The 70,663-nt window shown below is 45.8% G+C and overlaps 3 protein-coding genes across 8 annotated transcripts; all 3 read right to left on the bottom strand.

Moving 5' to 3' along the window:
* Positions 1–10,448: 10,448 nt before the first annotated feature.
* On the bottom strand, positions 10,449–13,504 carry HMGN2 (high mobility group nucleosomal binding domain 2). The gene is made up of 6 exons (XM_059070724.2): positions 13,294–13,504; positions 12,253–12,297; positions 12,021–12,050; positions 11,604–11,654; positions 11,075–11,170; positions 10,449–10,579 (listed from the first exon to the last, which is right to left on the bottom strand). The coding sequence occupies exons 1-6, from the start codon at positions 13,306–13,308 to the stop codon at positions 10,544–10,546; spliced, it is 273 nt and encodes a 90-aa protein (XP_058926707.1). The 5' UTR covers positions 13,309–13,504; the 3' UTR covers positions 10,449–10,543.
* Positions 13,505–14,641: 1,137 nt separating this feature from the next.
* On the bottom strand, positions 14,642–42,719 carry DHDDS (dehydrodolichyl diphosphate synthase subunit). Of its 6 annotated transcripts, none has more exons than XM_059070638.2 (10): positions 42,634–42,719; positions 41,820–41,935; positions 39,539–39,655; positions 37,016–37,158; positions 33,948–34,064; positions 32,986–33,087; positions 26,986–27,100; positions 24,342–24,449; positions 23,516–23,625; positions 14,642–16,936 (listed from the first exon to the last, which is right to left on the bottom strand). In XM_059070638.2, the coding sequence occupies exons 2-9, from the start codon at positions 41,880–41,882 to the stop codon at positions 23,551–23,553; spliced, it is 840 nt and encodes a 279-aa protein (XP_058926621.1). In that variant the 5' UTR covers positions 41,883–41,935; positions 42,634–42,719; the 3' UTR covers positions 14,642–16,936; positions 23,516–23,550. The 6 variants fall into 6 exon arrangements, with proteins under 6 accessions (XP_058926621.1, XP_066870359.1, XP_058926604.1 ...); XM_067014258.1 differs by having other exon boundaries at positions 42,536–42,676; XM_059070621.2 differs by lacking the exon at positions 23,516–23,625.
* A 4,438-nt stretch (positions 42,720–47,157) lies between these two features.
* LIN28A (lin-28 homolog A) lies at positions 47,158–58,992 on the bottom strand. The gene is made up of 4 exons (XM_067017058.1): positions 58,962–58,992; positions 58,313–58,497; positions 48,112–48,296; positions 47,158–47,374 (listed from the first exon to the last, which is right to left on the bottom strand). The coding sequence occupies exons 1-4, from the start codon at positions 58,990–58,992 to the stop codon at positions 47,158–47,160; spliced, it is 618 nt and encodes a 205-aa protein (XP_066873159.1).
* Positions 58,993–70,663: the final 11,671 nt, after the last annotated feature.

Consider the following 70,663-nt stretch of genomic DNA (forward strand, 5'->3'; position numbering starts at 1 on the left):
CATGCCTAGAGCCCATGCTCCGCAACAAGAGAAGACACCTCAATGGGAAGCCGGCGCACCACAAGGAGGAGTAGCACCCGCTCTCCACAACTAGAGAAAGCCCGCACGCAGCACTGAAGACCCAATGCAGCCAAAAATAAAATAAATAAAATTAATTAAAAAAATTTTTTTTAAATGGTGGGGCATATCATGCGGACCAGACCAGTGAAGGCAGGTGTAGATTCTGGTCTTCACTCTGCCATCAGTGTGGCCCAGGAAGAGATGCCGGGGACTCAGAAGTGTGGAGGTTCCTAATGCAGCCTTCTGGCTCAGACCACCCAAGTTCAAGTCAGATTTAGTCACTTGCCAATTATGCAATTTTGGGCAGGTTACTTAACTCTCCTGTGCCTCAATTCTCCCATCCGTAAAAGGGGAACAATGATGTTACTAGGTTGTAAGAATTAAATAATTCAAATAAAGAATTTAGAAGAGTATCAGGCTTAGAGACGCCTCAGTAAGGATGCAGAGTTGTTGCTATTTCCTGTATGCATCATTAAGAGTGGAAGGTGATCCTTGGGGTTCTTTCTGATTCTTTCAAGTGTTTGACCCAGACTTCTTAGAAGGTGATTTAAGATCCGTCCCTCCTGTTCAGTTCTACCTGTGGCCCTGAAGAAGATAAGGTTTTTGAATAACTGAGAAAAACGTCCTCTACTCCCTGCATTTTTGTGGGAAAACGAAGAGGACGTTACTGCTGTGGTCAGACAATAATGCTTCAGCCTTCCCGTCTAGAGCTCAGTCCAGACTGATAGTTTACATTCACATTTCCAAGCTCAACTCGTTCATTTACACTGCAGATTAAATGTTGTCTGAGCCAGTTTGCAGGACAGACCCATGGTTTGGGATATAGGGGCTCTGGAGCCAGATGGGCCTGTGCTGGAGTCCTGGCTGTGCCACTATAGCACGTGTGACCTTGTAAGGCCTCAACTTCTCCAAGACCCAGTTTCTTCACCTATAAAATCAAGAAATTAATTCCCACTTCTCATTAATGTGAGGATAAAATGAAACAATATATGGAATCAGGGCTGTTTTCAGTTGCAAGTAACAGATTACCTGACAAAAATAAAGGCGTCTCATTATCTCACAGAAGTATCTGGAGTTTAGTAGCTCTAAAATGAGCTCACCAGCTCAGTGCTGTCCCAGGCAGTTTGCTGTGTCATCCCCTGTGTATTGGCAACATTTGGCTTTATGGTCACAAACTAGTTGCTGCAACTCCAAGTTTCACATTGTCATAGGCCACCACCCAAGCAGGGAATAAGCAGGGGGAAGACAGCAACAAGTTTTTCTCCTTTAGAAACTTTCTTCCTCAAACTTTAGTAGACATGAGAATCACCTGAAGAGATCACAGAGTCCTGAGCCCCCTCTCCTGCAATCTGAGTTTGTGGGTCTGGGGTAGGACTCCAGACCTGCACTGATCACAAGTTCACAGGTATTCTGAGGCACTGCCCCAGAGAGTGTTAATAGTGGCTTGGACTGGGGTTGGGTCTTACCTTGGCATTAACCTTCCTTGAGAAAGAAAAGGCTGAGGAAAGGATTAAAGTGCTGATCCTTTACTTGCGAGATGCAAGCCCAGGGTGACGAGGGTGAGGAAAAGGAAAGATGCAGAGCCATGAAATGGGATGCGTTACACACTGGCTACTGCTTCCCAACAAGCTGCAGAGACACAGCAGGCCATTCAGAGGGTGTATCTGCTTGGCACAAGAGCCTTTCCTGGAAGAGCTGAAAGGAGGAAACTTGGAGGCAGACAGAGGTGTTTACCAGCCCAGTTCTCTCCCCTTTCATCGCCTGTTTGCTATCTTTCAACTTCTGCCTCTGGGGAGCTACTGACTCCACAGTTCTGGACCAAATCAACCAGCCACTTGGCTGCCTTTTAGGAAGCCAGATCTCATGGCCCAGGAGCGGTCTTTCATCCAAGTCTGCAAGCAGAGGGCTGGCTTGGTGCAGGTGGGATCCAAATGAGAGCTGAAGAGGCAGCTGAGGAACCTCATAGAGTCTGCGTCCACTGTAGGTAGGATGATGCGAACTGGCTGGGTCCAAAACAGATTTTAAAAATTGAACCAGTAGAATTTATCAATGTTTTGATCATGAATGGACTGATGGACTGGGAGAAATTAAGGTTTTGGTGGATGATGGTGCCACTTACTTAGATGGGGAAAGCTTGAGGGAAAGATTCTTTGTTAGGAAAATTAATAAATTTTTGTTAGGCTGGTGAAGTCGATTAAGTGGTCTAAGTCTGGATCTGAGGGGAGAAGTTCTGTCTGGAGATAAGAATTTGAGTCACTGTCACGTAGATGGTACTTAAAATCAGAACACTGGTTGTGGACACCTAAGAAAAGAGGTTGGTTGAGAGGAAAAAGGAGATGGAGAATTTTTGACTCTGGCAAGATGTACACCAGTGGCCTGTTTAACAGGCGGGGGAGAGGCAAAAGCCTCCTTACTGGAGTGGGTTGAGGAGAGACTGCGGGGAGAGGAAGTGGTGATGGAGAAAACAGACAACTTCCTTGAGTAGTTTTGCTGTAAAGGGGAGCAGAAAAATGGGGTGGTGGCTCAAGAGGGCCAAGGGAAGATGCTTTTGAGGCTTGGTGTGTTTGTCCACAGGAATGATCCAGAAGAGGAGAAATGGATAAGGCAAGAGAGAAAGGGGACACCTGCATGGGTTTAGTCTTAGAGGAGCTGAGGGGGATGGATCTGGATGACAAGTTGAAGGCTTGGACTTAGAGAAGAGAGGTCTACCCCCATAAGAGGAGGGGATGCAGGTGGAAGGGGAGGAGGTGGGAAGATGAGGGGGCTCCTCTTGACTGCATCTTCCATAACTATGAAGCTTGAGGGGAAGTCGCCAATGAGGATGGAGATGGGGTGTTGCAGAGGGGAGATGAGGTAAAGGTGTGGAATAAGTTATGAGTGAGGAAAGGTGAATCTTTTAGGGAAATGTAACAGGGGGGGTTGGCAGTGTTTGGGGCCCATTTGAAACGTGCTCTTAACTGTGAAGTGAGTCCAGCTGCACAGCAGTGGGAGTTCTCTGCAATGTTCACCTGTCTGCATGCACATACTGGCTAAGTGCTGGGTGAGAGTGACAGAGGTGGCAGAAGGGAGCTGAGTGTGGCTTCAATGCTGGACAATATGCAACCTAAGTTGGGTGAGAAGGAAAATAAAGACATTAAGAGAGGAGGTGACTGGTGGAGAAAAAGTGAAAAAAGTCAATGAATTGGGAGTTTCGGCTGGAAGAGACTAAGGCATTAATATAAAGTTAACCACTGAGCAAAAACACACACCTTTCTAAACAACAAAACCAAACAGCTAAAAAAAAAAAAACTTAAAAGAGAAAAAATATATACTACATAAGAACTATATACAAAAAACTTGAAATACATGTAAATATAACACAAAACAATAAGATGAATGCTGCTGTAAAAGGAGGGATCACTGTCACACATCTCCAGATTATATTGTTAAGTGAATAAACAAGGTGGAGAAATGTGTGCTATCTTTATATAAGAAAGGGGGAATATAACATTATTTATCTGTTCGAGGGCATAAGGCAGAGAATGATAAAGGAACAGAAACTAGACTTCTCTGAATACATCTTGTTTTGTAGATTAGACCTGGAACTATGTAATTACTTTACATAAGCAAAATTAAACTAGGGAATTCCCCGGCAGTCCAGTGGTGGTTAGGACTCGGTGCTTCCACTGCAGGGGGCATGGGTTCAATCCCTGGTCAAGAAACTAAGATCCTGTAAGCCACATGATGCAGGAAAAAAAAAAAATTAAACTAAAAAATTCTTAAAGAATGGAAAAATAAAACAGGTTAATAATATAAATGTGTATCCAGTTAGGAGCAAGCCACACAGAGGGGAAGTATACTACATAAGTTTAAACCAATTGCAATATGAGACCCTGTTTGGATTCTCAAACAAAAAAATTACTTAAAAAAAAAAAGGGGGCTTCCCTGGTGGCACAGTGGTTGAGACTCCGCCTGCCAATGCAGGGGAAACGGGTTCGATCCCTGGGCCGGGAAGATCCCATATGCCGCGGAGCAACTAGGCCCGTGCGCCACAACTACTGAGCCTGTGCTCTATTTTTTTTTTTTTGGTTTTTTTTTTTTTTTGTGTGTGTGTGTGTGTGTGGTACGAGGGCCTCTCACTGTCGTGGCCTCTCCCGTTGTGGAGCACAGGCTCCGGACGCGCAGGCTCAGCGGCCATGGCTCACGGGCCTAGCCGCTCCACGGCATGTGGGATCTTCCCGGACCGGGGCACGAACCTGTGACCCCTGAATCGGCAGGCGGATTCTCAAACACTGCACCACCAGGGAAGCCCTGAGCCTGTGCTCTGGAGCCCGTAAGCCACAACTACTGAGCACACATGCCACAACTACTGAAGCCCATGCACCTACAGCCCATGCTCCACAATGAGTTCTAGCCACTGCAATGAGAAGCCCACCCACTGCAACAAAGAGTAGCCCCTGCTTACCACAACAAAGACCCAACACAGCCAAAAATAAATAAATTTGTTTTTAAAAAAGACACTTAGAAATTTGAGAACTTGAGTATTTCATATTAAGGAATTAATGTTTTTGATATGTGAATGGTATTGTATTTTTAAAAGTCCATATCCTTTAAAGATATTTACTGAAGAATTTATGGATGAAATATGATGTCAGGTTATATAGTAAGAGGAGTAAGCAGACAGTGGTATTAAATAAAACAAGACTGGCCACGAGTTGATAATTACTGAAGCTATGTGATAAGTACATGGGGGTTTGTTACATTATTCTACTTTTGCACATATTTAAAATTTTCCATGACAAAAAAAAAGAAAAAAATTTTTCCCAAAGTTCACCATGATTTAGGCACTCACTGGAAATGAGTGATGATGGGGAGGGAGGTGGGCATCTGGGCTAACTTTCAGGATGATTGCTTGAGGGATGGAATGCTTTTACCAGATGTGGGACCAGCAGGGGAGGTCAGTTTGTGAAGAACAAGATGAGTTCCATTTTGGTCACGCTGAATTTGGGGTCATGTGGTATGTCTAGGTGGGACTGCACAGGAAGTTGGTGGAAATACTAAACTCAAGAGAGATGTGGGGGCTTCCCTGGTGGCACAGTGGTTAAGAATCCATCTGCTGCCAATGCAGGTGACTCGGGTTCAAGCCCTGGTCTGGGAAGATCTCACATGCCGCAGAGCAACTAAGCCCACGTGTCACAACTACTGAGCCTGCGCTCTAGAGCCCGAGAGCCACAACTACTGAGCCTGCGCTCTAGAGCTCGCGTCACAACTACTGAGCCCATGTGCCACAACTACTGAAGCCCGCGTGCCTAGAGAGCCTGTGCTCTGCAACGAGAAGCCACCACAATGAGAAGCCCGCGCAAGACCCAACGCAACCCAAAATAAAAATTAAATAAACTTATTTTTTTTAAAAGAGAGAGAATGTGGGTGGAAGATGAAAATGTGAGTCACTGGATGACATCACTATGAAAAACTGTAGAAAAGGGGGCCTCAAAGGGGTATGAGTGGTCATAAGGCAAAGACCAGGACAAACGGTGTCTTAGAAAATAGAAGGCCCAGAAAGAGGTCTGGAACAGTTTTTAAAAGGAGGGAATGCTTGGACCTCACACCATATACAAAAATTAACTCAAAATGGTTCAAAAACCTAAATTTAAGAGGTAAAATTACTTAAAACTCTTAGAAGACGTAAGTGTAAATCTTTGGCCTCCCCCGTTGTGGAGCACAGGCTCCGGACGCGCAGGCTCAGCAGCCATGGCTCACGGGCCCAGCCGCTCTGCGGCATGTGGGATCTTCCCGGACCGGGGCACGAACCCGTGTCCCCTGCATCGGCAGGCGGACTCTCAACCACTGCGCCACCAGGGAAGCCTGTAAGTGTAAATCTTTATGACCTTGGACTAAGCAATGGTGGATTTAGATACGACACCAAAAGACAAGCAACCAAAAATAAAATAGGCTAAGACTCCATGCTCCCAATGCAGGGGGCCCAGGTTCAATCCCTGGTCAGGGAACTGGATCCCACATGCTGCAACTAAAGATCCCGCATGTTGCAACTAAGACCCGATGCAACCAAATAAATAAATAATTTTTTTTTAATGGGCAAAGAATTTCAATAAACATTTCTCAAAAAAAAAAAGGAATTCCCTGGTGGTCTGGTGGTTAGGACTCCATGCTTCCACTGCAGGTTCGATCCCTGGTCAGGGAACTAGGATCCCACATGCTATGCGGCAAAAAAAGACAAAAACAAAAACAAATGGCCAATAAGCATCTGAAAAGATGCTCAACATCCTAGTCATTAGGGAAATGCAAATCAATACCATAATGAAATATCACTTCATACCTACCAGGATGCCTATAATAAAACAGGAAAGTTTGTGTTGACAAGGATGTGGGGAAATTGGAACCCTCATACATTGCTGGTAGGAATGTAAATTGGCACAGCTGCTTTGGAAAACTGTTGGTTCCTCAAAAAGTTCAACGTAAGAGATACCATATGACCTGGCAATTCCACTCCTATGTATATACCCCAAAGAACTGGAAACATGTCCACACAGAAATTTGTACACAATACTCATAGCAGTATTCATAATAGCCAAAAAGTGGAAACAACCTGAACGTCCAACTCATCAATGGATAAAATACGGTATATCATCCATACAATGGACATTTGGCAATAAAATCAAGTACGTGCTACTACACGGATGAACCCTGGAAACACGCTAAGTGAAATCAGCCAGTCGTAAGACTACCTACTCTTAAGATTTCATTTAGATGCAATGTCTAGAATAGGCCAATCTAAAGACAACACGGAAGGCTTCCCTCATGGCCCAGTGGTTAAGAATCTGTTTACCAAGGCAAGGGACACGGGTTCAAGCCCTGGCCTGGGAAGATCCCATATGCCGCAACTAAGTCCATGTGCCACAACTGCTGAGCCTGCACCCTAGAGCCCGTGCTCTGCAACGAGAAGCCACCGAAATGAGAAGTCTGCGCACCGCAGTGAAGACCCTGCTCACCGCAACTAGAGAAAGCCCGCGTGCAGCAATGAAGACCCAATGCAGCAAAAAAAAAAAAAAAAAAAAAAAAATTAAAATTAAAAAATAAAGAAAAGACATTGTGGATTAGTGGTTGCCTAGGGCTGGGGGGAGGGGGAATGGGGAATGACTACTAATAGGTATGAGGCTTCTTTTTGGAGTGCTAAGAATATTCTGGAATTATTGGTAATTGTTGCACAACCTTGTGAGTATTCTAAAAACCACTGAACTACAGGCTTTAAAATGGTGAATTTCATGGTGTGTGAATTATTTCTCAACTTAAAATAAAGGTGGGGGGCTTGTGCTCAGCAGTGTCAAATACTGCAGTCAAGCCACGCAAGGTGAGGCTTGGAGACGTCACAGGATCTGAGTGTAGCAGTGATTGTCCACTCAACCCTTCTTCTGTCGTCGTCTATCCCTCCCCGATTTAATTTCAATAATCCTGGCTGAATCCTAAACAGATTCTGTGGTTCCATCCCCCTTGCCATGATTGGTTTAAGACTGGGCAGGTGACCTACTTCTGCCCAATTAGACACAAGCTACTAAGGCACTTCTGGGAAATAATTCATTATTCTTTTTTTGGCCACACCAAGCAGCATGCGGGATCTCAGTTCCCCGGCCACGGATCACCCGGGAAAGTCCTGCATAATTCACTCTTCTTAAGGAGAAAAAAAGAAACAGTCTTCTGCCTCTGGACACTGGTGTCAAGTTGAGGTCTGGAGCAGCTGACTTGGAGGCTGAGGTGGGTGCACAACATTCTGAGGGCAGCAGAGCAGCAAAGTTGGAAAGAACCACCCGGGTCCTTAGAACCACTCTACCTCAGGACTTCTCTTAGGGAGATAAATCCTCCTGTTATAGCCATTTGATTTTTTTTTTTTTTAAATTTAAAGAGCCAAAGCAGCCTAATGCAGGTTACTGGCGACTCTTCCCAAATGGGCTTGGAGACAGGACTAAGGGGAAGGGAATCCATTTTTATATTATCTCTGATTATTTTTAGTTCAGGTCAGGACTGCCACTGATCAAGCTATTATGGCTGTCTTAAATGTCTTCACCAGGTTTTCACATTTGGTTTCTTGATTTTTAAGCCCAGGCACTCTCATGGTCCACAGCCAGTCAAATCAGCAAATATTTTCTGGGAAGGAAAAAAAAGTTCAAGTTCACTCTCCTCATCCTAATTTCTAGGTAACACAAAAAAATGGTTACTACTGAGTATAACCCAAGTCAGTCACTTCATATCTGAGTGTGTTTCTTAGCTATCAAATGGGGGTGATACCTACACAGGATTGACCCAAAGATTAAAGGAGAGCATCTGGCCAAACTTCTAGCATGGTCCATGGCTCAACACGTCTCGAAAACCTGAACTCTTAACAAATACTGATGAGATAACCCCAACTGTGGCTTTCCTCAAATCCTGCAACTTCCGTGCAAGTAACAAGTTGCCATACCCCTACTCCTAACAGCTGTTATCAGGCTCCACTCTGGAAGATGACACAATCCCTGAATAAAAATTAACAACCTACATCCTAGAACTATTCCAGCAATAATGGAAGCAAATGCCTGGAAACTAGCTAAGTGGGCAAACTTTACTTTATCCAAAAGGTGCCCCTTAAAAGCCGAACTCAGAAATTATTTTTTACTAAAGTAAAAAATAGTGGGTTTCTTCAGAAACCCACTCAAGTAACCTGGGGGTTTGAACCAGGACTTTGCTACTCATTAGATGTACTCATAACCACTTCTCTTTAACGTACACATAACCTTGAACAAGTCTCTTCATCTGAGCTGTTTCCTCATCGGTAAAAAGGGTGTTAAATACTTGCATTACACAACTGTCTCAAAACTGAAGAGTGGAGATAATACACAGAAAACTTATCAATGAAGAGCTTAACTGATATGAAAGCTCTACCATTTTGACTAAAGGAATAAACAAAGCAACGTAAGATTTTTTAAAAAAATAGCCTCCAATTTACTTTATTCCTCTCAAACAATAGAGGTGACCCATGAAAGCAAATTCAAATTGCAAGCATCAATTTATTACAAGTCCTATTTCCTAACAGATAACTTCTTGCTATTTCCCTAGAGGAAAGGGGTTCTCTGCAGGGTTTCCAGAATAAGGCAATCAGCAAAGTCCCCATTAACGTCATTGCTTTTGGAGCTAGAGCAGTTTACCAGCAAGGACAAGAATTTACGGAAGACTTGCAGGTCTGCTCAACAGCAGGGTGTCATCTGCCTTACACATCCTATGGCCAACCATGTAGACACACAGGAATTTTCTTCTCGCACAAGGACTATATAGCCGTATCTATTAACTTGCTAATTTTACAGAGATCTTAAACGTGAATGAAGTGGAAAGGCTCTTTTACTATCAGCTGCCAGGCCCAAACCTCAAATCTACCAAATACCTGCATTTAAAAATACACTTCAGGTAGTGCTACATAACCAAGTACAGAAACCACTTCTCTGCTCCCAGCCTCTCACCACCTGTCTACTCCTGGGATCTTTCCCAAGTCCATGTAGCACTGTGTTCTACAGATGGACCATAAAGACTGACTGTACATGGAACCTCTACACCTCACACCAGAATGCATCCTTGTCCCAAGAGACTTGGAGAAACCAGGCTCCCCCACTCCTGGGAAAAGATTAGAGGCAGCATTCCAAGTCAAACTGTATCCAGCTTTATTAAAGATACTTTTCATAAACAATCATGGTATTTCAGGCAGGACATGGGCAGACAATCGTTAACAGTATACAACAACTTTCAAACTCCCTTTTGCAATGGACTACCAAAATCAGAAAGCCACTATAAAACCCCATGAAGTCTTCATGTGATGCTCTGAACAGGGAAAGTTTAGAGTGAGGGTTGACATTTCACATTTAGTTATGTTGTTTAACAACTTTTCACAAGCCGACCCTGACTTTCAGGAAATGGAAATGAAAATGGCAAAAGTATCAATCTGAAGATCCACAATCTAAAAAAGGAACCGCTGCTCTTTTGAGGGACGCCATCTCAGTGGTGACAATGCAAAGTCCAGATTGCCTGACATACTGGTAACCAATTTTGGGGGGTCAGGTTCCAACAGGTCTCTGGGTTTAAGGGAGTCAAGTCTATGCTGAAGGTGGAGAGGGAGAAGAGAACATAAAAACTAATTTTAGTTTTTCCACACCACAAGGCGTTTGTGCCAAGGTGGCTACTGTGTGTCAACATCAAGGAACCCCTCCTTCCTGGGAACCAAGAGAAAGTCTCTCAAAACCAGACGGGAAAGGTGTTTTTTTCCCATGTCAATCCAGCTTCAGAGACAATCTATTAGTGACATGTGCTCTTCCCCCAAAAAACAACAATGAAGTGTTCTGTATGCTAACAACATAGCTTAAAAAAAAAAAAAGTAAAACAAAATTCTGCATTTTTATAAAACTTGATAAAAAATAGTATTTCAAACTGTACAGTCACCAGAAGTACACAGTTATCAAAAATGCACACTTCACTTGGCATCTCCAGCACCTTCAGCTTTCTGTGCCTAAAAGAAAAACAGACAGATGAATACAATATGTAGAAGTGGAAACTATCTTCACTCATATTTCATTTATAGCATTCCTTTGCTCCCAGGCCAAAGTTCAGGTTTTAGGTACTCTGACACTGAGACTCAGTACTTCTTTTGAAAATGACTTGGCAGGTAACTTTGCTAAGTCACTTCCCCTCTGGACCTTACTATAAAATTGGGGAAGGGGGCACACCAGTATTACAAGACCTGAGGTTATTCCCAACTTGAAAAACCATGGTGTAGCATGAGTGCGACACCTAAGGACAGGACAAGGCTCGTACCACAGCTCTCTTTATTGGATGGCAGAGACTTCAAGAATCCAGATTAAACTCACAGGAAAAAAACAGAAGCAATCTCCAGACTAAAAGGCACATTTGGAGTGATAGAGATGCAAGAAAAAGGCTATAAAAGCTTTTGGGGTCATTAATTGATTGAATGGGCAGACTTAACATAAAGTGAAAATAGTTGTACCTGGTCTGTTTTGGCATCTCCGTTTTCTGCAGGGTTATTCCCATCCTTGCCAGCATCAGCTTTCCCCTTTTTCCCTTTGGGTACCTTCTCTCCCTTCTAAAATGAGGGGATGGGGGGAAAAGAGCTGTTTCTCCTGATTTCATATCATCGGCATGCAAGTCTACAAAGCTCTGCACAAAGTAGGGTTGTTTATCAAATATAAGATACACACATAAACTATATACCCTCCCCCATTCATAAAAACAAGGCCAAACTGTGGTCTTCAATACACTGAATTCTTTATATGAGTGTAAATAATAGAAAAAGACAGCTTAAACACTTGCACTTGTTTAATGCCCAAGTGTACAGTTTTCTGTAAATTGAAGACAGAATTCTTAGTTAAGGACCAGTCCTATTAACTTTGTCAAATCTCAACTTTGTGTCAACAGATGAAGTTGTTATATAGCTGGTCTCCCTGTCAGCAACATGGGAAACTGTTCAGGCTTTCATGTAAATCCTAGATGCATGTTTGTCTCACCGTCCTACTCACCTTTGCAGGGGCCTTTTTAGGCTTGGGCTCTGGCTTTGGAGGAGCAGGTTTCTTTTATTTGGGGGAGAAAAGGGAAGCAGAGAACATTAGTACAATGGACCAAAGAAAACAACCCACAGCCAAACCACAGCACCACTGGCATAGAAGTTTCTCCTACTTTGTAAAGTTTGTGGTGGGCTTTCCATTAGAACTTCATTATCTTCAGAAACCCACTCAAGTAACACTTGGAAGTGTCCCACTTTGGCTATAGCCATCACAATTTCAGAACCAGCAAATTCCAAATGGGCAAGAGTCCATAGCAGAGTAAGTCATTCAATACCAGCCACTGACCATAATTCATGGGAAGCAAAGGGAACCGTTTTTCAATGCTTTTTAGTTTCAGGGAATAATATGAAAATTTAAAAGCGACACACTTACAGCAGATAACCTTGCAGATCTTCTCTGAGGCTATTTAAAAAAAAATAAAGAAAGTTACAAATAGGATAGTTGAACCACTTAAATACAAAAAAGTTTTGCAGCTGAATTGTTCTAGATTATAGGAAGTAAAGAGAGCTTACTGAGGCAAATTCAGGACTATGAATATGGTTAATAACCACTAAAGGAGCCCAAGGCTTTGTGAGACTCCAAAAGCAGTGAGAATAAGACTTACTTCATCCTTCACCTTGGTTTTATCTCCTTTAGCATCCCCTTCAGCCTATAAAATACAAGCAAAATCTAAGAAAGCTGCAGATTCTGAAGCAGTTCTTAATGATTCAGTAAACTTAACAAAGTCCTAAAGGGGGGGAAAAAAATCGAAGGGAATCTTGTACACAACTTTCTAGGACATACATATCCTCAGTTTGTAGCATCCCCAGCTCCTATGCAAATCCCCGAAGTGCTCAGAAAGCTCTAGGAACGCGGCTATGTGTCAGCTTCACACCCGGTCTGGCTCATAGCGCGCAGGGACGGCGGGGCCCAGCGAAGCGCGCGCAAAGCTGGAGCGAGGCGCGCGAAGTGCAGCCCGCGCCGCCGCGCCAGGCAGAAGCAACAGCTGCACAAGGAGCAAACAAACCCCTCCGGAGGCGGGGCCCGAGCGCCGTTACCATGGCAGCCGTCGAGGGCGGGAGACGGGAGGCGCACGCAGCCGGGGGAACTCGTGGGCGGCAGCGGCGCGCACCGGGGCGAGTCTCGTGCGCGGGGGCCGTGGGCGGCGCGCGGTGGAGGTGGGGCCACACTGCGAAGTCCCGCCCCCAGGGAAGAGGGCCCCGCCCCCTCACGGCGGCGGTTTTTTGGCGGCAGCGCGCTCCCCCGCCCGCCAACCCCGAATGCCGCCTTCCCGCCCTTTCGGGTTTGAATTGCCCGCCCGCGGGGAAGGGAGGGGGAGGGGGGCTTAGCGATGGGGGGAGGGGGCGCGGGGCGGGCAAATCGAGCCCAAGGGGAGCGGGATAAACAGCCGCCAACATGGCTCCTCCCGCCGCGGCCGCCGCTCCTCCAATATGGCCTCTGGCGCCCGCGGGCAGCCAAGCCGCGCAGGGTTAGCCCGGGGCCGCCTGACACCGCCTCGAGCTATCGCGCCGGGGGGCTGAGCCTGCTCCAGCTCGCCGCTGATTCGCGCTTCCCAAAGCCGGGGAAGCGGCGGCGGCTGCTGCATTGGTGGTGGCGGTGGTGGCGGCGGCGGCGGCCCAGCGCCTGGGGCCCTCGCGCCACGTACCTTTCTCTTGGGCATGGTGGCGACGGCGGCGGGACGTACGCGCTGGACACGGGGATGCAGTGGCGCGTGGCTTTGGCCAGTCCAGGGGTCGCTCTCGCCTCTTCTTCACACTGCTCGGGCTCCGGGGGGTTTATAAAGTTTTTATAGCGCTGGGAGCCCCGGACCGGTTAGAACCGGATTTCACCTCCCGCCGCCGCTCATTGGCCCAGCTGGGGTCACGTGGGCGGGGTTTAAACTCACCTCCTCTGGAGGGAGTGAGGAGGGGGGTGTGGGGGGGAGAGCGCGCGAGACGGCGGCGCGCCTAGGGGGTGGGGGCGCAGCGGGGGAGGCGCGCGTCGAGGGCAATAAATGAGGGAGAGTGGTGCGACTCAGCAGGCTCTGGGCTTCGGCTCCCGCCAAGAGCTGGCTTTTGCAAACTACCAAGTTCCTTCCACCTTATGCAACCGAGCTACCCACTTCTCCAAGCCATGCGACACTTAGGGCGCATCTCAGCCGCTTTCCTTCCTGTTCCCGCTGGGGGCCCCAGAAGAAGGGTTTGCTAGGCCTGGCCGCACTATCCTTCTCCGCCGGAGGCGGGAGGAAGCGCGCGGCTTGGAAGCACAGGCTGCAGTTCCCAGGGCCAAGGCTGACGCTGAAGTGGGGAAAGAGCGGGGAAGCCAGCTCGGCGCAGCCGGACGTGCATCCTTCCAGGCTGCCACTCGGAGGACGCCTCTCGGGCACCTCACCTGGAAGGCGGTCCACTCGAGGTGGGGTGGGGGTTCCAGGGGGAGACTTTACACGCAGAGGTGCCTTTCGGGTGCAGTGGGGCAGGTAGGAGCTGTCCTTTCAGCACCCGTTGCTCAGCCGCCTCCCCAAACACCAACGAAGCCCCCCCAAAGCCTGTCGGGTGGCTGGCTCTCCTAGGTCCTTGTATTCCTGGACCTCAGAACCCCGCCACCTAATGACGGAGAGTGGCCGCCAAGAAGGCCTACTAGCACTACCCTCCCTCTAAGCTTTACCCGCTTCGGAGACATGAAGCTCAGCTGCCCCCACCCGATGCAGCCACCAACCCTGGGCGCTGCAGACGCAGCTGGCGAAATCCCTCCTTCCACACTGGCAGGCTTGCTGGCTTCCTTTCACTTGCGCGAGGGAAAGGGAGGGTGGAGGAAAGCGTCCGGGCATTAGGAAACAAGTAGAGGTACAGGTATTGCGATGGAAAAAAGGGCTCTTCCAGTGGCTCCCCCCGCCCCCGCCCCCAAAGCTAGGGATCCTGGAGGTAGCCAAGTGCACCTGAGGGAGGTAGACAATTGCTGCAGCAAAACATGATCTTCTGTTGCACTGTTCGCAAACAAGTTTTACATCTAAGAAAGAAATTTAAAAATTCTATTTGACACCCGAGAGAACGCAACACGATAAATATCCTTAACTGGTGGGGTTGGCTCACAGGTGGGAGGACATTTAAATAGGTCTCACCTAATTTCTTGAGGCAAGGGTTGAGCTGGTTTGTACAAATCACACTGGTAAGAAAGCAATCACTGAGTTCATATCAACTATTTGCAGCCCCTGTTCCTGAGCAGCAGCGATCCCTCCGCCTCTTCTCCTTTCCACCCCTTACACTGCCTCCTGAGGCAGCCACTCCTCACCCCTCCCCACTGTGTACCTTTCCCAGACTACAGGACCTCAGGCCAAAGATACCAGCCTCATTAATCACCTCTGCTGCACCCCAATCATAGTAGGGAAAGTCAGACCCAGAAAGGAGACAGGACTCAACAATCATGCTCACGGGGCAGATTCCGTTTGCTGCCTCCAGCCCCTCATTCCCGCCTTAATTGTAGGGCTCTGCATTATAGCCGCATAATTCATGCCTCCCTAATTAAGGCTGTCAGCAGCCCCACTGTAAAGCTGGAAAATGTACAGCACCTGCTCTCTGTGCCAGGGACTGGTAGTGGGGAGTGCCAGGTGTGTGAGGGGGGGACTTGCCAAAGGGTGCATAGATTGGCTTCTCAATCGCAGTGCCGGGCATTTATGCTTGCTTCTGGGGGCAGGGATGATGGCCAAAGGGTCTCTTGTGCCAGGTATCCAGGCACAGAAAGGGGAGGAGACAGACTGGAGTATAGGGAACTTAGAGGTTTTAAAGAATACGCTCTTAGCACTGCTTGCAAGATCCTACCTCTCCCCTAGAGGGAGGTGCTGGGAAAGTTTGCGGAAAGTAAAACGGGAAGACTAAACAGAGTAGCCTTTGGTTGGTATTACCCGCTGGTGCTTGCTGCTCTGGGGCACCTGAAGCACAGAGCTGCTCAGACAGCTCTTCAAAGGCACTAATCCTCTCAGCAGCTCTGCAGCAAGGCCTGGCAGGGAGAGGTAAGGAAAAGGACACAGCCCTTGACTCGGCCCTCTTCTCCCTGCTGGGCAACCTTGGCCCTCACAAGCTGAGACTCTGCCATGTTGGGAATTGTCTCACGGTCTACTTAGGGGTCCAGGTCAAAAGCTGAGAAAAGCCTCAAAGGCTGTAGAGGTGGGAAGCAGAGGCCGAGATGCTGAGGGCAGGAGGCAGTCAGCTGGGAGAAGTGCTTGTTTCTGTGCTCTTGGTCCTGATGTGATCCAGGGGAGGTGGCCTGTGTATTAGATTCACCAGGGCCTATAGGTCTTCTGTTACCCTGTAGCCATGGAGGGGACCGGTCTCACTGGGGAGTGGAGCCTGGCCCCATGCCCTGCAAGAGGAGGAGAAAAGCTTGTGTGGGCTGAGTCGACAATAGGTAATTGGATTGTAATCACCCGCCTGGCTTCCGCGCACCACTGGGGGCGCTGCTTTCAGTGAGCAGACAGCACTGTGTGGTGGGAGGGGGTAGAGATTCAATAGCAAATCCTAGGTGGAAAGCCAAGGGGGAGGAGCAGCAGATGGGCAAATTTTCTTTCTGCTTCTCCCTCCCCTTCCTTGCCTAAATGACGCTGGCTGCCTATTAGCTAGTTACCAGCAGATCCAAGGTGGGTCCACGTCATTTGTGAAGACTAAGATGGACGGGTAAAGGGCTAAGGTTTGGGGAAGACCGCTTCCCCGAAATTCTTTGTGTTGAAGGATGTGCTGGTGGAAAAAGAAAGTGCACCTAGGAGTACAGGTAGAAGTGGCAAAGATGGAAGAGCTGGGGCCCTCTGCTCTCCGAACCTATTCGTGATCAGAGTTTGACCTGGATCAGAGTTTGAGTTTAGTGTACTTGTGAGAGACTCTCACCCTCAACCCTCGCCAGGGGCACTGTCCCAGGCAGCCCAAAGATATCTATGGCCAGCAAACCTGGCCTCTGGGGCTCCCCTGCCAAGCAAAGGAAACACAATTCATCATCAGGAGGGAGGTACCTTTCACCAAGAAAAGAAAGGGGAGTGGGGCCCTGGAGGCAGAGGGCAGGGCAAAGTGGCAGGAGGCCAGCCTCACTCAGGCTGATACAGTGCCCAGACGTGACAGCCAGTCAGCCCGCTTGAGTTCCAAGGCCTGCAGGAAGCCTTGGACCCGCTCTTCTCGTCTGGCTGAGAGTTTGTGCAAGCGTGTCCGTCGGAGCTGGGCGTCCCCACTGGCCTGGAGCCCCTCTTGCAGCAGCTGTTCTGTCACTGCAGCCTGGTCCCTCTCCAGCTGCTGCCTCTTCCGATCCTCTGCATACATGTCTCGGGCCTTCTGCTAGAGAAAAGTGGGGATTGGGGTGGGGAGATCATTTTTAGGCGTGGGTGGAATTGGGATGGAGGAGGTAGGGGTGGGGCACAGGACGGGCCAACTTAAGTGGAACAGTGGGAAGTCTGTAGCAGATTTGGAAAGGTTTGGGAGTAGGTGTGCAATGGGTGGTGCCCATGTTGTATAGGCAGGGCAGTGACAATTCTGGATCCACCTTAGTTTGTTTTGGGTGGGAGTTTCTATATTTCTTGAAATTCTTCTCAGGTTTTCACTTGGAAGGGAACAAGGCAAATGTGGGTGTGACTTCTGGTTCCCCCACCACCTAGCTTTGTGGCTTTGGGAAAATCCTCTCCTAACCTCACTTCTTCATCTGTAAACCGGGGGTTGTGCCTACCTTGAAGAGTGGTTTTAAGGATTAGGGATAATATATGCAAAACCCCTCCAGCATATTAGCAGGCTCTCAAACAGAAACAGCAATTTTACAAGTTATTACTGCCTGTTCTCTGATGCAAGGAAGGTTCTATTCCTGCCTGGGGCATATCCAGGAGGTCATTTCTTTGGTTTCCCAGGTCACTCTAAGGGTGCCATCCTCCCAACTCCCTAAAGTTATCTTTCAGAGTTTGGATCCAGAACTGCCTCTCATATGGAGAACCAGGCTGACTCGCCCAGCAAATGACCCTCCTGTGAACATTATGAGAAGCAGGTTCAGCTTTCTTAAGCCACTTACTTCATCCTGCCTCTAGAATAGGCATTAGTGTCCACAGTCCACATTTTCTGTTAGAAAAATGAACCCTTGAAGGCTCAGTGGATCCCTCAGGCTCCTGGAACCAGTTCTGACACCAGATAAGTGATTATATTCCTTGGCAGCACTTCTCATACCCTGTGTGTGTTTTCAGACAAACCATAAACTCCTAGAGGACAGAGACTGTGGCTTTTCCTTTCTGGCACTTGGGGCACCCTGTACATGTGAAATGCTCAGTACACTGACCATATGATCCCAGGAGGACAAGGAGGATGCTCCTGGCACAGAAGGGGAAAACCCTTTTGGAGCAGAACCAAGGCCTTGCTGTGCCTCACTGATGCTCTCTGCTCCTGCCACTCTAACAGGCTGCAGAACCTTAGCACCAGAGTCCCTCCTGCCAAACCTATTCCATGTGTGAGAAACTCCCATTTTGCTGCCGATTTGGTATCCTATAACCTTTGTGACCCTTACCACATTCTACCTTGTACTGTGGTATCTGGGTACCTGTGTCCTACTCAGCCTGTGAACACCTGGATTGCTTTGTTTTAATCCTTTAAGGAATATCTTACATGTACACAAGTACTTCATCTGTTGTCTCACTTGACCCTCCCAAAAGAGCTACGGAGGTACTTTCTATCTGCTGGAGACAGACATGGAGGTTCAGAGTAGGGAAGTGATTTGCTAGGGTCTCTCAGCAATAAACACTTACTTCATGAATAAAGATGACAAATGAAAAATCTGGAAAATCCCCCCTCCAGGCTGTTGAATGATCCAAGGCATTCAAAGGTACTCTTCTGCTATGATAATGAACTCCCATGTGGAGCTATGAAGACTAAAACAAGCTTAAAAAGTTGCTACTAAGGGTCTTCATCTTGTTAGAAGGGCTTCTTCCTGGCCTTAGTCAGCAGGAACCCTGGGTCCTACATACAAGACTTTATTGGGGGTACGGAAATGCACAGGACGTAGTCACCGCGATCCATGTGCTTACACGCTGAGTAGGACACAGAGATGTACCCAAATACCATAATACAAGGCGGAATGTGGTAAGGATCACCATGGAGATAAGAGAAAGGGCCATGCAGTTCAGAGGAAAGAAACTGTGGTTGATGAAGGTCAAGGGGGCAGTGAAAACTCATGGGTAGGCAGAATCTGAGCTGAGCTTTAACCAATGGGGAAGATTCAGATAAAGGTAGAGTGTAATGGGGGAGGAGAATATCAGGCGGGGGAATAACGGACAAAGACTCAGGAAATCAAAGAGTGTGATCAGGCCAGTGGGAGTCTACCTGGAATACTGGGGTTTGAGAAGTTTCTGTCCAGAGGACTCCCTCACCTCTCCAAGCCTATTTCTTCATCTGCAAAATGGGGATGATAGTGTCCATCTCACTGGGTGGTTTGAGGAAAAATGAGATAATGAATGCCCAATCTGGTGCCTGGTGTTAACAGTTAGCCCTTCTTCTGTCACCACTGCTTGTGGCTAGGGCTAAGTAGGCTAAGCCCTGGCTGAACAGAAAGGATGAGGGCACCGAGCCACAGAAGGAGGAAATGCGGAGCTGGTTAAAATTGCTCCATGAGGCTCAAAGCTTTTTCCAAATGGCAGCCCTAGACTGAGTGCTGAGCAGGGAGGCTGCAGCCAAGCAGACCCTGGCCCCTAATTTGCCAGGAATCAGCAATTCACTGTTAGGATGACAGAGTCAGGGGAGCTCGTAAAGACCATCAGCTCTAGCCTTCTCATTGTACAGACAAGGACGACAAGGCTGAGGTGGGGAGGGGCTTGGCCTAGGTCACACAGTGGGTTGAAGTTCCCTTGGTTTCTCCACTAAGATAACTTCTTGAAAGATCTTTGGGAAATGTGTTTCATGCCTCTGGATAAGCTGTACTTTCTAGGGGTGGAGTGGGGAACCAGTGGCCTGCATCTGGGCACCTCTGTGCAACCTCCACATGGTCTGGATCTACCTCCCTATCTCAAAGGTGTTGTAAGTTCTTCTCAGGTACTCAGCCTCTGAAAATCTAGGCTAATGGAAGTCCTAATAGTCAATTTCTCTCTCCCTGACCATACTGTCTACTCTCCCTGTATAATGACCAATCAGGGGAGAGGGCATTAATAATTACCTTAGACACTTCTTAAGCAGACCTTATATGGTCTTGGTGTAAAGGGCTCCAAGGAGCTCGTTTTGAGAAATGGGGCCCTAACCTAGTAATATAAATCTCTCCTGGGCATTAAGCCTCTCTGCTCTTGTTCTCTCCTCGGCAGAATTAGGGAACAAGATGTAATAGCCCCTCCTGTATATAAACCCTCAAGTCCTCTGACCTCACTGGGGCATGGAGAGGATGCAGGTCTTGGGTTTCAAAACATTCATTAGCTAATGACAAGTCTTCCCATAAGTCCCCATTTGCCACAATCAATACGCCCAGGTCAGTAGCACGGGGGGTGCATTTCTGAGGGTTGTTAGAGACAGTACCTCTTGCTGGAAACATGATGTTTTAACGAGCACCCAGAGTCTCCCTGCTAAGGGAGCTGTACTGGTGATGGGCTGAGCGGGGTGCTAAGTGTCTGTGGTTTTTCTGGAGACACATGAAGTCTGAAGAGCCCAGAGACATACGTGGTGAACGATATTGGCCACCAGTCTCTGAAAATGAACTCTGTTCCAGCGCTTTTAGTGTATTAGCTTACTGAAGACTTATCACAAACCTGTGAGGCAGGTATTATTATTATCATTACTCCTCTCATTTTACAGATAAGAAAAGTGATTCTCTGAAGGGTTAAGTAATTGCCCAGTCAGTCACACAGCTAGAAGGCAGCGCCATGACTCAAAGTCAGGAATGTATGAGACAACAGCTGAAGTTTTTAACTTCTCTTGAGAAGAAGATAGTGACTACCTGAAGAGCACTAGAAATAAAATGGCTGATTGTTCCACCCTGGCGTTTAACCTCTGCCAAATGCATCAAAGGAAGTTAGTGGGAATATGTATATTCTCCCTCTATATCATTACAGATTAAGTGGACCGAACACTTATTCCTCGTCTCTGCCAATGATCCCCCCATGGACCTACCATCCATGCAGCTTGTAACTGAGGATCAGTGGCTCTGTACTGCTGCCCACCCCTTCCTTGCCCTGATTTTCCATCTGTCCTACTGTGTCATAGTCGAGATTTCTTCCACTTGCCAGCCCCCATTCTCTAAGACTGATGGGTGACCACCTGGAAACTGCCATGGTCCCTTCAGATACCAAGGTCTAGCCTCCAACAATTTGTAGCTGAGTCCCTGTTTCCATTAGCATCCATCAGCTGCCCTCATCCCAGTGAGCTACTATAGATCAAGAACCCAACTCCCTGCCCTGGCTTCCTGCAGGGAATGGGGACATACTGGGCTGGGCTTAGAGACAGAGCAGCTCAGAATTTAACAATGGAAATTTGGGAGATGGGTCAAGAACACAGATGTGGAGGCAGAATACCAAAGGGTATGGGAACAAGGAACTGTGAAGAGTCCAATTTGGTGATGATACAGGATACATACAAGGGAGATATTAGAAAGATCAGCTCTCTGGTCTGAGGGCAAACTGGCCAGGATGTTCTCAGTCTGGATTGTACGCTTAGTGCTTCTGCTGAGGTGCTAAGATTTCTAGAAACAGAGTTTGAGGGCTCCTGGGTAGAGGAAATCTGGCCAAAACCCCTATGAGGTCTGCTGAAAAAAGGTTCAGGGCAGTCAATATCTCTGTTATTACTTTGGTTTCCTCACTTTAAAAATGGGGTCAATTAATAATAGTATCTACCTTATAGAACTACATAGAATCTAAGTAAAAGGATGCCTGACACATAAGAACTCAACAAATGTTTGAAATTATGATTCTTAGGAACCAGATGAAACTCTTAATGGCTGTCCTCAAACACGTTCCACTCCATCCTAGGAAACAGCAGAGCCATCTACCCAGCTGCCCAGGCCAAAACCTAAATGTTTTGGTTCCTAATAACATTAACATTTGTACTCATTTGTTTTATCCTACAAGATGCATAAAAGAGTTTCAGAGTTACATCATCAACATTACCACTAGTAAACCTCTTAAGTAATGTTTAAGTTAGCTTTCCAGTTTGTATTATCCTTAGAATATATCCCACTAAAAATGTATAATCAGAGAACTATGTTCAGGTAACTAGAATTAATCCCTTTCTCTGGGGGTTATATTATCAACTTAGTTTCTGTTTTAACTTTTGTTTTTCCTCCATTTCAGTCCACTCAGCCCTCCCCTTCTCTACAGCTGCCACCTCACCTCGAGGCACATTCTCCCACCTGGACTACTGTAGGAGTTTGGTCTCTGACTCCTGCCCTCTGAAAATCCTGAGTGATTTTTACAAAATGTAAATCAGATCCTGTCACTCCCCTGATCAAAAGTCTTCAGATGTGTCATCATGGCCTACAAGGCCCTCAGTGAGCAGAGGCCTGACCCCTACCCAGCCCCATCCCACATCCTTCTCCCTCATGCGTGCTGGCCTCTTTTTTTGTTCTTCCAAGACCTAAACCTTATAACTTTAGTATCCTTGCCCTTGCTGCTCCCTCTGCAAAGAATAATTCTTTCCCCCTGGATTTTTACCTGTCTGGCTATCTCTCATCTTTAATATAATGGCTTAAAAAAGACCTCCTTACAGAGGCCTTCCTTGACTGCTTTATTCAGCACCTCCTGCTCTCTTCATTACTTTCTAGCATATCACCCTATTTTCTTCATTGCCTTATTACAATCTGAAATTACTGTATATTAACTTGTTTACTTATTATCTGTCTCCTCAAGTAAAAATATAAGCTCCATGAAGGTAGGGATCTTGTCTGGCCAACTAACTGCTTGACTCTCTTGTGCCTAATACTAACTAGTACCTGACTTAGACCAGGTACTCAGTAATAGACATTTATGAAATGAGTGAAACTTGAGGTAATTCCTCCGATAGCCATGTGGGAAAGTATCTGAGAAACCTGAAATTACTAAAAGACTTCTGAGCAGCCAACTTAGAGACAAGAATATCCATACACAGAAGCTCGTGCACCAAGATCCTCTGGGCTTCATGCAAGGCCAGTTTGCTCTCACTTTACAGACATAACGCTAACAAGCTTGGCTGCCTGGTTTCCTTGCCTGTAGCTGATTTAAAACTGGAAATAGGAAGAGAGGGAAGAAGGGATGCTGTCAAAATTAGCCATTGACCATACACAAGAAATCCCAAAGCCAAGTATTTTGGGACAATCTAGCTTAGAGAAAGAGTCCCACCCTTCAAGGCCATCGTGCACAGTGAAGTACTTCAAGATGGCAGTTACTAACAATATTATCGTTATCAGCATCATTAGAATGTGATTATTCTAATCATCATCATTATTAGCAAGTGCCTGGTATACAGAAGGTGTTAATGAATTATGCACAAGACCTGTTTCAGAAAGTTTTCTATCAAAATAGGTTTAAAAAAAGTTTTAGTTCTTAAAGGGAGACTTGGTCATGTGGAAAAATCTGATATTCATTCCTCTCTGACAGTGGATAATTGAGACTTTGCTGTTTTTCCTTTTACTTGAACTCAACTTCCTTTTTCAATTTCCTCATATTGTGAGACTAAACGATCAAGCACATGACCAAACCTTCATGATTTGATTGACTTATTCCAGGAGTTCTGGACTTGGGATTCATGGAAAGATTTCAGGAGTTATGTGAACCCCCAGAAGTAGTTTATGTGTTTCAGGGATTAATTTAATTCTATGTAAAATGCCATGTGTTAGAGTGATCTTTGCAATTTTTCTAGGGAGATGGTCTACAGTTTTCGTTAGCTTCTCCAAGGAGTCTGCGATGCCAAGGGGACCGAAAAGCCCTGACTTACATCATTATTTCCTCCTGGCCATTATCTCTCCAGACTCAAGAAGCAGCACCAGCTTTGGGTTTAAAATTCTGTGACCTTGGGCCAGTTACCCTGCCCCTCTGTTGCCATATCTGAAAAACAAGGACACCAAGCCTGCTGGATTGCTGGAAGGGTTAAATAAGAAAACTTACATGAAAACACCAAAGTGCCTTAGTAGACCCTCAATACGTTAGCTGCCACCACCACACACACTGCCATTATTATTAAGAGTCCTAATCAGACGTAGGTGACTCTGCCTCCTAATGAAACCTGTTTCAAGATCTGGTGATCAAAACTGAAAGCAGAACTTCAAGTCTTGGTAGAGCACAGTTTCATACAATAGAAAGACAGTGCTATTTCATTTTTAATCCCTCTGGAAGCGTCTTGGATTTTGTATATTTCCACTTCTACAATCTTTTATTAGGATAATTCCTTCAGGGAATAATGGCCAATCTCTCTGAGAAGCCTTTCCTGGGTTTCCATAGTAAAGAGATTAAAGATTTATAACTTGAATCCCAGTTCTGTCTTTTATTGGTTATGTGTCCTTAGCTAAATAATTTTGATTTACTCATTTGCACAAATGGGGCTAATAATACCTAGCTCATTGGGTTCTTGGGAACACTGAATGAGATAGTGCATATAAACTGTTCACAGTGCCTGACACACAGTAAATACTCAGTAAGTGGTAGCTACTCATCATTATCATTAACATGATTATTAGCAAGTGCCTGACATACAGCCGTGGGTGGTCAATCAATGCTAACCTTTTCTTCCATTCCATCCAGTCAGGCCAGCCCTGAACTCTTACCTGAAGCATGCTATGGTTCATCTGGAACTGCAGGATGGCCTCACAGAGGTTCCAAAACGTATATTCTGGCCACAGAACAGGCTGGAACACCAAGCAGGAGTGGGAGGTCTGGGAAAGGTGGGGAAGGAAGAGAGTATGGTTTAATAACATGTTACTGGAACACATCCCTGGTCAGGCTCCAAAGAAAGAGCAGGCTGATCACACCCAGAGATGAGGTTGGACAGGCATCCTGAGCTGCAGCTGCTGCTGCCAGCCCGGATTCACTCACTAATAGGGGGACGGGTCATCTGAGGCAGTAAAATCACCTGCCTGTAGCATGGCAGAACTAAAGCGAGACTAGATCAACATTTCCACCAGGATTTTTCTAAGCCAATTTTAGGACTAGGAAATAACATCTAGATTATGTTACTGGCTCTTGGCCCTTAGAGGTCATCTGGGAGACACAGTGTCTGATAAAAGTTAGCAATGAACAAATGGTAGCTGCCATTGTTATTTTTAAGTAGCAGAGTATGGGACAATGGTTAAGAGCACGGGCTCTGGGCCCGACTGCCTGGCTTTGAGTTCTGGCTCCACCGTTTACCATCTATTTGACCTCAGGCAAGTTACTTAACTTCTCTGGGCCTCAGTGTCCTCAACTGTAAAACTGGGTGATAAGAATAACTAGTTTTTAAGGTACTGTGAAAATTTAACAAGATAACATACATAAAGCAGAGCACAGAGCTGGGTGAACTTTTAACAATAATCACTGATATGAGACTCCCTTTTGGAACATTCTTGACAGCCACTGCTTGACACCTTTAGTGGTGAGGAATTCAGTGCCTCACCGGGGATAACTTTAGCTGTCAGATAGCTCATTAAGTTAAACCAATGTCACCTACCAAGGTATCAGGTCGTTTCTCTGGAACAAGTTTATTTCTTCTTCAAAGTGACATTCTTTCAAATATTTGAAGGCTAGGTAGGTTAGAGCTGCCTGTTATCTGTTCCACAGGTTGTAATGACTTGTTCAGTTTGTCTTTTCCAACAAACTGTAAGTTTTAAGATAGTAGGGATTGGGCTTCCCTGGCGGCGCAGTGGTTAAGAATCCGCCTACCAATGCAGGAGACACGGGTTCGAGCCCTGGTCCAAGAAGATCCCACATGCCTCGGAGCAACTAAGCCAGTACGCCACAATTACTGAGCCTGTGCTCTAGAGCCTTCGGGCCACAGCTACTGAAGCCCATGCGCCTAGAGCCCGTGCTCCACAATAAGAGAAGCCACCACAATGAGAAGCCCACGCACTGCAACAAAGAGTATCCCCAGCTTGCAGCAACTAGAGAAAGCCCACGCACAGCAACGAAGACCCAATGCAGCCATAAATAAGTAATTAAGTACATAAATAAATAAATGATAGTAGGGATTATTTCTAACTTGGTTACTGCCATATTCCCAGCACAAAGGAGGAACTCAATATTTTTTTCCCAAGAGAATAAACTATCACCATTCTTCTCTTTTCCAGACCATTATTCTTCACTCATTCCTTATAGCAGCAGTTCCCAACCTTTTTGGTGCCAGGGACCAGTTTTGTGGAGGACAATTTTTCCATGGACGGGTGGGGGTGGGGGATGGATGGATGGTTCAAGTGGTAATGCGAGCGATGGGGGGCGGCAGACGAAGCTTCGCTTGCTCGCCCGCTGCTCACCTCCTGCTGTGCGGCCCAGTTCCTAACAGGCCACAGGCTGGTAGTGGTCCACGGCCCAGGAGTTGGGGACCCCTGCCTTATAGGACATGAGCTTCAGACTCCTTGCCATCCAGGTTGGCCTCTTCTGCTAAGTCCTCTAGTTTACCAGTGCAATCTCTTAAAACTCAGTGCCCAGAAGTAAACTCTCCAGACATAATCTGACCAGCAGAATGGGCCACAAAACCACAAGCTGCACATTATACTGCTTTCAATATAGCCAAAGACTAAAAGTATCTTCAGTAGCTAAATCTTGTTAGTTCACTCTTAAAACTATGGTCCATTAAAATTTCCAGAACTTAACCATGTGAACTGCTTCCAAGCTGAGTTTCTCCCTTCAGCCTCTCCTTGAACAACATTTCCCCCAGCCAAGTGTTACCCAGGGGCCAACTTAACAGACGATGGAGATTTTCAAGCAAAGACAAACCTATTTGGATATGGGCTTTTAGAGAACTACCTACACTGGGATAACTGAGCTGATAGGCAATGGCAGGTCCCAAAGAAAGAGTGTGCATACAGTTTATATCTCCTGTGGCCTGTGCTTGTATAGATGCAGCCCGTTATTCTAAAGGCGAGAAATTAGTAAATGCAAGGCGAGGTTCTAGCCCAGAGGTGCTGGGTGACATGGCAGGTTACCAGGGCAGGAGCTTATGCTCAGGGACATAAGGCAGAAGTCTAGTTCCTTGAAGAGAGGTACAAGTAAAGCTTTCACCACAGCTGGATAGCCTTGATTTTTCCCCTGGGCACTTTACACAGCAAGAACTACGAAGGCTCACAAAGCGAGGGACAGATGAGGAAGGGATAGCAAAAGTTACCAGGCACAGCCTGGAGACATTCCTCTGGATTTTAGCTGAGCCTCCAATCTGTTTTGTGGGTGCAGTCACAGTTGTCAGTTTTTACACTAATAGAACAATGGTTGGAAACGACCTACCTGCCAGAGGAGGAAGTCGCTGAGCCTCACTTCCCCAGAAGTCCGTATCAAGATGTCAGGATGAGGAGAGTGGTTGGTGTAGAGGCACTTATCCAGCAGAGACTCAGAGACATCGCTAAGGTAAGTGGGGAAGATACAAAGATAAGTCCACATCTCTTTTTAGATTATTCTCATGGTGAACTTCCTTACATAAAGCTTCCCAGTTTATAGAACACCATCAAATACATTAGCCAATACTACCTGGTATGTAGAAGGCCCTCAGCAAATGCTTGATAAATTAATGAATGGTTTCAATCCTCACAACTACATTAGGTACTTCTATCCTCACTTTATAGATAAGGAAACTGAGGCTCAGAGAAGATGAAAAATTTGCCCAAAGCCATTTAGTTGCAGCCTAAAACCAGATGCACCCACCAGAATATGTGTTGTCCTTCACTTAAAACATCTTGTTTTTAAAATGGATACATCTTATGACTCTGCAATTTGATGAAATACTATGCAACTGTTTTTAATAAAGATAAATCTAAATGCGTTGATTTGGAAAGATGTCTAAAATGTAATATTAAATGAAAAAAAGCACGTTTCAGAAAAAATACGTGTGGAAAATACACACTCACTCACACATGTGAATACATGTATATATAAACAAAGAACAAAATCTAGAAAGGCATACACCTTTCTATTAATGGTGATTACCTCTGGAAGGTTGGATAAGAAGGAAATACTATCTCTTTTTACTTTATATACTTCTGTTATTGTTTGAATTTATTATAGAGAACATTTTTAAAACCTTAAATTTAAGTCATATGGACCGTGAAACACTGCAAAAAATCCACTTTACTTAGGATTTGAAAAAACAGCAAAATGATGAGCCCTCTTGCGTTTGATAAGAGCCACTTTCCCAAACAGACAGACACTCAGAAAGGAGACGGAATGAAGGAAGAATGGGGACTGGCAGCACTTATCTTAAGTTAAACTCTCCTGTCCATGGAAAGAGGGTATTTGCAAGACTGGTGTGTGGTGGTTCCAAGAATACTGTTTACCTATCCTGCCAAGTACCCAGAGGCAGGATTCAGAATCTCCAGGTGGTAACAGATGCATCTTAGGAAGGGTCTAAAAGACAAAATTTCTGGGTGGGAACATTTTTCTGGGAGCATAGTCAAAAAAAAAGCAGCGATCCGGGCTGAGTGTTCAGAACAAGGATCTACACTTACTAGCTGTGTGCCTTTGGGTAAGTTACTCCATCTCTCAGTCATCTTTTTGCAAACCACAGAGGGAGCTTTATTTTCTGTACCATCATATGGTAAATAATATTCACTTATGACTGGGCAATAGGAAGGGCTCTGGTTCAGATTTCCCTGATAATTTCCCTGAGTCTTGTCTTGACAGCATGATCTTAATTCTTTAATTAAGAATGTGAAACCTGGGAGTTCCCTGGTGGTCTAGTGGTTAGGATTTGGCACTTTCACTGCCATGGCCTGGGTTCAATCCCTGGTCGGGGAATTGAGATCCTATAGGCCACATGGAGCAGCACCCCCCCAAAAAAAGTGAAATCAACAATTTCTCAGCTCTCTTATTTTTGAAATGGCACATTTGTCCTATCCACTTATAGGTTATTGTGAGAGTCAAATCAAATGAAATAACAGATTTGAGTGTACCTTGGGAACTATAAAGCACTACATAAATAAATGGAATAAAGTTTATTTCCAGACCCACTACCTTGCTGTGGGACTCTGGATCCCCCACATAACCCCTCTGAATTTCAAACGTGTCTACTTTTTTTTTTTTTTTGGCCACGCCGCGCAGCATCAGAATGACATGCAGATCTCAATTCCCCAACCAGGGATCGAACCCGCAGCCCCTGCAGTGGAAGTGTGGAGTCTTAACCACTAGAGCACCAGGGAAGCCCATCAATGAAACTTTTTAAACCTTGGTTAACTGGTCTTATAAAATAAGACAAATAATAGTCACTACCTTAGATGAAAATTAGATGAGAATATGCATGATAAACTCCTACTAGTCTCGTGCCTGCCTCATAATAAGATCTGATGGCTATTACTTATTTATTTATTTTTAGTATATTTTTTTGATGTGGACCATTTTTTTTTAAAGTCTTTACTGAATTTGTTATAATATCGCTTCTGTTTTATGTTTTGGTTTATTGGCCACAAGGCATGTGGGATCTCAGCTCCTGACTAGGGACCAAACCCACACCCCGTGCATTGGAAGGCGAAATTTTAACCACTGGACAGTCATGGAAGTCCCTGATAACTATTAGTTATTAATTTTTATTTTTATACTGTGTTTTTGTTCATTTCAACCTTCCTATAAGGCAGTCAGTATGCCATAGTGAAAGAGAACACAGGCTCTGGAGCCAGGTTGGAAATCCTGGTCAACTGTGTGAACTTGGACAAGTTATTTAAACTCACAGCAAGGTTCAATTTATAAAAACAGTATCTACCTCAAAGGGTCTAAGGATTAAATGAAATAATGTACATGGAATACTTAGCAAGTGCTGGACACAGAGTAAATGCTTAGTAAACATTAGCAATTATTATTAACACTGTTGTTTTAAGAGGAAGACAGAGGCCTACAGATGGTTAAGACCTGCTCAAGAGAGTTTATTAACTATCATTTATGTTAAACCTAATTCCTTCTTCTATAATTTGAGATTCAAAAAACAATCTATTAAAATGACTGCTAGAAAAAAATATATTACCCTCGAAGAAAGGAAAATGAGGAGTTGGATGGTGGTGATGAGAGAATAGAAAAATTCCAGTTATGGGAAGGGTAGAGCCTGACTGTAATTAACTCATTGACTCTCTGTTATAAATATGGATTTGTCTAAAGCTGAATAATGTAAAGAGCACCGCCTCAGGCCCTGAGCAGCCCAGTCTGAGTTGAACATCAGGCTTCCTGAGCTGATGGGTTGAGACATCGGCCTCCTTACCCTAGTAACCCGGCCAGCCCACGCCATGTCTGCATAACTAACCCACACAGGCAAGTTACTAAACCATGCAGGGCAGAAGAAACGGATATGAGAAAACTAGCTGGGCAAGAAGCAGGGGGTCATTGGCTATTGCAATGTGGTATCAGTATAAATCACGCTGCACTAGGAGGCAAGATCAGAGTTCTAGTTCCAGGCATGAATGCATATTAAATCTGCTTGCTAAACAGCTTTTTTTATTTTTAGCATAAACATCTGTCCCTTATTTTTAAAAAATATGTTATTTAATTTATACAAAAAATTATATAAAACATTAATCGTAAAGCACTAAGAATAAAATGAACTATGAAATCATTCCCCAAGCCAAGAATCAGAAAATTATCAATAACTTTCATCTACTTATATATCCCTCATCTACTTATATCTCATCTTCCTGCCCAGCCCCCATACTGCCAACTTAACCAGTATCTTAATGTTTCTTCCCCAACGGCTAATTTTCAATCCACGTATTAATTGACCTCTCTACAGCATGTGACACTGTTGTTCCCACCAATACACACCCGCCACCGCACCTGCACTAACAAACACCCTCTTTTCTTGGCTTCTGTAATACTGGCAGCCCTTTTGTTTCTACCTTTCTGGTTGTTGATTCTTTTTTCCTTAAGGCTCATTTTCCTCTACCCAGCCAGTAAAACTTATGAGTTTCTCAAAACTCCATCCTAGGCCCTCTCTTCTTCTCACTCTAGACTCTCCTTAGATTCCTCATGCTCTGTCTTTGCTTCAGCTACCACACTGCTATCTCCAGTCCCCACTTCTCTCTACTGTCAACCTGGTATCTGTGTTCAACACTTATAATATATCCCAAACCAAACTCCTGACCTTCTTCCTCAAACTGCAGCCTCTCAGGGTTCTCAGCACAGCGAAGGGCACCACTATCCACTGTTTTAAAAGTCAAAAACCCTGGAGTCACCCATAACACATCCTTATCCCAGAGTCAATCCATCAAGTCCTCTCGATTTTTTTTCTCTCTCAGTAATATTTTCTTTCTCTCTTTTTTTTTGAATTTTATTTTTTTAATACAGCAGGTTCTTATTAGTTATCTTTTATACATGTTAGTATATATATGTCAATCCCAATCTCCCAATTCATCCCACCACCACCCCCCAAGTCCTCTCTATTTGATCTGCTTCATAGCTCTTTATTTTTATTTTTATTTTTTTTGCGGTACACGGGCCTCTCACCGTTGTGGCCTCTCTCTTGTCGAGCACAGGCTCCGGACGCGCAGGCTCAGCGGCCATGGCTCACGGGCCCAGCCACTCCATGGCATGTGGGATCCTCCCGGACTGGGGCACGAACCCGTGTCCCCTGCATCGGCAGGCGGACTCTCAACCACTGCGCCACCAGGGAAGCCCTGCTTCATAGCTCTTAATGCAGTCTGTTTGGTCTATTCCACCATCACCACCATAATCCAAGCTCCCTTCCAAGTACTCTCTACTTGAATTATTCCAACAGTACTTGTGCAACCAACAAGCTCCTCATAATACTGCCTCTTTCCCCAGTTACTGCTAATCCTCTCACGCCCTTCTTACGTCACTTATCATTTCCTTTGGGTAGCCTCCCCTACCAGGTCCATTCCTCTTATTATAAATTCTTGTTGAACCATGCACCAATGCCTTTATCATGCTTAGCATCATTATAAATTTATGCTAATTTGTATAATGTTGATAATGTTTGTTTCCCTTACCAGAGATCCACGAAAGCAGGAAATATGTGTTTTTTATTTTTACCACTGTATCCCCTATATACAGCAATGTGTCTGGCCTTTAGTTGGCACTTAAAAAATATTTGTTGGGCTTCCCTGGTGGCGCAGTGGTTGAGAATCCGCTTGCCGATGCAGGGCACACGGGTTCGTGCCCCGGTCCGGAAAGATCCCACATGCCGCGGAGCGGCTTGGCCTGTGAGCCATGGCCACTGAGCCTGTGCGTCCAGAGCCCATGCTCCACAACAGGAGAGGCCACAACAGTGAGAGGCCCACGTACCGCAAAAAAAAAAAAAAAAAAAAAAAAAAATTTGTTACATGAATGAATGATTGAATGAATAAACTATGTGGCACAGAAAGATCACTCAGCTGTTGGAGAGGAGTGGGATTCATAAAATAGCCTTAAAAACTGTCTCCTTTTCTTCTTATCTAATTTCATTCTCACTGAGAAACTTCTTCATTTTTAATTTAGTTTTCCAGGAAAATTGAATTACACTCAAGAAGGGAGTCAGAAAAACTCCTGGGTCCCACAATCCCATATATAATAAAGGTAAGGACAAAAACTCTGGAATCAGACAGTTTTTGATAGGAGTCCCAGCTCTGGCACTTACTAGCAGAATGACCTTGGGACAGTCATTTCAATGTGAGCTTAGTTTTCTCATCTATAAAATGGAGAAAAGACTCAAACCTCTTAAACATGAGAATATTAACTTAATCAAATAAACAGAGCATAACACATTGCCTGACTTGTTTTTTGCTACTATTATTTTACTACTGCTGTTGTTAGTTTACTATTATTATTACCAAAGGTTACATTAATAATAACAGGACAGGGACTGAGCAGACAGATGGCTTCTAAAGTCTCCCCTAGCTCTAATAATTCTACCGTGTTGCTAATGATGAACAACTTTCTTTTTGAAAAACACCTGGATCTTGCATGAAACTGTAACATGAGAGGCCTAAAGGCCAATACCCCCAACAAGCTGCATTCCTGAAAAATCATTCTTAGAAAAACTCTGCCAAAGGGCCAGGAGGGCATCATGTTTTATTGAATGCCACAGTGTTGCTACAAACCATGCCATTTTTTTTGGAGCTTCTTGGTTTGTGGTGAACACAGAAATTCTGAAGCAGGCTATAATGAGTCATTCCAAAGCTCTAAGTGTGGGGGACCACCCCTCTCAAATCTTTCCACATACATTTCTGATTTGACTTCTGGCCCAAGTACGTGACTTAGGAGGGATTTTATGGTTCGGTGTATGCCTGTTTCCCCTACCATGCTGAACAACTGCGATACCTGGGATCCAGCAGGCCTTGCTCCACTCCCCAGGCCATCTCTCTCACAGCATTGCTGATCTCATGACGGGATGTGTAAGCAAAACAGACGTTCAGGAAACACCTGAGAAGGGAAGAACAGAGTAATTTACCAAAGGGGGACAGGGACTAAGGAGTGGAGTCACTTATTACAGAGCACCCCTTCTGTGGTAGAACAAACACACACCAAATGTTAACCATGGATACTTCTGAAAAGCAAGATTATTAACTTTCCGAGTTTTCCAAATTTTCTTGGGAAAAAAACATATTAGTTTTGTAATAAGAAAAATACTAACTGACCCTTATTATTCTCCTAATCTTCTTCCCTTCTGCTAACACCCAGCTTCCAGAGGATGTGAATTCACTGTGATATTAGAACAAGCAAAGAATAGGAAGGAAATCTGATGTGAAACAAATCCACTGCCAAATATGCATTATATTCCAAAGCCACACATAATGAAGTGTGGATTATTAAACTCTGTTCCCCTCTGCATCTGCATGCCCTTCCAAGGTCATCCCCTCTATTGGTTAAAGCAGTGGGACAGAAAGAGAATTTCTTGAAGGATCTGTCTTCAGAGACAGGGATAAGGCCTGCTACATTCCCATCCCATTCCCTGTCAATTAAACACACACACACACACACACACACACACACACACATATATTTATATATATATATATAAATACATATGTACATGGGGGGCAAGGCACATGAAGGAGGAAGATAAGAAACTGTATGTGTGAGTATACACACATATAACAAGGTGCTGCAGAGCCATCTCTGGTCTGCCCTGCAGATGGAGGAAGAAGTCTCAAGCATCCAAAACCAACTCCTCATTACCTCTTGTACCAAATGCAGACCAAAGAAGGCCCAGGACATCTCCCTAAAGTTAGCAGGGAGTCATAGATTGATACAGGTCCCTAAGGGGAAATCTAAAAACTTACTTGTTGTAGTTCTTGGTGGCCTGCACAGCCTGTGCGATCAGCTCCTGGAGATCCAAGGGCAACAAATGCAGATCACCCAGGACTCGGATACATACCCCATGCTTCTGCAGTTTCTCCCTGATCAGGGGGGAAAGGAGGCAGGTTTGGGAGGTGGGACAGAGCACCTGCTGAGCTGGAGAAAGCAAAGTGCTTAGCTGATACTCAATTACCAGTTTTTGAGTGCCTTCCTGTGTGTCAGGCACTGATCTACAAGTATTATTTCACTGAATGCCCTCAACAACTCTGAAGGGAGTTTACTACATTCCCTGTTCTACAGCAGGAAACTGAGGCTCAGATAGAATAGTTAGATAGGGATTGCCCAAGGTCATACAGCCATCAAGTGCTGTGTCGGGACCGAATCCCAGGTTTGCCTGATTTGAGAACCCAAACCTCTTTACCACACCACCTTGTGTGTCCTTGTCGACAAGTTGCATTTCACGTATTCTGTGCTGTTTGTCCCATTTTGATGGGTGAATAAACTCCTCAACAGCAGGAGTTGTATTATTGGTTACTTTTGTAACATCTAACATTAATAATATGTTTACTAAGTGCCAGACATTGGTCTAAGTGTTTTACATGCATTCCACCCTTACATCAGCCTTTGAGGCAGACACCATTATCATTCCCCTTTTACAGATGAAGAAACTGAGGCACAGGGAGGTTAAGTAATTTGTTCAAGATCAGACAGCTGGTGAGTAGAAAGCCAGAAATCAAACTTAGGGAGTCTGGTTCCAGAGCCTGTCTTTTTAATCACAACATTACACTGCCTCCATATAGTAACTCCCAAACCCCGCACAGTGAGCACGAACTCACTGTTCCCCAGCCAGCTTCTCGCACTTGGGAATGCTTTGGAGAAACTGAACAACTAATGTTTGGAAAACGGGAGCTTCATAACAAGAAGTACACCATGGGGCAAGGGTATCTAGCACGTCCTGGAGAACCCTGATCCAGAGCTGAAGGCTACACCCATAGCCTATCCATCCTATAACCCTCAACCACATCATTTCTTCAAGAGTGAAGCAAGATCTAATCACCTAGCTTTGAGAACCCACTTGAGTTAGAGTAGACAAATGTATATTCAAATCAAGGCAACATTTGAATAAGAATACCTAGATTCAGGAATTCCACGGTTCCTCCGTGGTTCTACTGCAGGGGACATGGGTTTCATCCCTGGTCGGGGAACTAAGACCCCGCATGCTGTGTGGTGCAGCCAAAAAAAAAAATACCTAGATTCAAGCCCTAGTGCCACCGATTACTATCTGACCTTGCATAGCCACCCCTGTCATACTGTGCAAGTGCTTATTCTCAGACATCAGGCACATGACCTGAGTAAGGAGGTGTAAAAGCCCTGGCGAGAAACCAGGAGATCTGGGTTCCCAGCCTGGCTCTGCCACTAGCTAGCTGTGTGACCAGGGGCAAACCTTTCTCTTCTCTTCACCAGGATTAGTTTCCCAACTGATGAAACTGAACTAGGCCAGTGTTTTCCAAACTTCTTTTACCCAAACATGTCTTTCTTCAAATCAAATCTTAAACAGAAGCCCAATACATAAAATACATAAATGCAAACAAGCACTGTATACCCCATTCCCTCTGGGTCCTTGCATGCCCACTCCTCAGAACTATGGGGTTCTGTGGCACATTGTTGGAAAACCACCACTAAGGTTTCTTCTTGCTCTGTCTAGGACATAATAACCTAAGACCATCTTCTCTACTCGTGACTGATTAGAACAATCTCAGGAGCACCTCTACTGCCATGCATTTTGATCCTTTAAGAAGTGTTAAGACTGCTTCCTGTCTCTACAGCAGACAACAGCTCAGCTCTAGAGTCAGAAAGACCCTGTGTGTTTTTGGCTCTGCCTGTCTGATAGCTGCGTGACCCAGGATACACCCCTAAACTTCTCTGGTTTTTACCTTCCTCCTCTCTACAACTGGGATAATAATATCTTTCTCACAGGATAATGTGAATTTTAAATGAGAGTACATATTAGGCTCAGGGCCTGACACATAGTACAAGCACTTAGAAAAGGTAAGATTAGTGTGAAGTAGAGTAGAGAAGAATTTGAAGAATTTGAACACCTGGAATGTGTCCCCATTACCTCTGTCCCCAGCCCCTTGGGTGTGAATTCTGAGCCACATGGGAAGAAGTAATGTCTGTGGCCCAGAGACTCACTAATATGGACAGAGAGAAGCCTGGCTATGCTCCCCACACCCTGACCCACACAGGGATGGAAATGACAGAGCTGTCCTAGGCCCAGCTCCACTAGAGCTCTAAGCTCTCTGTTCTCTCATCTTCCTGGTCCTGGTGTGGGGAGGAGCTGGGCAGAGAATGGTTGTGATGAAGACTTTGGGGCAGTCCTGGCTGAAGAGGGTTCCACGCTTTGAAACAAATAATCTCCACCAAACTTCCACTTTGCCCCCTTCTGGCTTTGCTCCCTAAGTTAAGCTTAAACTTAGTGATAGCAAGAATAGTACTGACTCATCCCCATAAAGGCCTTTTACGCATCATCCTGTCCCATCCAAGGGTATATGCAAGGAAGTACAGTAACTTTTTAGGGACGACTGCATAGCAGAAAATGGCTTTTTCAAAGTCTCTCTCACTCTACTTCCCTGGTCACAGTTCACTGGTCCTGGGGTAGAAATTTGAACTAAGGTGGACCAATTAAGGGTTTTTATTCATTCTGAACTGCTCTCTTGAAGCAGACAAAGTTAGTCTGTGGAGCAAAGGAAGTAAATGTCCGAGGAGGCTCTACCTAAAGGATTTCAATTCCTGGCTTCGGTTTTGCCTGAGGTTGGCTATCCTTGTCCTTGAATTCTGTGAAATACCTCTATATCCTCATATAAATGTCCCCTTTAAAAAAAAAAAAGAAAGAAAGAAAGAAAGAAAAACTAGCTTGCCATATTTGCCACTGAAGAGGTCTAACAGTAGAAGGGTTTAGAGTTCCTTAACTAGCCTCAGAAAAGACAGTTGAGGGTTAGGTAAGGCTGGAGGTGGTGTAAGAACACAGGCTCCCCCTCTGACAGCATCTTACTTTTCTTCCATCAAGCGGCTGAACTTCTGCCGGGCCAGATCCATTAGCCCATCTACCTCACTCTTGGAGCGTTTGAAGTTCTCAATGCTGAATGCGTAGACCGTCACCTCTAGGACGCCCAGGTTCAAACACCAACGCAGAGTCTGAGAGGGGAGAAGGCAAGGAGCTAGGGTACAAGGAAAGAGCAGGAAGGGAAACAGGAGATGCCTCAGCCCCGACTCAGTGAGGGACAGACTTTTCTCCTCCCCAAACTGGGTAAAGCTAGGATAATAACAATGCTTCTGTCAGAATAATGAACCAAATAAGCAGAAAGCCACCACCTGAGAGACTGAAAAATGTGAACTTAATGAGTACTATTATGCTGATGCTATTGTGGTTTGCTGGAAAGAGCTCTTCACTGAGAGAGTAAAGATCTAGGTTCTCGTCTCTCACTCCATCAAGCACTTGCTATGTGACTGCAGGCATATCATTTAACCTCTCAGGGCCTAAGTCTCCATATCTGTAAAACAGGATCACAATCCATCCCTCACAAGGTGGCTAAAGATACATAAAAACACAAGGTATTATTATTCACAGCATAACATTATTCCAATAGACTGAGAGGCTGATGAGTTATAAGAATAAAAGCAACAATTGCACAGCTGTGTATCACTTAAGTATGCAAAGGGTTTTCACATACATTATTTCATTTGATTCTTCAGGCTACCCCTTGAGAAAGGAATTATTGTTTTCATGCCTACTTTAGAGATGATAAAATTGAGGCTCAGAAAGTTGAAGATGAGTCAAAAGTCCACAGCTCTACCGTATGAATCCATTATATGAGGTTCTAGAACAGCAAAAACTCATCTAGAATGATAGAAATCAGAAGATGAGGGGGAAGGGGAGGAGAAGAGGAGGGAGGAGAGGGTTTCACCGGGAAGGGGCACAAAGGAACTTGCTAGAGAGATGGAAATGCTCTATATCTTGACAGGGGTATGGATTAGACAGATGAATGCAACCGTCAAAACCCCAAATCTGTGCATTTCCCTGTATGAAATTATACCTCAACGAAAAAAGAATTGAAACTCAAATTTAAACTCAGTCCTTTGGTACTGCTCTAACCCAGTGCCACTAAAGGTGGAGAACAAACTGGAGATGAGAATAACAGTGTTGAGATGGGGAGCCTAGAGGTTAAAGGTAAGGGACAGAAGACATTCAAACAGAACTGCAGAAATAAAGCTGAAGAGCTACCTTTCTAATCCCTTATCAGACGTACAAACCCATTCACTGCCACCTCAGGAAAATTACCAGTGCAAACCTGACATTTGAATAGGCTTGGGCCCTGAAGATCTTACCAGGCAGAGAACTTGGTGGGTACAGCTGGGTCGGAACCCACCACTGACCTCAGTTAATATAGGCTAATAACAACAGCTTCAATTTTTTGAGCACGTCCTTTATGCCAGGTCTTGTGCCACATGCTTTTCATTGTGCTATCTTGTTTAATCCTCATGTAATCTCCCCATTTTACAGATGAAGGAACTGAGGCAAAGGGAAGCTACGTAACTTGCAGCAGGTCACAGAGACGGGAAGTGGCAGAGCAGGGGTGCCAATGAGTTCTGATTGACTACAGAGCTTAAGCTCCTAAGCACTAGGCAAAAACTGCCTCTTAGTCACAAAAGAGAAACTGAGATCAACAAACCTGAAGACCTCAGCATTGGAGAGAACCCCACAACCACTCATTCAAGGCAAAAAATATCACTGCTTTGGCTTCAGGATGTGTTCTTGTGCCAGGAAGCTGGGATCCGTGGGCTACAGAGTTTCACAAAGATCGACATATTCCATTGTTATTGTTAAATTTACTGTTTCCCAATTTGCAGTGGGCATTAAAACCATAAAATGCTGATGACGTTTGGCTGGAGTAATGTCCTGGTTTGTCTGGCACTTTTCCTAGTTTAAGCACTTAAAGGCCTGTGTCCTGAGAAACACCACAACCTCAGGATGGGTAGTCACCCTCTACCTTTGCTCTGGAAATGTCACTTCTAAGAATTTATTCTAAACTAGTACCATTTATAATGTCCAATAATATTGAAGCAGCTAAACAAACTATGTCAGATCCTCAGGAAAAATGTTCCACAGCCATTAAAACATATAGGTAGAAAGCTATAGATCAACTTAGAAAAATACTTGCCAAAATGTCAAGAAAAAAATAAGGTTATCAAAGCTATAGATGTAATTTTATAAATGTTAAGTCATGTTGAACATATTACAAGGATTGGGATGAGGCACAGAAAAACATAAATTGTTGATTAAAGTGGTAAGAGGAGACAATTTTGTTCTTATTTCTAATATTTTGCAATGATTCACTGGATGACTTAATTTTCTGTTAATGTTGGTATGAGATCTATGGCTAGCAAGCAAGCAATAAAACAGACAAACTGCTATAAAAAAACACTCTCAAACCACAGCAAACTCAGGGACTGGTTTTCTAGCTATAATTCAATTCTCCACAGACCATTCACCTTGGGTTCTGCCACATGCACCCACCTCAGCCAGTTTGTTGAAGCCCTGTGAGTGGCCCTCTTGCCTCTCCACTTGGCACTTCTTGGCATAGCGACGGTTCCCATCCATTATAAATGCAATATGTTTGGGCATTGGGCCTGCCTGTGAAGTAAGAAGACAAATGAACACATCACATACTCCTCAGAGATAAAGGGAGACAATATCCTAAGCTGACAGGCTTGAGCTATATGATAAAAGCCCGGAGGAAGGGAACTGGGTATTCTGTACTTTTAGCTCAATACATAAGCATTAAGCACTTTTATTCATTTTTATTTATATGTTTATTGAGCCCTTACTACATGCCAAGTACTATGCTGAGCTTTTCACATTTCATCTTAATTTTTTATCATACAAACATATGAAGTAAATAGTGTTATCTTCATTTTATAGGTGAAAAAAACTGAGGCTCAGAGAGGTCAAGTGACTTGCATAAGTCACACAGCCAAGAAGAGACAAAGTGGGGATTCAGACTTAGGTCTATGTGCTTTCAGAGTTCATCTCCTTACCATATGCTCTTAACTACCACCTTGGTTTCATTAGCCTTCAACTGGAAGGCACAGGAAGGATATTGATGGGTATGGCCAAATGTAAAGGGCATCCTCCACATAAAAGAGGCATACACTTCCCAGTTTTATCCGAGTCCTGTCACACAGGAAGGGGGTGTCATATTGTTGGATCTCCTTATTTTACAAGAGAAGCCAATCAAGATTTTTATAAAAATTTAAATGTCAGGAGCCATTTGAAAACAAACAAAAAAGACATTTTGGGGGCAAACAAAACTTCTTACCTGGCCTAGAGCAGACTTTTGTTGTCTATCATACCAAAAATTCACTCCTTGGGCTATTTTTCCTCACTGGAGGGGCTCTTCATAGACCACTTCCCCTGAATCTCCCAACATTTTCTACTTTTGTCCCCCATATATAGCCATAAAAAAAAAAAATTCCAGTAAAGTCATGTAGCTTGTTCTTCCCAACACATGACCTCAGTGGTTCCTTGAGGAGATGCTTTTCTATTTCCTGGACTGCCTGAGATCACCTGGCATTTGTGTGTGAGTGTATGTGTGGGTACAAGGCTTACTTACTCATAAATTCACTGTTACTTGCTACTTGACAGCCTGTGGCTGAAAAATAAAACCAAGCTGACTGGCTCCAATATCAAACCTTTCATATGAGGAGGATATAACATTGCTGTGATTCCTAGAGAAAAAGCTGAGGGAAGATCTAGGGAACCAAGTGGAGTGTAGGAAACAGAGTGATTGTAGTCTTCAAATGGTTGAAAGACAGCCCCAATAATAGTAATTAAAAACTGCTAGACACAGTGCTGAGTGTTTTCTGTGTAGTTTCATTTAATCCTCAAAACCACCATATAAAGTCACATGGTTAATAAAAGATAGAATAGGACTTTCATTCATGTTTGCCTCCAGAGCCCTCTTAACCATTATGCTCTACTGTCACATCAAAGAAAGATTAGTTATTTTATCTAAACCCAGAGGTCAGGGACTTCCCTGGTGGCACAGTGGTTAAGAATCTGCCTGCCATGGGAACACATGTATATGTATAACTGATTCACTTTGATGTAAAGGAGAAACTAACACACTATTGTAAAACAGTTATACTCCAATAAAGATGTTTAAAAAAAAAAAAAAAAGAATCTGCCTGCCAACGCAGGGGACATGGGTTCGAGCCCTGGTCCGGGAAGATCCCACATGCCGCGGAGCGACTAAGCCCGTGTGCCACAACTACTGAGCCTGAGCTCTAGAGCCCGCATGCCACAGCTACTGAAGCCAGCATGCCTAGAGCCCGTGCTCCACAACAAAGAGAAGCCAGCACAGTGAGAAGCCCACGCACTGCAACGAAGAGTAGCCCCTGCTCACCGCAACTAGAGAAAGCCTGCACACAACAACGAAGACCCAACGCAGCCAAAAATAAATTAAAAAAACAAAACAAAACAAAAAAAAGCCCAGAGGACAGTACTAGGAATAACAGATCAAAGTTCTAGGGAAACAAATTTCAGGAAGATCGAACAGTCTATGCTGCCCAATGATATTGGGAGGTCTCAGGCTTCCTGAAAATGTGAGAGTTAGGACAATAATCTGCCAGAAATGTAGACCTGGAAGTTACCTGCAATTCTAAGACTCTTTGATACCATTGCTACATTCTACTACAAATCCATAAACATCATGGGTTACCCAGTTTTAATTACAGGTTTTGATATAAGATTACCCAACGAACCAAAAGGCCAACTGATGCTTTGGGCCACTGCTCACCTTTATGATGTTGGCACAGAACCGCTCCCAAAACGACAGCTCTCCTTCCTTGATCCATGACATAGTTCTTGCCTCAGCAGAAGCAGCACAGAACAATTAGACACCAACCAGGTAACCTTGTATAAACAAGACAGAGAATTAGAAGTCACCACACTTGCAGACAACTATGGCTGACTTGCAGGGATTCACCAAAACGGTAGAAATCAGCCAGCATTAGAATCCAAAAACACTGGCCCTGGACTTCCCTAGTGGTCCAGTGACTAAGACTCTGCGCTCCCAATGCATGGGGATCTCTGGTTAGGGAACTAGATCCCACATGCCACAACTAAGAGTTCGCATGCTGCAACTTTAGATCCCGTGTGCCGCAACTAAGACCCCCCCCCCCCAAAAAAAAGACACTCTCCTAAGCCTCTAGTCTTTCACCACCCAGAATTTATAAGCCAACAGGACCTTTGGGGCAGAGGCCTTTCCTTGGTTCTATGGGCTTGGTGGACCTTGCTCCCATCCCTTTTTCTCAGTCTGCACTGCCTTTTTCTGAACACGTAAGTCGGCTTCCTGTCACACCGTAGTGCCTACATCCTGATCCTTCCCTCTTCTTCCTTCTCCATCTTCCACCAGACTGTTTCCCACTCTCGGGGCTCCGGGTCACTAACCCCTTCAGTTGTTGCACCCGTTACCTCCTACCCCAGAGATTTCCCAATTATTTACTCCCTCACTTGTATCTTCCACTGTCCCCTTTTGTCTCTCCCACAGCTGCTTCCCGCTCAGTCATCTCTCTCCTCTTCTCCTCTAATCCAACCCCTGAATCCAGCACCTTGACAAGCTCCGCCAGCACCTTTCAACCGCTCGAGGGCACCGACACTTCCTCACGACGTGGCGCTGGAAGAACACGTCATCGTTAGGCGCTGGGACACGCTTCTGCCGTCACCTAATGGGTGGGGCCTTGGCCTGCGCCTGCGCGCTCGGAGGAGGAGCGGAGCTGAGTGAGAGTTCCCCGCTGTTCGCACTCCTGGGGCGGGGCGGGTTGGGGTGAAGGGGAGAATCGCGCGGGCTACCCGGCTCCGGGCCACGTGCGAGGGACCCGGCTGGGGAAGGAGCCGAGAAGTCTGTAGACAGTCAGGCGGGCTAGGTTACGGAGCAAGAATTAGGGGAGCCCCACCTCAGAAATGCAGGGACTTCTTAGCCACTGGTGGCAGTTTGGACTGTTGAGAAAAGGGGTAAGGCAGCGTCCTGCTAGCTGGAAGGCCGCAGCACTAGCTTTAGAGCTCTGGTACAAGTGTTTTTTGTTTGGTTTTTGTTTTTTGGTATGTCTTAAAAATCCTGTTTTTATACTGTTTTGTCTTATTTAGTGAATTTAATCGTTTGCGAAGTTCCTAGCTGTAGTTACCTCACAGGGCACTTAATATCAGTCCATTTTGTGCTGATTTAAGGCACTCAAGATTTTAGGATTTGCATTCTCAGGACCTACCCAAAGAACTCAAAAAAGGGTTAAGGCCAGAAAGAACTCTAAGAATGACTTCTAAAGTTTAAGAAAGGCCATCAACTAACCCTGACAGAAAAATCAAGGGCATTCATTCTGTACCAAACCTTTAAAGAAAAGGGTTGCAGAATTTGAGGCACTAATTCACAAAAGATATTGGGAGTTTAGTTTTCTCAAAATTAGAGAAGGGAAAAAAAAAAAAAACTTTACCGTTTTCAGAGAATCTTCTTGTAGTTTCTTACTTTGGGTTGTAGTGTCAAGGAAACAAGGCAAGGAAGAGATCCTGCAGTCATGACTCCCTATTCATTACGTTTGTCTTCCACTCTTTCTGATGAAAGGGTTATTTTTAAGAGTGAAATGATCAAAGGATGCCCTCCAGAGATGAGTAACCCACCCATGAATAGTCTCTTATCTTAAGCTTTTCCATCCTTCCTGCTTTGCATGTAGGTTAGTAAGTTTCTGCCTAGCTGATTTCTTCAATTTTGCAGGGAAACCATTTACTGAAGTCCAGTAGTAGCTTGCTACTTTTAACATCTTCCAAGGTCAGCTTTGACTTTTGGTAGGAAGTCCCTAAAGGGATATATGAAACTTCTTACCCTTGTTCTGTTAAAGTTTCCCGTGCACTTTGTCTGATAGTTGGTATGCCTCCAATCAAGTCCTTATTTTCTAAACCCTCCTTCCCTTAGGGGGAGCTAGATGTTTAGAAATAGTGTTCATCAGAAGGCTAGTGAACTTGTTAACATGTGTTTATAGCTGGTCAGTGTATCTCCTCTGGCCTCAATTTCTCCAATTTCCCGTATTTCCATCCCTGGATTGCTACAGGGGGTTAATTAATTAAGATTTGTAAAGGGCTTTGAGGAGCAAGGGACAAAGTATTATTAGGGTCTCATGCCCCAAGCCATGGCCCCATCCTTTCATCCCAGTCAGTGGCACAGGCAACCCCATTCTTATGCATGCCAAGCCCTTAATCCCCTCTTGAATGTGGCAGCTTCCAAGGAAAGGACAAGAGGCCTTAACTAGAAACAAAAATCCACTGTAATGAGGTGCTAAAAAGACTGAACTTTCAAGATTCACTCCTAACAAAATGGCTGAACAGAAAACTTAGTGGTTCTTCTTGTGACTTCTGAGTCCCAATCCAAGAAAGTGGAAATAAGTGTAGGAAGAAAGCACCTTAAATATAACCAAGGAGATGAGTTTCGGTACCAATAAGTCTTTATTCATTGTATTTTCCCAAGGAAAAGAAGGGGAAGGGAAAAGGGTCAGCATGTGTGTTACAAAATGATAGCAAATGGGAAAGGAAGTACCTGGCACAGCAAAATCAACCAACAAATAAACACTGCCCAGATGGGGTTGCCAAAGCCCAAGGGGGCTCAGTCTCCTGCAGTTCAGTAATGAGGGAAAGGGATGAAGAACAGGTACATGCTTTTCTACCCTCCCTCCCTCCCCATAAATTCAAGATTTCACACAAAGCTTTGGTTTCTAGCAGTAAACATGGAGTTACATTCGTCCGTCTCCTATTAAACAATTTTGTGGCCACTTTGACATAAGTTTCTTGCACCTGCGTAAGAGTTCCTGAGTGACTTGGCTATACATTCATCTTTCCTTTCGTGGTCTCCCAACCCCACTTTCTACATGGAAGGCCCCCTCGTTGCTCCTCTCTACCCTAGGATTAGAGATTAAAGTGGGTTTTAATCCATCCAAAGACAGCAGTCTGTTTGGCATGAATCAAATCAAGGAATGGTCATGACTCAGGAGATTGAGAACAAGGGATGGTGAGTTCTTAGCTTCTTCAGGATTTTTGCACAAATCATTTAATCACAGACACCCCACAAATTAAACGTATAGGTGTATGGACTATTTGGGGGGGGCACGACGGGGGAAAGAAGGGGGGTAGGAATACAGTTTTTAGGACAGAAGATCTTATTCAAATAGGAAACAGGGGAAGGGGAACACAAAAGAAAGTGTAGTTCAAGACCTCCCACTTCAAGAAGAGGGGCCCCCAAGTTTATGTTTCAGATCTTTTTGGCTGGTGCAGACCTTTTGTCAAAGATGCTTTGGCTATTTTTCTCAATATAAAAAGAAGTTTGTAAACAATAAAACCCCAAAAGAACATGGAGAAGACCAACACATTATATTTACACAAACTAGGCCACCTAGCAATCACCAAATCAGCTACCTGTGAAGTCCTACGAAGCCCAGACAAATACAATAACTAGAGAGGGGCAGCAATTGGGGGAGACAAGAACCCAGGATCAGACACACATCACCCAATGCGTTCTATTGCATTTGCCCCGTTACAACACAGTGAGGTAGGTTTGCAGTGATCTCACAGCATGTAAACGAAACCCTCTTTTCTCCTTTAGCTAACATGACACTAATTACTGCTGCAGCAGGGCAGGACACTGGCTCTGGGAACCACAAAGAAGCCATCACTGATGGTCTGTCTGGAAACCAAGGAGGAAAAGTCCAGAATTGTTAAAGATTAAGGATCTTGTCCTTGCTTCGTATATCCATCCCTGGGCAGCTAAAGATGGGTACAGAGGCATCATTCTTAAAACCTGTCCTTACCAACTCACAGTTCTTATAAAAACACATACAATATACCTTGATGTGTATGTTAGGCCTAGCCCAATCCAGTGAAGGATGGACCTGGTATGTAAAGCGAGTCCTATGCCCTGGGATTAGAGGTCTGGAACAGGAATCCTTTATCAGATGACCTCTGCCTCATCTTGGCTTCCCCCCTCTGCACCTTTTCCCTGGCCTAGCCTCTCCTAACCTCTCTGTACCACCTTTTCCTGTTCAGACCAAGTTCCAATCTTTCAGTAGAAGGAGACCAAGGCATGGGCAACCCAGTTAAAACCTAGTCTCCCATGAAACATTGAAGACGGAGGGGTTTCAAGAGGACACTGTGGCAGAAAAGCCAGCTCTAACTGGCAAAAATGAGGTAGTTCAATAGGCTATACGCTCCAAATAGTTGTTCTCTCTGGTGATAGAGCAACAAAAAGTATTCCTGCTGTGCAGACCCGGAGCTGCTGCCGACTTATCCCTGAGATTGCTCACGTACCTGAGAACACAGTGCAGGAATGAGGGCCTTAGATTAAAATACACAAAAATACAAAACCAGAATATTTATATTATGAAAAAAAAAGTTAAAATGCACAAGATACGTCATTCGCACACAGCTAGTGCAGTTGGCATCCTGAAGAAAGTGGGGCCCGAGGTACCGTCATCCAAGGGAGCAAATAAATAAAATTGTATTGGCCCAGAATGGGGTGGGAGTGAGCATAGAAGCAGCAGGTCTGCAGCTGTTCCCTCACCCCCCCTTTTGCCTATCATCAAAACCCACTGCTTGGGACAGTTCTCTCAGCACTCTATCCCAGGAGGAGGTTGCGAGCAGACAAGATGTGGAAAAGCCTGCCTTACCCCTGAGATATTTCTTCCCACAGAATGTAGTGGCTTGTGGGTTGGGTCCATCAATCTGGTCTCATACTTAATCTTTTCACTCTGGCATGGGAAATATTATTCCATATCCTTCTTGAAGAGTAAAACAACTTCCCTATCCAGGCCACTTTCAAAAGCTGGAGATTCTGGGGGTGGAGACTCAGATAAAGCATGCAGGAAGGGTTACCCCCCAAAGCCCTCACATGCATTTGGATAGAGCATGATTGGAGTTTCTTTGCCTCACCCCTTCCCCCCACCAAGAGGGAAGAGGGGGTGACGCTTTGGTCCCCGGCCTGAGATATGTGGCAGTGCCAGCTGCTCCCTACCCACCCTGTCCCCACTTTCTCCACTCTGCCGATTGATGCCTGTTCCTCAAAACTTTCTGATCACAAACGGATAGCCCCCACCCACTGTGGCTCAATTCTGGGCCTCTGGGAGCACGGCAGGGCTATGGATCTCTTCTTCCTCCTCCCGAAAGTAGGCTGGCTTTCCCTGTGAGCTGGGAGCTTGCTGGGCCTTCAGTGGACACGAGGCTACCATATGGTTGATGCTCTGGCAGAAGTGGCACTTCTTGGGCTGGGGTGGCAGTTTGCATTCCTTGGCATGATGGTCTAGACCTCCACAGTTGTAGCACCTAGCACCAAGCAAGATGGTAAAGTTGAGAGAAAGGAGTGAGAAGAGACCACAAGCCTTCCTCTGAGAGAGGACCCCTGGGCTGTGGTTCAAGTTGTTACTATACCCACACTTCCCTTCCTAGAGACCAATTTCCCCACTTACAAAATGAGGAATATGACTAGATGACTCTGAGTCCTTTCCGGATATGTAATTGTCTAGATGATATCTTCAGATTCATGTCAATTTGAAAATACCAAGAACAGAAATCCTGGACCCCAATTGGGAACTACCATACCCTTAAAAAGAATACCTGTCATTCATTAAAAATATAGAAGAAATTAAAGGAGCCAGACTATGTGATCTGTTTGAGCACAGAACTAAGATGGAAGAAACCAGCCATTTGGAGACGTGGTGAAGAAGCAACAGGTACAGATACACCATCTTGTCCTGACCACATACACTTTCACATCCATGGTCTCTTTTAGTTCTAAAATAATCATGTGAGGTTAGTATTGTGATCCCCATTTAGCAATCGAGGCTAGAGCTAATAGAACGTAATTACTTGTCAAGTAGAAGAGCTAGGTCATGAAGTACCCTCCCCTCACATACTGCCCTCTCTTCACCTCCCACATCCAGGGGCCACAGGCTTCCTTTTACCTTTGGCAATCTGGTCCAAGAAAGGGGCAAAATTAGGAGAGTTTTCCTCATCCTCAGCATGTCTCTCCCAACCCAAACAAGCTGCCTTGCAATCCATACCTGTCTCCCTTTGATCTGCGTTTCTGCATGTTCTTCCCTTTGGGCCGCCTCTCACTCCCAATACAGAACACCCCACCAGGGCCAGTGACTCGGATAGATTCCAGGCCCTTGGCAGACTTCTTAAAGGTGAACTCTACGGCCTCACCCTCCTTCAGGCTCCGGAAGCCCTCCATGTGCAGCTTACTCTGGGGGAGGGAAGCACGGTAGATTTTAATGTTAGTCTCCATTATTACACCAAAACCAAAAAAAGCTGCATGCACATGTTCCTCTACGGTTGAAAGAACACTTCCATTTTATCAGTAAAGAAACTGACTCAAAGAGTCATCACAATTAAGAACAAAATATCTACATCACATTAGGAACAATCATTAGATAAACAGATGCCATAGCATTTTTTGCAGCTATTCGCAGAGTTCTAAGAAAAATAAAACAGAAGATAAATTCTTAAACATAGCATTTATAAGAAATCAACCAATGTAAAATATAAAGTAACAGGCCTGGGGCTTTCCTGGTGGCGAAGTGGTCAAGAATCCGCCTGCCAATGCAGGGGACACGGGTTCAATCCCTGGTCCGGGAAGATCCCACATGCCGCAGAGCAACTAAGCCCGTGCACAACTACTGAGCCTGTGCTCTAGAGCCGGTGAGTCACAACTACTGAGCCCACGTGCACAGAATCCGTGCTCCGCAACATGAGGAGCCACCGCAATGAGAAGCCCGCACACCGCGAGGAAGAGTAGCCCCGGCTCGCTGCAACTAGAGAAAAGCCCGCGTGCAGCAGTGAAGACCCAACACAGCCAAAATAAAATAAAATAAATAAATAAACATAAATAAAAAACAAATAAAGTAACAGGTCTATACACTTAAAAAATGTCAGTCATGAAAGACAAACCCCAGAGAAGTAAAGAAACTGAATAGGGGCTTCCCTGGTGGCGCAGTGGTTGAGAGTCCGCCTGCCGATGCAGGGGACATGGGTTCGTGCCCCGGTCTGGGAAGATCCCACATGCCACGGAGAGGCTGGGCCCGTGAGCCATGGCCGCTGGGCCTGCGCATCCGGAGCCTGTGCTCCGCAGCGGGAGAGGCCCGCGTACCGAGAAAAAAAAAAAAAAAAAAGAAACTGAATGCAACACACGACTCTGGATTGGATCTTAGAACAGGAAAAAATATTAGAACAACTGACAAAATTTGCATATGGAATGTAGATAAATGTTTCAATGTTAAGTTCCCTAATTTTGATCATTGTACTGAGATTAAGTAAGAGAATGGCCCTATTTTAGAAAAAACACACTGAAATATTTACAGATGCTTGATATCTGTCTATCTGTACAAAGAAAAAGAATAATAAAGCAAATGGGACAAAATACTAAGGACTGATAAATGTGGGTAAAGGTTACATGGGAGTTTTTAATACTATTTTGCAACCTTTTCCCAAGTTTGAAATTATATCAAAACAATGTTTCTGAAAGTTGAAGGGAAAAAAAGACAGTATGACCCAAGCAGACAGATCAGTGGATTAGAAGGGAAAGTCTACTGAGAGCCCCAAGATTAAGTGGAGAAATCAGCAGGTGAAGAAAACAATTACATAAATACTATTGAGAAAACAGTTATCCATTTGAAAATGAAGCCAGAAATCTACACTTTGCATCATATGTATGCAAAACATATTTCGGAAGAATTAAATATCTCAGTGTTAAGAGGAAAAAATTTTGAGACAGTTTTTTAAAAAATCAAGACAGATAACGAAACTGATAAAACTACAAAAAGCTACTGTAAGTCAGTAAGAAAAAAGAATCACAGAACAGAATATAAGCAGGTAATTTGCAGGAGGACTTAGCATGACACATATATTCAGTATCTCACGTGCTCATAAAAACAACAGAAAACAAAAATACCATGAAGCCATTAAAAAGAATGTAAAGTTGTAAAGTCCCTGTTTTGTTCACTGCTGCATTGACACCTAAATAATGCCTAGCACATTTTGGATGAATGAACAAGGAGGTAGGTAGGTTTTAATGATTTAACTTGGGAAGATGAGCAACTTGTTAAAGGAAAGGACTTCGAATAATGTGTGGAAAGATCTCACTAGAACACTGCATGTTTGAACCAAAAAAAAGGGAGTTATTCACACAGCTAGTTGAGTGCCAAAACCAGGGTCAGAAGAACCCAGGGTTTCCGATTTGAAGCTCAGTCCATTTCACCTTGCCACTTACTGCGTCAACAACACATTAGTGGAGTGAGAGCCTCTCCCAGACCCTGCCCAGAATAGGCTTTATTATAGATAGCTTCCAAAACATCCAAAGAGCGTTTTAAATGTCAACAAGGTGCAGTCCTCATTGAAAATGCGTTCAGAAGCAAAAGGGATCACCGTGCACCCAGTCCTGGCTTGAGGCATGTTACGCTGCTGGTGGTAGTGACGGGGCAGGGTGGATATTTCAAACTGGGACTTAGGTGAAACATGCTTTTTTGCCAGATGCGATCCCCAATTCCTCAGTCATTTACATTTTTGTTTTAATTTAGATGGTACTGCTTAAGACAAAACTTCCATTGAGGTAAATGGCTAAGAGCGTAGGCTCAGGTGCCAGACACCACCTGGTTCATGAAATGCTGTTTCTACCAATTTCCAGCATCATGTGTGACCTTGGTCAGTCACTCACCTCTGGGCCTCAGAGCCTTCAGAGAACAGGATAAAAACCTACCTTAGGGTTTTTGGTTTTGTTTTTGTTTTGTTGCACTGGGTCCTAGTTGTGGCAGGCGGGCTCCTCAGTTGTGGCCCGCCAGCATCCTAGTTGCAGCACCGCGGGGGCTCTCCAGTCGCAGCAGGCGGGCCCCCTTAGCTGCGGCTCCAGGGTTCCTTAGCTGTGGCATGCAAACTCTCAAGTTGCAGCATGCACGTGAGATCTAGTTCTGAGACCAGGGATCGAAGCTGGTCCCACTGCACTGGGAGCATGGAGTCCCATCCACTGCACCACCAGGGAAGTCCCTCCCTAAGATTTTAATGAAGATTACGTGGGCAGGGAAACATTAAGAATATATGCTCAATAAATATCAATGAAATATTCCAAAGGTTGGGGATACTTTCTTCTTATTCCCATAGGAACAGCCAGAATTGTGATGACTCCCCCCACCAATCTTGATGTGGAGCATTAAAGCAGAAAATAAAAACATTTCAGAAAGGTGAAATCTCTTTCCCCCTCCCTGTTGTAGAACAGCCACACTGAATTTGATGTTAAATCTGACTTGTCTCTTATTGAGCTGGGACAAGCCAGTGAGTCAGGAGGTGCTGGAGGAGCCAGACCAAGAGCATTCTTGACCCAGGCAAACCCAGCTTTTCCCATTTGCCTAGTGGGCTCTTAGGCTGGAACACTCCCAGTCCTCGCTGTGATTCAGCAGATAGATAAGTGACTAAGAGCCAGGGTTTAGAGTCTGACAGCCTGTCCCCTCTTTCTGTGCTACCCTACAAAATGGAGTAAATAATAATTTTACGGTGGTGCTGTGAGGGTTTATGCATGAAAAGTAGTTAACACATAGCCTGCCACACATAAATTCTGAGTGGCAATTATCATCAACCTCTTCAGACTGGATGAGGGCGGGGTAACAGTGAGAAAGAAGTGTCAAGAGACTGGGAATTTTAACTCTAGTTTTTATCACTAACTGGCAGTGGAAACTCAAAAACATCCCGCCTCTGAGCTCCAGTTTACTGAGAACACTCTCCTCCATCCACACCTCCTAGGCTTACTATGAGAATCAGAAAATAATATAAATGGGGACATATGAAATTGACCAGTCCTCTCAGCTCACCCCCTCCATCACTGGAGGTTTTGAGGTCTGCTTAAGACTTTAAAAGGGTGAAAAACAAAACCAAAAAACCACCAACCCTGCAGGCACCTCACCATAACCGGTCAAGATTTAGACTGGTGGTCTCCAGGGGTGGCTCCCGGGGGTGGGGGTGGGGGGCCTACCCCGCCCCTTTCTAAAACACATAGTTTGAATTCCTCTCTTATCAGGTAGGTAATCGGCGTGCAGCCCCACGGAGCCTGCCTCACAGGGCCTGCATCGGAAAGGAGCCTGAAATTCTTGCTATCACCCCACCCCACCCCCAGCCACACACAAAGCGGGGCCCGGGCCCCGCCCCTCTCTCCATCCCCTCCAAAAAGAAAAGACCTGGGGGGGAGGGGCAAGGCTTGAGCTCCCCCAATAGAGCCCAGCTCCGGGGAAACAAAGAGTTGACACTGGCTGGTTCTGGTGGTCAGATTCCTGGAGTTCCAGAGGCTGCAGATTCCCCCCTGACTCCCCCCCACCCCACATTCACCGCATTCATCAGTTCCTTCCTTCCTCTCCACATAGGGGTTATGGTCACGGTGAGAGAAAAGGATACAGAGACACCTTTCTTCCCCAGTCAAGCTTGCTGGTCTGCCAAAGTCACCGCCGCCAACAGCCATCTTTCCTTCTGACCTGCCCTCCCACCCTTCCAGGGCCCTCAGTCAAACCTTTTACTCAGGGACCTAATTAGGGTTATTTATTCAGATAAATTATATTAAAGGTGGGAGGGAGGCAGGCCTGCCATCTTCCTTTCCCAATTTGTTTGAGGTAGGAGGGTGGGCAGCCTATAGTGGGGAGAGGGGAAGATGGCATTTAATCAGACAGAGACGTTTCTCTTTTTTTGGATAGCAGGGAAGGACTTGGGCCAGTTACAGTACTTCGTCTTGCTCTCCTAATACCTCACCACTGCCTACTCTAAGCTTCCCCCACATCAAGTATTATGCCTTTATAACTTAGAGATAGAAGGGACCTTAGGGGTCACTCAGGGCACGTGGAGTAAAGACCTCACAGGAACCCAAGTTTCCCTCGACTTGCTCTATGAAGTTTGGATAAATAAGTTCTGGTTTCTATAATCATCTGTAAAAGCAGGGGATCAGACTTGATCAAAGCTTATGTTTCTGGCTTTTCTGCAATACCCAGGGCCATTCCAGCTCAAGACTACCTAGTGCATGTTTATACCCCCAGTTCTAGGCGCCTAGCAGTGCACAAACATTTGTAGAAGAAACTAAGTTCTCTACTATCTAAAATGACTAATATTTAATTTTATTACTAATATTTACTATAGGCTAAGCAGTGTTTTAAGCACTTTACATGTTGTAACGCATGTGACCCTCACACCAAGGCTGTGAGGTAGACCTTATCATGCCCTCTGTGTTACAGGTGAGGTCACAGAGCCAGATGGGTGAAGCACCTTGCCCAAATTTATAGTGTGAGAGCCCCGAGCTGATTGCAACTAGCCTGACTCTATATCCAGCACTATGCAATATAATGCAAGACGCACAGCCATTTAAAAACTTTCTAACAGCCACAGTGGAAAAGTAAAAAGCAGCAGGTGAAAGTAATTTTAATGACTTGGTCCCAAGGTGTGCTCGCAGTTCAACCCAAGTGTCATTCCTGAAGGTAGCGTTCAGTAGAAGCTAGGAAGCCAATGGGTTCTATTTAGAAGCGCTTTATTTTGATGATGTGTGTGTCAGGGAGGGTGGGGGAAAGAGATCCGTCCAGAACCAAAGGCTGCGAGCATACAGCCCCACACACATCACCTCTGCTCAGACACGCAGCCGGGGCCACCGGCTCCAGCCTGGAGCTCTCCACCAGATGGTGCTGCTCATCAGCCAGTCTGCACAAAGGCAGCCAGAGGGAGGCTGGAGCAGAGGGGAAGGAGCCGCGCAGTTCTCAACTCTGCACGCAAGCGTTCACCTGGATTGATCTTCCCAGCTCTTTAGGGTGGGCATCTTCTCCTCGGTCCTTAGGAAAATGGAGTCGCAAGGAGACTGAACTCTGATGAGGACCCAACCCAGGGTAGGTCCCCACCCCACCCCCCAACCACCTACCCATGGAGTGAAGAAAGGGTCCGGGAGTTTTAAACTAGTAACCCACTTGTTCTGCTCTGTTGACAAAAGCCATTTACTCTCCTTTCCAGTCTGAATTAAGTAACTCCAAGCTGCCTCTGTACTAAGTGCGTACTATTCTTGAAAGTTTTGAAAGTTTTCTCCTCCCCACCCCCACCTCCTTTGACCTCTCAGATTTAACACTGATAGTAATTGCTATTCTTGCCTGCAGGAAGAAAGGAGGGGTGATTTGCTTAGGGCTGTTTCTCAAAAAAAAAGCACCAGCAAATTCCAATAGGTAGTTTGATTAGGACTGTTCCAGAAACAACCTTGCCCTGGAGAAAAAAGTCACTGAAAACCACTTGTATGGCAAGCTTGTGGTGTCACCAAACACAAGCTTTGCTCATGATGGTGGCACAGCCTTTACTTGGGACACTGTCTAGAAAGCATGTCTCTCTTCAGAAAAAGAAGGACCCAAGAAGATCCCATAATGCTCAAACCAACTCATGTGCTTCTCTGCCAACTTCCTGAAAAAATCCACCTATTTTAAAAAGTTTCCTATTAAGATGGAAATGAAATAACTAATGAATGACCCATCTCAGGAGCTCAACTGCGATCCATTGACATTCACTCTACAAGCTTTCATGGTGTTTCTACTGAGTGCCAGGCCCTAGTCCAGAAAGAGACAGCAACTATCAATTAACATTCCCTCCCTACCTCCAGCCTTTTGTGTCTGGAGGAAGACTTCTGCTGACAAGGACCCCCAACTCTTAGTGTACTCCTGATTCCTCAGGGGACCCATATTCATTTCTTCATCCCACCAAGTGCATACTAGAAAACTAACCAGACTGCTAGTCTCTCTCTTCAAAGAGTTTACAGGTTAGAGGAGGGGTTAAGACAAGTACCTCAAAAAAATGAAACATAAGGTGGGTAATCAGAGGCACCAGTAAGGTTATAAACCAGGTGGGAAAGATCCCTTTACATTCTCCCTGCCCCCAAACCCAAGAGCCCTCCTCTAGGTTGGCCTGAGGTTGCTCTCACTACCCCCCACTCATCCTTTCCAGAGAAAGCAGGCCACGTGGCTTCAGCAGTTTCTCGGTATTGGAAATGTCTTCTCCTAACCCAAACTTGGTCCCTCAGTCAAATTTGGGCTCATCTTTTGCCTCCAAGCCTTGTAATACAGCATTTTAGCCAGAAAGCCACTTTAAACAGACTTGGTTTCCAAAGAGCTGTGGGGGAAAGCAGGGGACCTTTCCCTCATTTTCAAATTTCTACAAATCTAAGGGGTATGGGAGTTGAGCCACAGGAAAACACGAGGTAAGCCAAAACTCTTAAAATGGCCATAGAGAATTGAGAATTCTTGGTGAATCTCAGGAAACCAGGAGACAGTAGTTAGCTCTTTCTTGTTCCACCTTGCGATATATAACTGTTTTTCAACTGGGGGTGAGTTTGCCTCCCAGGGGGCATTTGGCAACGTCTGGAGACATGTTTGGTTGTCACAACTGAGGGATGCCTAGATTGAGAAACTATCTTGCTCAAAACACGTCAATAGTGCTGAGGTTGAGAAACTTTGATTTAAGGGCTGGCCACCTGCCATTATTATGATTCTTAAATTCCCCCAAATTCAGGGACAGGAAGCATAAGACCTGTGGCTGAGTAAAAGGGTTGTTACAGAAGTCTCTTTGCTTTATGGGTTTTATTTACTCATTTTTTTAAAAAGCTAAAGGCAGGTTTTCTTTCCCACTCATCCACCCCTGTGGGGCACTGCGTGTCTGACAGTAAGTGTAAGAATAGTGGACAGTGTGTTGGAAACCAAATAGGCCCAACCTTGGAAGGGAAAAGAAAATGTTTAATTGCTCCCCCCTCCTCTTTCCTTAGGAAAGGGGCTCCCTGACCCCCTCCCTTAGCAGATGTTATTTTAGGACAATTATCCTGCTCACCACCCACCACCAGCAGCCAAAGGAGAGGTTTTCTTGTTAAAGACAAATGTCTTACTCTCTCCACTTTGGGAACATTCCCCTCCCCAGGAGGATTTTTAAGGATTGTCCTGCACCTACCTAATTCCTCTATATTAGATCTCCAGGGAGAGATTTCAAATTTCTCAAGTGCAGGACTGGAGTCACTAGTCTAATTGCTACGGTAGGGTTTGAGGATCAACCTACGCCCCAGCAGTGCACAGTCAAAAGACAGCTACCAGGTAAGGCTCAGGGAATTTCCACCACTGTCCTCTGTGACTGTTAGTAGGGGGTGTTAGGGAGACAAATTCTTGATTCCTTATCCCAGCTCAACTCCTCCTGATAACTTATTCAACTGTGGAACGTCCCTGGCCATTCCAAGACCCCAAAGTCCAGTTATCTCCCAGCAAACCCATCTGAAATAACGTGGTGTGGGCTCCACTCCCCAAACCAGAAGGTCCCTGCTTTCCTTTATGCCCTCCAATATTTCCCAACTGCTTTCGATCCTAAGGGTAAGTGGACTGAGGCACAGATCCATTTGCTCAGGAAAACCTTCCTTGGGAGTTGGATATCACCAAAGAACCTCAGAGGGGCTACATTCTCCTCAGTCCTTCCCTATTCAACAGCCTTTGGAAGGGAGGCAAGAAAACGCCGGGTTTGACTCTTTTATTCCAAGCCTTCCAAAGTTGGGGAAGCTGTCCAGTCACCTCCAGACCAGGAGAGATTTTAATCTCTTTGTGATCAGATAAATGGGAGAGTGGGGGAGCTGGCCACCCCGCTGAGGAGGGCCATTCAAAGCTGGTTCCTGTAATAAAGTGATTTAATAGATCTAAAGAGGCCAATTCCCTTCTTTCTCCCACAATTACTTCCTGTGGGTTATCATTCACATATGTAAATGAGACAGGGAAGGGGGCAAAGCCACCAGCCAGAATTAGTTGTCTGATGGGGAGGGGTTAAAGTTGGGGGTGGAGGAACTGGGTGAAGCAAGGGAGTAGCCAAGCATTCTGCTGCCGACCCTTCTGGAAAGATGTTCTAGTAGCCCAGTGACCCCAACATTAACTGGTGGACCCCCGACTCCCCATATCCTCTATCTCCCCTGTTCCCTCCATTCTGTGTCCTCGCTGAGGGCCACGCTCAGAGACTTCCCTGCTGCCTCCAACTACTCCACCCAGCATCTCCACCCCTCCCCCTCCAGAATACCATCCCTCAGGCTCCAACCCTTAATCCCCACATCCTCCTTTCCCCTCCCCCACTGCTCCTAAAGCCAACCTCTCCGAAGTAACCCCTCCATGCCCGGCCTGGGTGTCAACCTACTGTGCCTGGGATTAGCAATTTCTTCTCAGGTACAGCCCCAAATCTCCAAAGGTGGAGCAAACACAGGCAGCAACTCCCTTTACGTAGCTGTTATGTGTGGCTTGTGCCCAGGACCACAGAAATGCTTCTAAGATACTCAGGAAGGGGTGGCCAGGGAGGAGGGAAACCTGAAGTCTCTGGTTCCTTGTTTGAGGCTGGGAATGTTAGGACAGCAATCAGTGGCTGTCTGGGGCCATAAATGCCAAGCTGAGGAGAATAGGTCCAGAGGCTAGCCTCCCTCCACCCTCTGCCCTGCGACACTGAATTTCACCCCCACTGTGCTGCCTTGCTTTAACTGAGAACTTGGGGTTGCAACCTAACTCCCTCCGAGCCTGGCCCAGGAAGCTAAGGCCTGGGCTCCTTGAGTTTTCTTTCTTGATAGGAAATGAACAGTAAAAGCCCAGCTAGTGAACCGTGTGCCTGAGCCTGTGTTCTTGAGGAACTTTCAAGCCCCCAGAGAGATCCTTCAAGGATCTGCCAAACCCACCCAGGCCCCAGAGCTTGAGTTTTGGGTGACCACCTGGGTGAGGAGACCCCGATGACTTCTCAGCTTTACCCCGTTGGGTCCCGAAGTGGTTTCCCTCCCTCTCTCCAGGCCGGGAGCTCCATTCACACCATAGTGAAAGGCGCGGGCGCTCAGGGCTCTGCTCTGACCGGGCATGTGCTTCCCTGGCCAGCCTGCTCGCCCTCCCCCCACTGGCAAGCACAATACAACCTTAGTTCTGCCACATGGGGTCATCTCCCTGCCCCCTGCCCCCTGCCCCCTGCCCAGGGTAAAGAGGTAACAGACACGTGGTAAACCAGAGGGCTTCCCGGAGGGGGGTAGGGGTGCTGATACTCGGCTCTGCCCCCAGCTCTCGTCCCGCTGGAGTTAAAGGGGACTCAGAACTGGGGTGCCACGGCAAAGATGGGAGCGCACAATGAGGGCCCTTGATCTCCCTCAACCCAACAGCCGAGGCCGTCCGCCCACCCTGGGATCCGCGCGCCAACGTCCCCTTCCCGCGGCAAAGTTACCGGGATCGGTCTCACCTGGTGCACAAAGACATCCACCGGGGGGTCGAGTGCGACCCCGGCGCGGGCAGTCATGGACAGGAAGCCGAATCCCATGCGCACGTTGAACCACTTACAGATGCCGGCTCCATGCAGCAGCTGCGGCTCCTCGGCCGCCCGGGCCGCGTCCTCCTGCGCCTCCTCCGGCGCCTTGGCGCCGCCACCTGGAGATTGGGAGGGCGCTCAGCTGGGGGGCCACGGAATTGGAGGACCCCACCAGAGACCCGGCAAGGAGACCCGAGTGTGCAGCCCGCGGGTGGACACCCAGGGCGCTGCGGCTACCAAGCTGCCGGCGAGAAAATACCTGTCCCGGCTGCCTCCCGCGCTCCCCAAGCTTAAACTGAGGCCAGTGGTGCCCCGAAAGTTTTGCTCATCTTCCCACAACACGTTGCCCGGGGACAGACGGCCAGACAGGCCCCTCCTCTTCTCTCCCCCCGCCCCCGTAGCTTCAGCTTGCACGCCACGGGGACACCAGGGTTCCTTGCTCCAGAGATCGCCCCCTGAAACAGGAGGCCACAGACTTGGGGTCCTTCGGCTAGCCTGGGGGACACTTCCCCCACCTCCCTTTTATGTGGCTTCTGGGCGCCCCTGCAGCCTAAGTTGTCCCCAATAAGTCCCGAGGTCGAACCTGCAAACTGCTGGTTTGACACAGAGCCCATGGTAGTCGGCTGAGCCCGCGGCCCCGGGCCCCAGGTCGGCCGGCTGCTGGCCCCAGAGAAGTCCGGAGGCAAAGGGGTGGCTCGGAGAAGAGGCTGCTACATCTTCCCCAGCACAATAGCGGTGGGAGGGCCCACGGCTTTTCAAAGGCTCCCAAATTCTAAAAGACAATGACCCAACCCCCCGCGGGCAGCCCCCCTCCCCTCCCCTCCCTCTTCTCTCCCCTCCCTTTCCCTCCGGCTCCAGCTCCGGCCCCCACCCCCCACCCCCGCCCCATCGGTCTCTGACACCTCTGGGGTGTCCCTTCTCAGAACCTTGAGGTTTGACACCCCCCCCGCCCACCCCCACATCTGGAGATTGGGGCCGTCAGCCCTAGAAGTGTTGAGTGCCCGAGAATTGGGGATCCTGCACTTTAAGGACTCAGTGGGGGTCCCCAAAGCAGCATACAGGTGGGGGGCCTGTGTGGGGGGGTAGTTTTAAAGCCACGTGACTGCTCCCACACACACTCACACACCACCCCCACCCCCCTTGCAGATAATTATACATTCCAGAGAGTTGGGGGAGGGAGGTGTGAGCCTGGCAGCGCTGGCCAATCAGAGACACAAACCACCTGTCAAGGGAGAAATGGATGAGCCCTCCCCCTCCCCCAGCCCTTGAGCGCCCCTCCCCCTCCCTTCCCCTTCAGGTCTCAGAGCTGACCCGGCAGCTCAGCGCTGACCCGCTCTCACCCCCACCCCCGTGTGCTTAGATAGACCTGGAGTTCAGGACACTAGGAAGCCTAGGATGGGGAAGCAGGGGGGAGGTTGGAGACCCAACAGGGCTGATCTCCACTCCTGACCTAGGTACAGCCTCTCAAAGTCTGTCTCTGACTAACTGAATGTCTCTGCCTCCCTGCGTTTCCGACTGAGTTTTTCTGAATCTCTCAAAGCGCTCCTAAATTGATTCTGTGTAAAGAATCCTTCCTTGTTTCCTGTGTCTAAAAGTGACCCCACGTGGAGTTCCCTGAGAGAACAGGAGGAACCCAAAGAGGCTTGAAGGGTGTTCCTCTCTCCAGCAGCTGCCCTCATCCTGCCCCTATTCCCATCCCATCCCTATCCGTTGCTGGGATCCCGACGCTCTCAGGTTCCCAGACCCTCCTCGTTTGAGCCCCATCCTGAAGTGCGCTCTCTTCCCCATCGTGAGGTTGGTGGAGGAACTGGAGTAGGGGCTCTCCTCATTTGAAGTGTTAGCCTCCCCTTCTAGAAGATAAAGAGGGTTGGCCAGGGGGGTGGCTAGTGCCCTGGTCGGAGATGGACAATGGCCCGGGGCTCAGTGCACGGCCCAGGCCCTGCCCCTTCACTTCCGGTGCTCAGTTCAAACTGGACAATGCCAGCTCCGGCCAGTTCCCCTCCCCCACTGCTACAACCCATTTAAAGGGACAGAGCCTGCTTTCGGGGGCACCCGCTCGCTCGGAATTCAGTCGTCTCCACTAAGTGTGCAGGAAGCTCTCGTGCTTCTCACCCTGTGCCCGCGCGCGCGCACGTGTGTGTGGGTGTGTGCGCGCGCGCGCGCACGTGTATACTTGAGAAACAGAGAACGGAGATGAGTGGGGGTAGGGAACGGGAAGATGGGGAGGAGAGCAAGGGGCTGCGAAGATATTATTTCTCTCTTTCCTGCCCGGAGTGCTCTCCAAAAGACTAAAACTTCAGTATGAGATGGGGGATAGGACTTTGGGATAAAAAGGACAACAGTGGCCCTTTGCTACTCAGCCTAAAAAAATACAAATCATTAAAAAATATCATTAACAATGCCACACTCTCATCGGAGGACCCTGATTTAGATCTTCCAAGAGTTGTGCGAGTACATCAGCCAAAGCCATTTTATATATATATAATACTCACCCAAGTCTTATCTCCTCCCGTTACTAGCCCCCTTAATATATACTCACTCTCTGTACCCCTGTTCCTAAGATTCAGGAGCAGGTGACTGAGGTCTCGCTGAAGAAAAGAGGGAATAAGGGAATTTAGCGCTCTGCTTTCCCTTGGTCTGCTCTCAAGTCAGACTTGTTCCCGGCAGGCTCGACCAGCTTCTCTGTCCAGGGTCCTGAAGGCGCCGGAGCTCTGTCCACGGTACTGAATAGAGACCCGCTCTCCTGGCTCCCAGCTCCCAGCTTTGAGACTGCCTTCTTGAGTTCTCACCTCCAAGTCCCTCCCAGAAAACCTGGTTCTTCTCAACTCCCCAGTGACCCTGACACATTTGAGACGAAGGAACAGACTTTTCTGAACGCTAAAGAGAGGGCATTTCCAGACGTACATGATTTTGTGAGAGTAGTGCAAGTATCTCAAGCTCCCCTTCAGAAAAATGGGTGTAACTATGCAAGTAGCCATAGAGAGTGAGGAAAGAGAAAATAATATTTTTGATTCAAATAAAATGAGACTAGAAGAGAGACTAATTTTTTTTTCAAATTATTTCTCTAATTATTAGCACTTTTCATGGGAACACAGACGTTGGAATCAGATTGTCTATGTTTGAATATCTATTTATAGCTCTGACACCTGGGGCAACTTCTTTATCTTTTTTATGCCTCAGTTTCCTCCTCTGCTCAATGGGGATAATGAGGATTTAACTCTCAGAGTTATTATAAGGATAAAGTTAGATCATCTAAGTAAACCTTTTAAAATTGTGTCTGACATATAGTTAGTTCTTAACAATGAAAATTATTACTATTATTATAGCTACTGTGCACCTGCTTCTGTGATCTAGAACTTGCTGGACCATTTGCTCCTTGAGGATTTGGACCATTCATGTGTTATTTCTTTCTGCATCTTCTCTCACATCCTTACCAGTATTTAACACAGTGGCTGGCCCACAGAAGACACCCAAGAAGAGTTTCCTGAATAGGTTTTAAAAAATTTTTTATTGAAGTATAGTTGAATTACAATGTTGTGTTAATTACTGCTGTACAGCAAAGTGACTCAGTTATACATATATTCCTTTTCATATTCTTTTCCATTATGGTTTATCACAGGATATTGAATATAGTTCCCTGTTCTATACAGTAGGACCTTGTTGTTTATGCATTCTATATATACCAGTCTGAATAGGTTTTGATTGAAATAATGAATGTTGTTACAACAGTCATAATACTTATTCTTCTAGGCTGCCTCTCTCCAGTCTAAGCAATACAAACCCAGGAAGGCTAAGGACCCCATAAAGTTGCACATGTGGAGGCAGAGGATGATTTAGGAAGGGACACATGGCTCCCAACATAACTGATTCCTCATCCGCATTGGGTTGTTTCCATGTGGGAGATGGAGGCTACTGACTAAACTTTCTCCCTTTCTTGGGTCCCCATCTCAGTGAAAACTTATTAGGTAGCTACTATGATCCAGTCATTATGCTAGCTCACACATTTGGTGGAGGAATCAGGTACATAATATGCACTAAGTATGGGCTTCCCTGGTGGGGCAGTGGTTGAGAATCCGCCTGCCGATGCAGGAGACACGGGTTCGTGCCCTGGTCCGGGAAGATCCCACATGCCGCGGAGCAACTAAGCCCATGAGCCATGGCCGCTGAGCCTGTGCGTCCGGAGCCTGTGCTCCGCAATGGGAGAGGCCACAACAGTGAGAGGCCCGCATACCGCAAAAAAAAAAAAAAAAAAAAAAAAAGCACTAAGTAGTATAATAACCAAAAATGTACCCCCAAAAGTAAGGAAGAAACATTTCCTGCCATCCAAGAAGTTACAGTCTAGTTAGGGGGACAAGACATGATATAGCTAAGTATTGTAAATTTCTTGTGTATTGGTTTCTGGGAATAATATTATCTAGATAAAGGGAAGAAAAGGGAGCTCTTTAGAAAAGGCAAAGTTGTCTAGTATCAACACAAAGAACATCTCCCCTTTATAGTACTTTGCTAAGTTTCTCTTGTGTAGGCTCATATCTCCATAAAAGGAAGAGTTGAAGGAGGTCTTAGTAATAATAATAATTCATCAACATTATAATATATATATATATTTATTGAGCACTTCCTCTGTGGCAGGCATTGTTCTAAGTGTTGAGAGTAAACAATGCAAACAAAAATCCCACCTTTGTGGAGCTTATATTCTGATAGGTAGTAATAATAACAGCTATTATTTATCAAGAATACAGGCACTTTTCTTATCTCATTCAAGCCTGTCAATAACTCTAAGAAATAGGTATTAATGTTTCTACCTTACAGGGGAGGAAACAAGCCTAATGAATCAATACAGCTTGGCTAATGTAACTCAGCTAATACATGGCAGAGACATATTTGAACCCATATGTTTGACTCCAAAGCTCACATTCTTTCCACAGTCCCAGTATGTTGTTATCATGACTGGTACTGTCCCCATTTTACCAATGAGGAAAAAGATATATGCAAACAAAATGGCTGTGAGGGGAGACTATATGTTCTATATAATTAGTAAATAGGACCCAAGCTTGTGATTTCTCTTCCCTGGGCCAGAGCTCTAGTCTGCCATTTCTACTGATCACCCTCCCACAAACTCCTTGACTTTCTAAATCAAAGAGCTGAGAAGAGCCCAAACAGCTCGCCTTTGGGGCAATCATCCACATCCAGCTTACATTTCTGAAGTGTTTTGAGAACCCTGTGGTGAGGTCCAGAGTGGTTGCTTGGAATTAAAGCCTTGACCATATGCTAATATGAGTGATGGTGTGCATTTGAAAAAAGTATTTTCCGCAATGTGTCCCTCGGGATACTAGTTCCATGGTATCATTAATACATCTTACCATTTTAAAAAAGTCCCTATAGTGAAATCATTTGGAAAATGGTATGTTAAGTAGGTTTCTTATACAGGACTTTGTAAAGCCTTTAGTATGGTAACATGCTCTGTGATTCCTGAGGAAGGGAATACGATGTGTGCAGTGTTTCCATTCATTCATCGGTTCATTCACTAAGTCATCTAACGAATATTTATTGAGCATCTATTATGAGTCAGGTGGCACTGTTTGCAACACTGAGGATACATCAGTAAACAAAACAGATGAAGTTCCTGCCCTCATAGAGCTTACATTCTAGAGGAGAGGGACAGATAATAAACAAATAATTAAGCAAAATGTATAATATATATAGCTCCAGCCTGTTAATTTGTCCTGTGACCTCAAGAAAGACACCTAGGTTTATGCTTTAAGGGTAAAATGAGGGAGTTGGGTTAGCTCTTAGACAAATGTTTCTTCCGTTTCTGACATTCTAAAGTGATATGATGTGTGTGTGTGTGTGTGTGTGTGTGTGAGAGAGAGAGAGAGAGAGAGAGAGAGAGAAAGAGAGGGAGAGACAGAGAGACTCCATTCTTAACTGCTCTGAGAAACAATCTGTTTTCACCCCATGCTGTCATCTTCATCCCTCCCCAAGGACCAGGGCTTCCTACATCCAGCAGGATTGTGCACCTCTCACCTCTTAGGCCTGTTGAATTGGCAGAAGGAGGATGAGCCAAGGGAGTCCCCTTCCTTCTTTCAGTCCTGCTCCCCATGTGGGCCTTGCTTCACAGAGCAAGACGCCAGGCACTTGCTTTCACCAATAATGGCTTCATTACTTTGAAAGGAGACTAGAGTGACCTCAGTGAAATAGACTTCCTGACCCCAGCTGACCTCTGACCCTCACCCTGACAGCCTCTAAATCTTTTCCTTCTGACATATCCCCCACAAAGTACAAGCAAGAGGAGGAAATGATGAGCCTGCTATAGCCCACTGTCCAGAGACTGTAACTCACCAGGTGTCCTCTTGCAGTGGAACTTGCCAAGCCAAACTGTAATTTCCCTCATGGCTGCTGATCTTTTCAATGTTCCTCACTGTGACCCTACTCTGGCCTGTGAGTCACAACTCATCCAGCTGTCTTTCACCTGGTGTCCACTTGTATGTGTCCAATGATTGTCATGTACCATGGAGGCAAAAGGCAGGGTATCTCACCAAATGCTGTCATTTCCCCAAAACGACTTTAGCCTAGTCCTTAACTTATTCTTCCCTGATGCTGCAGTTACTGTTGGAGAGCTGATTATATACCAGGTATGAGCTGAATGCTTTGTGTATATTGTCTCTTTCTGTCCTCAACCATCCTACTATGATCCCATTTTACTGGAGAGGGAACTGAGACTCAGTGGAGTTAAGTGACTCACAAGTCACAAAGGGAGCATCCCAGATCTAGCTCACTACAATATTCTTCCTCTTCTTTTTTTTTTTTTAGCAGTTAAAGTAATTAATGCATGTGGTTAAAAAATCAATTGGTATTGAAAGAATTATAATGAAAAACAGCAGTACACTGACTACCCTACCCCCTCCACTCCCACAAGTCATTTCTTCTGGAGGATATTTCCATGTCTCTAAATAATATGCATGTACCTCTGTTCCTTGATTTATCAATTTTAGATATTATCTATTGATTTCCTGTTATGGTGGATGAGGACTTACCTTGTGTACAGGGCCTACCTCTCCTTTCCTCTTCTTCCCAGTACAGTTTTCAACTAGATTGATGACCTGTGTTTACATTGTCATGATTATGGAAATGTTCACTGCATTGCCAAGTAGTATACTAGGACAACGTTTCTTTTCTTATACTCTGTTTTATTTTCCTGGACTCTCTATCCTCCTCTCTCTCTCCACAATATTTGTCACTGAAATATCCTCAACTGTTCTATTAGAAGAGGCTTATAAGTTAGCATCTTCAGACTTTATCTTCTCCCAACCTATTTTGTAAATGTGGAAACAAGACCTAAAATCCAAGTGACTTGTTCAAGTTCCATAGCTAGCTAATAATAAGAACTAGAAACTCAGGTTTCCTAGTAGTCCCTTTTCAGTCAGGGAATGGGGCTTCAAGTTCAGGATTGGTTTCTGTACCTTGGTTTCCCTGTCTGTTTAGTGGGGAGAAAACTAGTGGAAAGGACATGTAAAAGATATACTGGGTTGGCCAAAAAGTTTGTTCGGAAAACCCGAGTGAACTTTTTGGCCAGCCCAATATATCCCATCAGATTGTGGCTGGGACATATAATAGAGATATATGTAATGCACTGTGGAAACAAGGAAAGCTGACTCATTTTATATGTTATGGAAGGCTTCCCGGGGGAGGTGGCATTGCACTGGACCTTGCATAGGAGCTTGAAAGCCAGGGGAGAGCAGAGCATTACAGAGAAAAGGAACAGCAGAAATGAAAACAAGAAGGCTTGAAAGTGAACAGCCACAGAGTTTGGTTCCCACGTTAGCAAGTCCTCCATGTCCCTGTGAAGACATCCAGAGAGACCTGTACTCCCTTCATTCAATCTTCAATCACACATTCATTCAACATTTTGTCGATACTAGAGAGAATTGTACGGTTAGAAAGTTCTGGTTCTAGTCCTAGCTCTATCACTAACTCACTGTGCGACCTTGAGCAAATCTCTTCTTCTCTGGGCCTCAGTTTCTCCATCTATTAAATGGGAGTACAGATTTATGATTTCTAAGGCCTTGTCGTACTTGCTGCATGTGTGATAATTACAGAGCAAGAATAGGACAAAAGGTGTCGAGGTATCTTTGACTCCCCTCCATTAGCGGAAGGAAGGAAATAACATCTGTTAACTTCTGCTGTGTGCCGAGCATAGCCCCCTCCAACCACCCTATGAGGGAGATGCTCGCTTAACAGAAGAGAAAACTGAAGCTCTGACTGAATAACTTCCTCAAATTCTCCCAGCAAGTAACAACAACAAAATAAGAGCTAAAGTGTTTGAGTGTTTACCACATGCCAGACACTATGTCAAGACCCTACATTAGCTCATGTAATTCCCCAACAACCTCCATTTTTAAAAAAATTTATTGAAGTGTAGTTGATTTACAATGTTGTGTTAATTTCTGCTGTTATTGTGAAGTGATTCAGTTATACATATATATATTCTTTTTCATATTCTTTTCCATTATGGTTTATCACAGGATATTGAATATAGTTCCCTGTGCTATACAGTAGGACCTTGTTTATACGTCTTATAGATAATAGTGATAATAGTCTTCATCTTCTAATCCCAAACTCCCAATCCTTCCCTCCCCCATGCCCCACTCCCCCTTGGCAACCACAAATCTGTTCTCTATGTCTGTGAGTCTGTTTCTGTTTCATAGATATGTTTATTTGTATCGTATTTTTATATTTCACATATAAGTGATATCATATGGTGTTTGTCTTTCTCTTTCTGACTATCTTAATTTTCAAATGGAGTAACAGGAAGTGTCTGATGCTGTAGGCTATGCTCCTAATTACTAAGCCACACTTCATCTCAGTGATGACATCTGAGACAGCGCCAAACTCCATATAAGCTACTCTGGAGTCAAAGCCTCCAGATAACAGGGGACCACCTCTTCCCTTTCCTCACCACTGGGCTCCTGTGGTTTGGCCATGGTGGAAGAAGGGCGAGAGAAGGACAGACGCATGAAAGCTGTCCCTTCTTTCCTCCAGCCTCTCGTGAATGCAAACTGCACTTTGAGGTTTTTGCGAAGAGATGCCCCCACTGCTGTTCTGTTAAAGGATGGGGTGTGGGACAAAGAGAAAGGACACCCAGGATCCTTGAGTCCATGTCTCTCAGAGCCAAAAGTGACCTTACCGATCGGCTGACTCCCTGCCAGATTCCAAGCTTGATATCAACCATTTTCTAGACTCAGCTTACAAACCTCCAGCAACAGAGAGCTCACTGCTTTTGGAAGCCTTCTCCATCCCCTGATAGTTAGGACTCTTAGAAAGTTCTTTCTTCCATTGAATTGAAGCTGATGTCGATAGCCTTTACCCCCTGGGGTCTTTAGAACAAGTCCCCCTCCCTCTTGGGCCGACTCTGGGGTCAAGCTTTCTGTTCAAACCCCAGTCCCACCCCTCCCCGGTTGTGTGACCTTGGACAAATTTGCTGGAGGCTCAATGCCTCAATTTTGGTTAATTTCCCACTGTTCCTGTGGAAGTTAGCCTAAAGCCAGATTTACCTAGCTTGATCCTCAGTGATCCATAGCTCCTTTCCATTGTCTGTGCATTACTTTGCACAATGCTTTTCCAACCACAAAGTGTTTTCCCATGCATTATCTCACCAGACCCTGGAAAACAGGGCTGCTGGAAAGGAGGGAGGCATGACTGGCATGTGGTTATCTCAGTTTTGCAGGTGAGGCAGGTCTCTGACCCCAATACCAGACTTAACTCCAAACTTACGCTCCTCACTCCTCTCACAGTTAGCATTCCAGGGCCTCGGAATGCCTTGCTCTCTCCTCCCTGGCGTTTCCCATGCTTACCTTCCGCCAGCAGCACCATTTCTCCTACCTCACTTTGCTGATCACTATTCATTCTTTAGGCTCCAAAGATTTCACACTTTGTCCAGGGATCTCCTTGTTTCCACCCACTCACTTACCCAACACCACTCTCATGTGTTCTTTTTTTTTTTTTTTTTAAAGACCCAAACTCCCTGATGGCTTTTGGGGGAAGGGTTTTTATTTTTTATTTTATTTATTTATTTTTGGCTGTGTTGGGTCTTCATTGCTGCGCGGGCTTTCTCTAGTTGCGGCGAATGGGGCTACTCTTCCTTGCGGCGCGCGGGCTTCTCATTGCGGTGGCTTCTCTTGCTGTGGAGTGCGGGCTGTAGATGTGCTGGCTTCAGTAGTTGTGGCACATGGGCTCAGTAGTTGTGGCTCGTGGGCTCTAGAGTGCAGGCTCAGTAGTTGTGGCGCACGGGCCTAGTTGCTCCGTGGCATGTGCGATCTTCCCGGACCAGGGATCGAACCTGTGTCCCCTGCATTGGCAGGCGGATTCTTAACCACTGCGCCACCAGGGGAGTCCCTCATGTGTTCTTATAGTACCCTGCGCTTCTTTAACAGACTGTTTGCCCCCACTTTATTATATTTTTAAATTTATCTTTCTCTCACACTGGCTACTAGAATGTAAACTCCATGAGGACTCTGTCTGTCTTATTCTTGTGTGGTCAGCATACAGCACAAAACTTGGAATAGAGTAAGTGCTTATTAAATGTTTGTTGAATGAATAAATGAATGACTTGCCCAGTATTCCATAGTTAATAATGGTCTAAATTAGAATCCAGGTTTTATTTCTAAGTCCAAGAATTCTTTTTACCATCTTCTGAACCTAACCTAATTCCTACCCTAACCCCTACTGTCCCTGTTCCCACTTAATTCCTTAGAATCTCAGATTGTTTATTTGGAAGGAATGCTAGCGCTCATCTGATTAAACCCCTTCATTTTATACATCAGAAACCTAAGATCCATAGAGATTAAGCGGTTTGCCTGAGGCCACACTGCAAATTGTGGCCATCCTTCCTGACTACCAGACCGGTACTTTCCCACTGAGTTCACCGATGCTTTCATGGACTCCTAGGGCTTTGTCTTGGGGGTGGGATTAGTAGTAAATAATTCCAACCAAATCCCTGCTTTATACTCTCTAGTTATTCCAAAATCCAAACACAAAAAATCTGAGACATCTCAGAGGCAGAAGTGTCAGACAGGACTTGATGGAGAAGGTATGTGTGTGTGTGTGTGTGTGTGTGTGTGTGTGTGTGTGTGTGTTGGGGGATCATGGGAAGCCAAGGATGCAGACATGGAAACCAGGCTGTGCAGCACAGCCCCACTGTTGCGGGGTCTCTGGAAGCTCCCACTGTGGCCACACCTCTCCCTCTGCTCCTGAAGCTGACTTTTGGGGCCAGAGATCAATAACCCAAGCTTTGGCTTCAGCCCCCTTTAGCCCTCCAGTGACCACAGGATGCTTAGAAGAGCAAGTGGGACTCCGGGTCCTTAAGTAACTGTCACTCTTCCCCAGCCCCACTTGGGGCACTGGTGGGGGAGGGGCCAGGGATGGGAACCGTTATGGAGAGACACAGGTGTGGTCGGTTCTCCCCTCCCCACCAGAGGAAGAACGAGACCTCTATCTCTCCTTGACCCCCACCCTCTTCCCCTTCTTACCGTCACCCAAGATTTCCTCCTGCCCTCTCCGTCTCCTCCCCTATTTTTAGCACTGAGCCCTGACTCCCCTCACTGAACCCCTAAACTCCTATCTGAGCCTCCATCTTGGTTGCTGAGCCCCATTCCTCCCTCAATGAAACCCTATATTTCTCCTAGCCCAAACTCCTTCTATGATTCCCTCCCCGCCCCCGCGTGCTGTATAATCTGGAACAAGTTTTTTTCTTTTGGTTACGCCCCACAGGATCTTAGTTCGCCAACCAGGGATTGAACCTACGGCTCCTGCGTTGGAGTGTGGAGTCCGAACCACTGGACTGCGAGGGAAGTCCCAATGTGGAGCAATTTTATGCTTTTTCAGTCAAGGCAGTCGATGGGAATTCCTCATTCACTATTTTCTAAATATCTCATTCCAGGTACCTTCTCATCCCTCGCATCCCTCCAAGAACAAACCCATTGCTCTGGCCATAATATTAGCAGGACCCTGTTTCGGAAGCACACTCACCCACCCACGCCCCCCATCCCACCAACTTTCCACGCTCCCTGCCCACCATTCCTGTCCCACATCCACCCACCCCAGTGCCCTAGCCAATCACTTCTGATTGATTGATTAGGGAGGAGGAGAAAAAGGGATCGATGGAAGAATCTGGACTTATTCTATTGGAAGCTAAAGGTCCAGGAGGGAGGGATATTAATTGTGCGGAAGCTCAGGGGATGGTCCCTATGGAGCTGTGAGGGGTGGTCTGCCGTGTCGGGGAGGATGGGT

The sequence above is a fragment of the Kogia breviceps genome, chromosome 1, assembly GCF_026419965.1.
Source record: "Kogia breviceps isolate mKogBre1 chromosome 1, mKogBre1 haplotype 1, whole genome shotgun sequence".
NCBI classification, from domain to species: domain Eukaryota; kingdom Metazoa; phylum Chordata; class Mammalia; order Artiodactyla; family Physeteridae; genus Kogia; species Kogia breviceps.

Coding starts and splice junctions, on each gene's coding strand:
- LIN28A (XM_067017058.1), bottom strand. CDS start 58,992: ATGGGCTCTGTGTCAAACCAGCAGTTTGCAG. Junction 58,498..58,961: donor GTCAAACCAGCAGTTTGCAG/GTTCGACCTCGG, acceptor CCCAATCTCCAG/GTGGCGGCGCCAAGGCGCCG. Junction 47,375..48,111: donor CGCAGATCAAAGGGAGACAG/GTATGGATTGCA, acceptor GCTTGGTGCTAG/GTGCTACAACTGTGGAGGTC.
- DHDDS (XM_059070596.2), bottom strand. CDS start 41,882: ATGTCATGGATCAAGGAAGGAGAGCTGTCGTTTTGGGAGCGGTTCTGT. Junction 39,656..41,819: donor TCTGTGCCAACATCATAAAG/GTGAGCAGTGGC, acceptor CTTACTTCACAG/GCAGGCCCAATGCCCAAACA. Junction 37,159..39,538: donor GCTTCAACAAACTGGCTGAG/GTGGGTGCATGT, acceptor CTCCCCTCTCAG/ACTCTGCGTTGGTGTTTGAA.
- HMGN2 (XM_059070724.2), bottom strand. Junction 11,171..11,603: donor CTAAAAAGGCCCCTGCAAAG/GTGAGTAGGACG, acceptor CCCTCATTTTAG/AAGGGAGAGAAGGTACCCAA. Junction 10,580..11,074: donor GAGATGCCAAAACAGACCAG/GTACAACTATTT, acceptor TTTTTCTTTTAG/GCACAGAAAGCTGAAGGTGC.